The 66,365-nt window shown below is 66.9% G+C and overlaps 3 protein-coding genes across 6 annotated transcripts; all 3 read right to left on the bottom strand.

The window, feature by feature from the left end:
- Nucleotides 1-10,969: 10,969 nt before the first annotated feature.
- LOC122702052 (collagen alpha-1(III) chain-like) lies at nucleotides 10,970-14,576 on the bottom strand. Its single transcript, XM_043915562.1, has 4 exons — nucleotides 14,423-14,576; nucleotides 13,799-13,955; nucleotides 13,262-13,616; nucleotides 10,970-12,494 (listed from the first exon to the last, which is right to left on the bottom strand). The coding sequence occupies exons 1-4, from the start codon at nucleotides 14,574-14,576 to the stop codon at nucleotides 11,565-11,567; spliced, it is 1,596 nt and encodes a 531-aa protein (XP_043771497.1). The 3' UTR covers nucleotides 10,970-11,564.
- On the bottom strand, nucleotides 14,524-33,664 carry MICALL2 (MICAL like 2). Of its 3 annotated transcripts, XM_043915469.1 has the most exons (18): nucleotides 33,309-33,446; nucleotides 27,825-30,569; nucleotides 25,995-26,043; nucleotides 24,223-24,364; nucleotides 23,333-23,520; nucleotides 22,672-22,784; nucleotides 21,391-22,134; nucleotides 19,753-20,012; nucleotides 18,924-19,014; nucleotides 18,268-18,428; nucleotides 17,760-17,912; nucleotides 17,120-17,184; nucleotides 16,913-17,033; nucleotides 16,678-16,768; nucleotides 16,233-16,306; nucleotides 15,589-15,703; nucleotides 15,145-15,191; nucleotides 14,524-14,719 (listed from the first exon to the last, which is right to left on the bottom strand). In XM_043915469.1, the coding sequence occupies exons 4-18, from the start codon at nucleotides 24,305-24,307 to the stop codon at nucleotides 14,625-14,627; spliced, it is 2,403 nt and encodes an 800-aa protein (XP_043771404.1). In that variant the 5' UTR covers nucleotides 24,308-24,364; nucleotides 25,995-26,043; nucleotides 27,825-30,569; nucleotides 33,309-33,446; the 3' UTR covers nucleotides 14,524-14,624. The 3 variants fall into 3 exon arrangements, with proteins under 3 accessions (XP_043771404.1, XP_043771403.1, XP_043771402.1); XM_043915468.1 differs by lacking the exon at nucleotides 27,825-30,569 and having other exon boundaries at nucleotides 15,145-15,184; nucleotides 33,309-33,664; XM_043915467.1 differs by lacking the exon at nucleotides 27,825-30,569 and having other exon boundaries at nucleotides 33,309-33,663.
- A 7,662-nt stretch (nucleotides 33,665-41,326) lies between these two features.
- On the bottom strand, nucleotides 41,327-65,802 carry INTS1 (integrator complex subunit 1). Of its 2 annotated transcripts, none has more exons than XM_043915465.1 (47): nucleotides 65,444-65,802; nucleotides 64,517-64,807; nucleotides 62,169-62,365; nucleotides 61,939-62,076; nucleotides 61,524-61,683; nucleotides 61,312-61,417; nucleotides 61,032-61,224; nucleotides 60,804-60,949; nucleotides 60,552-60,693; nucleotides 60,146-60,322; nucleotides 59,633-59,741; nucleotides 58,924-59,044; nucleotides 58,480-58,557; nucleotides 57,714-57,871; nucleotides 57,152-57,248; nucleotides 56,575-56,666; nucleotides 56,341-56,401; nucleotides 55,684-55,881; nucleotides 55,352-55,481; nucleotides 54,949-55,128; nucleotides 54,675-54,824; nucleotides 54,163-54,342; nucleotides 53,871-53,975; nucleotides 52,871-53,038; nucleotides 52,682-52,793; nucleotides 51,741-51,902; nucleotides 50,962-51,108; nucleotides 50,722-50,820; nucleotides 50,374-50,498; nucleotides 49,821-50,075; nucleotides 49,459-49,618; nucleotides 49,118-49,258; nucleotides 48,791-48,965; nucleotides 48,591-48,714; nucleotides 47,872-48,002; nucleotides 47,087-47,174; nucleotides 46,773-46,999; nucleotides 46,474-46,597; nucleotides 45,426-45,559; nucleotides 44,942-45,134; nucleotides 44,328-44,455; nucleotides 43,967-44,079; nucleotides 43,112-43,225; nucleotides 42,245-42,315; nucleotides 41,941-42,032; nucleotides 41,716-41,825; nucleotides 41,327-41,620 (listed from the first exon to the last, which is right to left on the bottom strand). In XM_043915465.1, the coding sequence occupies exons 1-47, from the start codon at nucleotides 65,499-65,501 to the stop codon at nucleotides 41,505-41,507; spliced, it is 6,576 nt and encodes a 2,191-aa protein (XP_043771400.1). In that variant the 5' UTR covers nucleotides 65,502-65,802; the 3' UTR covers nucleotides 41,327-41,504. The 2 variants fall into 2 exon arrangements, with proteins under 2 accessions (XP_043771400.1, XP_043771401.1); XM_043915466.1 differs by having other exon boundaries at nucleotides 61,032-61,218.
- Between the last annotated feature and the right edge of the window lie 563 nt (nucleotides 65,803-66,365).

The following is a 66,365-nucleotide window of genomic DNA, read 5'->3' as shown; positions in this document are numbered from 1 at the left end:
CCCAGGAGGCGGCCCTGGGACCCTGACCCACTGGTGCCTGGGAGAGGTGGGCACCGGGGTCTGAGCTTCTGGGGGCCCGACTGAAGTGGGGACCCCTGCGAGGATTAAACGTGCACCAGGGGCACAGCACACTGCCCTGACATGGCCCCATTTTACAGATGCAGAAAATGTCATCCACCAAGTTTCCACGGGGGTGGAGGGTGGGGTGAAGTTTGAGTGCAATGTGCGTTCAGCCACGACCAGCAAACTGAGATGCATTTGTTAACTATTAATTAGTAGTTATTTACAAGTACCGACCCCATTAGCCCTCGCACCGCTTTGCGATAGGTGTGCTGACCTTGCAGGGCCCTCCGCATATCTGGAAGTGAGGGGTGGGGGTCAGCCTGCCTTCCTGGCTGCCGCCAGTGCCCGACAGGAGCAGGAATTTGGGTTGGAAGCGGAAATGGTCAGGAGTTCAGAGCAGTCAGTAGGGTTGACCCCCATAGGTGGCTTTTCCTAGCCGTACAGTGTTGGGGGGTGGCTAGAATAGGTATTTCCTCAGGTTCTGTCCCTGCCGCCTGCCTTCCCCCACCCCCGCCACGACCCCGCAAGGCAGTGCAGGATGCCAGGAATCCGTGAAGGACTGAGCAGATCCAGGGACTGGCAGTTCGGGACATCAAGCGTCCGGCCCCCTGCGTGGTCCCTCCCGGCGTCCATGCCAGTCCCTGATGGGAAGTTCAAACGCCTCTGCCTGCCCAGGCCCCCACGCCCACCATCCTGCTCCAAGGGAGGGGCCTCTTGGAAAAGAAGGGGCTGCCAGGGCAGATGGTGTCTGCCCGGGTGCCAGCCCAGTTAAAGTCGCCAGAGGAGCCGGGAAGAGCCTGCTGCTGGGAAAGCCTCTGCCAAGTGCATGGCAGGCCCTGCGCCTGGGGGGCGGGGGGTCACTCCAGGGAGACCCTGGGGGGTGGAGAGGGAGGGGCAGCTGCCGGCCTGGCTCGGAGATGTCCCTGACAAGCTTGACCTTCGGCGAGTCCCTCTGCCAGCCCTCCTTTCCCAGACCCCCAGGCCCTGCTGTCCGAACCCCTGCCCACCAGATATGTGGGCACCCAGTCACGCACAGCTCCATTTGTGCCCCACTGGGCTCCTGACTGGCTGTGCGGCTTTGGGCAGGTCGCTTCACTTCTCTGAGCCTTAATGGCATCATCTGGAAAATGGGCTGATGCCTGGGCTGGCTCTGGCTGGGGCGTGGGTCCAGAACCAGCCTCGGAGACCCTACCGTGGGATGTCACGGCGACAGTGCAGGTCACTGCTGGTTCACTCCGTCCACACAGCCGGCCCAACAGTCAGGCCAGTGGGCCTTCGTTTTACAGGTGGGACAACAGAGGCACGGGCAGTGCGTCTTCCACATGGAAGCTGTAAACAGGGCTTGAAGTGGATCACTGCATCCATCTTCAGGCCAGGATCCCCCGCCTCACCTCTGCCTGACCTGGGGGCTGGACTCGGGACCCCAGGAGGGAGGACGTCTGCACAGCTCGAGGACTGTGGTGCTCCTGAGTCCTTCAACCCGGTTTACAGTCAGCCAGAGGCTGGGGCAGAGCTGGGGGAGCCTGAAGTGTGCGTGCCTCTGACGACCACCTCAGGCTGGACATGCCATGGGCGGGACAGCCACCTGGACCCCCAGCCACGTGGCACTCGGCACACACAGCCCCGAGCATACTGTGGCCACACCCCCACGCTGATGACAGGCTCCCCTCTGGGGCCCCAGGGAACAGCAAGAGCCGAGGGGTCGGGGCCTGACTTCCTCCATCCTTGGGTTCAACCCCCACCTCAGAGCTAGGAGGCCTGAGACCAAGGGCCCAGGACAGATGTCCCTCCAGGCTGTAACCATTTGCCTGATCCCCCCACACACAGACACATGTGCACACACATACGCACACAGGTGTGCCCAGACTCACACCCGCCCGCCCACCCACCACAGGTGCGCCTGTAGGCTGTAGGCTGAGTTAAGTCAGGTACCTGCTTTCATATGTTGACGCTGGGCAGACAAATGTCCACTGCAGTTGCTGGAAGGATGGAAGGATAGACAGGGAGGGAGGGACGGACAGGCAGATGGTGGGTAGAAAAGTTGAAGCTGAGTGCGCTGCTCACACCCCCATTGTTTCCTGGTCAAGACAAGTTACTCTAAGGCCTGCTGTGAACCCATGTCATAGATGAGGAAACAGAGGCAGGAGGTATGAAGTGACTGGCACGGGTCACACGGCGAGCTGTCAGTGATGCCCAGGACCCAGTCTCCAGGGAGGCGCCTGCCTGGTCTGGTGACGCCAGTGGTGTTGGCACCACAGCCACGCAGGTCACAGGCACTGGTTTCAGCACCTCCCGCAGTCCTGTACCGGGGGCCACCTGCTCCCCGGGCCTGCAGGTCAGGCCTCAGTGGGCAGGTCCCACCTGGCTCTCTAGACCCCCTCCCCCCACCTGGGCCGGACCCGAGGGGCTCAGAAGCAGTGCACAGCGGGATGAAGCCCGGAACTCTCCCCGCCCACAGCGTTCACAGCGCACGGTACTCAGAAGCTTGTAATTAAACACTTGAGTGTCATCAGATACCCCAGCCCGGGGCCTGATGAATTCATCACCAGGACACAGACCCCTCGCTTTCCTCCTCCCCACCCAGTGTGCAGTGGTGGCCCTGAGCTGCGAAGTGGGGGCGACGTTCTAGGAGAGCAGAGCCCACTAACCCCACCTCCACAGGCCCTCTCCCACCCCCAGCTCTAGCAGCCGCCCACCCAGGCGCCAAGGCCAGAGACAGGGGTCCTCCTGGCCCTACTCAAGACTCAACTCCTGAGCCGCCCACCCGCCCCTCCCTTACTGTCCTGGGCTCCATCCCTCTCCCAACCACCCCTGCCCCCGAGTCCTGTCCGGCCCACCCTGAGGGGCCCGGATGCAGCCCCTCCACCACCTCCCAGGCAGCCAGACTCATGTTCTCAAAACCCGCATCTGACGACGGGACTCTTCCTCCAGAAACCCAGAACCCCAGCCTAAGACCGAGAAAAGCTTCGGATAAACCCAAACGAAGGGGCGCCCTGCAAAATGCCTGCCTAGAGGCCCTCAGAAGCAAGGACTGTCACAAAACAAAGGAGACGCAGGGACGGAATGTCACGTGGGATCGAGGAACAGGAAAGGGGATTAGCGGAAACAAGGAAATCTGAGTCAAGTGTGAGGTGAACTACCAGGAAGGTACCAGCCTGGGTGTCTCCGCCAGTGCCCACAGCCCACCAGATGAGGTGAGGTGTTGCAGGAGGGGGTGGCCTGCGCGTGCCCAGGAGCCCTCCCTGCCGTCTCTGCACCTGCTCTGTAAATCTAAACTATCCTAAAATAAAAAATGTTTTAAAATGAGGTAGAGTGCGTACCAGGGATCTGATTAAAGTATGGTGAAATGTTCACAGCTGTTTAATCTTGGTTGGGAGTGGGGGTTTCCCGGGGGGCGCTAGTGGTAAAGAATCAAAGAACCCTCTTGCCAATGCAGGAGAGGTTAAGAGACGCGGGTTCGATCTTGGTCGGGAAGATCCCCTGGAGTAGGAACCGGCAACCCACTCCAGTATTCTTGCCTAGAGAATCCCATGGACAGAGGAGCCTGGCCGGCCACGTCCATGGGGTCACAAGAGTCGGACACGACTCAGCGACTGTGGTGAGGCAGCTGGTATCTGTTACATTGTCTTCTGTGTGTTTGAAATGTCTCATAATTAAACATTTAAGAAAAAACAAACCCAAATCTAATACATTACCCAGCCCTGACACCCTCCAAAGACCCCCTTAAACTTTAGGATTTAGTGCAAAATTCTTAACCTCCTCCCCAAGACAGCCCAGGACTTCTCCCGCCCACCACTTTACCCTGACGTCACACAGGGCCTGGCCAATCCCTAGGGCTCTGCCCTCTGACGTCACACAAGGCCTGGCCAATCCCTAGGGATTTGCCCTCTGATGTCACACGAGGCTTGGCCAATCCCCAGCATTTGGCCTCCATGTCACACAGGGACAAACGCCTTCAAGTTTGCCGGGTTCTGGCCCCTGGACCAGGCTGCCCGCCTGCAGCTCTGGCAGATCCAGCCTTTGTAGGGAGGGGTCACAGATTCCCAGCCCCCGAGGGGTCACCTCACTGGACATCACGAGTTGTGGTGCATGAAGCTCTCCCTACCCCCAGGCCCAGGTCTAGGGGCCACCTGTGAGAAAGGCGTTGTTCTCCCATTTCAGAGATGGGGAAGCTGAGGCCGCCCAGTGACTAGAGGGGTGTGGGCTAGAAGCCAGAGTCTGTCCTGTGGACCAGCGCTTTCCACCTCACTGCCTTCCTGGCCCTGTTTCCGGGGCCACAAGGCCAGCCTGGGTGGAAGAAATCTTGGGGCCCTTGTATTCTGGGCCCTGTTACCTCTCAACACTAGGGTGAAGGACACCATAGTAATTTTACTGAGCACCTTCTATGTGCCAAGCCCTGGGTTTACAATAGCATTGATTCAAGTCCCGGGTGGGGCTTGTGTTCTGGGGCGGCGGGGGGCAACTGACCATACACAAACAGGCGCATACTGTACTGACTGGAGGTCTGTGAAGAATGCAAGAGGCCAGGGGGATGGGAGATCATGGCGGTGAAGGGGGATGTCCCAGGAGGCCCCTTGAAACACCAAGACCTCCTTGAGCAGGTGAGGGAGCCAAGCAACAACTCAGGGAAGAGCATCACAGGCCCGCGAGAGCGGGTGCAAAGGCCCTGAGGCGGGCGCTCGTCTGCTCCGCTTGAGAACAGCAGAGAGGCCAGCGCGGCTGCAGCAGAGTGAGGGGACTCGAGGAGACCAGGGCCTCCTGGTGACAAGCCCCCCGGTGGGACGTCCGTGGTCCCAGGTCACACAGGACCAGGCTGCTGGAGTCTGGGGGCTGGCTGGCTGGCAGGCCCTGGATGTCTTGGGTGCCTACTGCACCGGGCTCTTCCACTGTCTTCAGAAGTCTCCCTCTGGTTTACTGAATGCCCCCCCACGACCGCCCATCACAGGACTGGCAGGGAAATGGGGGCCAGCAGGGATGGGGCAGGAGGGGTGGCCAACGGTCTTCAGAATCCGGGCAGCCCAACTCCCATCATGCCAAAGGGAAACTGAGGCCCAGAGGAGACTCAGAACAAGCTTCTGGGACTAGCTCTTGGATCCCCTGCTTCCCCGGCCAGGTGTATACAGGTAGGCAGGCAGGTGCATGGCTTACCTGCTGGGCAGGTGTGACAGGGCACAGCCGACTGTTCTGATGGGAGAACCAGTCAAAGTGCCAGGCAGAGCTAAAGGCCCTACGAGGCCAGCTGGGTCCACCAACTGGGCTTCCAGAAAGGGAGACTGAGGCCCGGAGCAGGCCTGCCAGCTCCTGAGAAGCTCCAGGGCACCTGGGTCAGACGGTGCCCCCTCTTCCCGCCCTGTCCCCATGGCCTCGTGATGAAAAGATGCCTGGGCCGGGGTCTGCGGCCCACCGTGGACTCACCCTGCCCCGGCCCCCAAGGAACAATTTACCTTTCAGAGCAGGTCCAAGATATTAATTAAGATAAATCTACCTCAATTTTGAGATTCTCTTATCATGTAATTTATCAAAATTATGTTAATTATTTCTGTAGGGCAGCAAAATTATTACCTCTTTTGTGTCTGATTTGTATTAATATTCATAATTTAATAATTCAGCATCCTGGCCATCTGGTCCAGGAGCGACTCCCTTCCCTCCCTTGGTCCTTGCAGGAGCGTCCCCACCACGCTGTCCGTGTCCCCGGGGCCCGGCCTCCCTGGTCCCCACACCTTCTTGCGTCCAGTTCTGTGGTCGCCGCCTGCAGCCAGCCCGCCCAGCCCAGGGCCCCCGTGGCCTCAGCCCGCAGGTTGAAGCGCAGGTACCGCGCGCACACCGCCGCCCCCGCTTGGCAGGTGAGCCAAGCTGAATTGACATTTTCCACACTTTGTGAGTTTTACACTGTAATTTGACATAATTAATGCCTACATTACTGCTGATAATTTAGCTAGTTAATTAAACTCGGAGGAGATAATTAAGGAAAGGCTACTGCTTGGATTGCTAATTGTTTTTGTCATTATTTCAGGGGCCGACAGCTGCCGGCTGAGTCATCCTGTTTTGTCAGCTGACGGGTCACATGATGCGGGGGTCCCCTGGGGGCCCCCCACTTCCAGGGGAGGGAGGCACGCAGCCGGCTACCTGGCTGCTGCCTGGAGCCCTGCCAGGTGCTGCTGGCTGGTCCTGCCCCCTCCCCCTCCCCCCCTCCCCACTCCTCCTGTTAAGGTGACAGCCGCCCCCACCCGGAGCACTGGGTCTGGGGTCACTCCAAGGTCAGCCTGAACAAGCGTTGGGGAGGAGGGCAGCCCTCCCAGCCCTGCATCCAAGCCCATGGGCTGATGTGCCTGGGCAGCACCCCAGCCTTCTGCAATGGGCAGATAGAATGGGGGACTTCTGGGCCTGCTGGAAGTCAGCACAGATTATCCCACATGGCGGAGAAAGACTGGAGACCGTGGGAGCAGGTGGGAGGGTGGGACTATGCGCCCAGCTCTCTGACGTCCATCAGCAGGTGGAGCTGGCTTTGGAGAACTTCTCTGACTTTGCTCCAACCCTCCCAAGGGTGGAGGACTGCCCACCCCCTGTGGCAGGTAGACCTGAGACCAGAAGAAAGGGGAGCCGCTGAGATCCACCCCCGCGGCGGGCCACACTCCCTGATGAGCCGACAAAGCGCACACAGCCACCTGCCCACGGCACAGCAAGGGGTGTAACGCCGTCACTGGCGCCTCCACTTTCCGGGAAGCTCCAGGTCGCACCGCAGACCCGACGCAGGCCCCAGGGAGGGCAGGGAGCGCAGGAGGGCGGGCTGCTGGTCCCGGGCCACGCTGCCACGGATGGGGGACAGCCCTGAGGGAGCACGTGATCCCGCAGTCAGGGCCAGGGCCTCATCTCCGTGGGGCTCACACAGGCAAGGGGAAGGACTGGACACGTAGCTGGGTGTCCTTAGGGGGCTCGACCTGGCTCTCAGAACACGCAAGGCAGAGGCTGAGACAATCCTGGTTTATCATCCCTTGGAACAAGAAGTCTCCACGTAGGAAGGTTCTAGATCAGCTAATTCGGGTCAAGGCAACAGCCACAGGATGTCAGCAAACATCCAGGAGCCTTCCCTGTTTCTGCCCTGCCAGTCTCTGTGTGGTGACCATATCTTCCCTCGTGGTCCCAAACTGGCTGCTGTGGCACCGGCAGTCCCATGGCACCCCCACATCCCAGGTGGCATCCAGCAAAGATGGGAGGGGAGTGGTGTCTCGCTAATCATATGACTGTCTTAACAGCAGGTTTGCAGGGAGGCCTAGAAACGTGAGCTTTTCTCCCGACGAGCCTTCTTCCTTTCTGCTTTTGGCAAGAGCTCCAGCTTGGCCCATGAGAGCTGGCTTCCCTCCCACAGCAGAGCTTCTTCGTGGAATGCTTCACCAGTCTGGATGAAAGTGCTGTTAGCAAATCTGCAATGTCCTTCCTCTAGCTTTCGGCTTGGCTACCTTCACCCCAAACACCTCTCTCATAAGACTTATCAAAGGCCACAAGAAGCAGTCAGTTAACACTGATATTCTGACTATTTTCCTACTATTTCCCCAGCTTTGATGAATCTGTGGACTGGAAGCTAAGGCAGCACAGGTTAACAGATGCATCTACCTTTCCATGAGTTCATCGTTACGATCACCAACTTCCCAACCAGAGCGCCGGGCCTCACTGCCCGCTGCCCACCGGCCCTCCTGCAGACAGTTCCACGTCTGAGGTTCTGCTAGTGGCCACACCTCCATTCCAGGAAATAAATTCCCAGTCGTCTACAAATATCAGAAAATCTGAGTAAAACCAAAAGGGGATGATTTTCCCATACAGAATAGGTTGAACAATGCCCCCTAAAACTTCATGTCCACCAGGAACCTCACAATGCAACTTTATTTGGAAATGGGGTCATCAGAGAGGGCCCTGATCTGGTGTGACGTGTCCATGTAAAAGGAGGCGTCTGGACCCAGACCTGCACATCGGGGATTGCTGGCAACACCAGGAGCTAGTGAGAGGCCCAGAACAGGCCTTCCTCACAGCCTCAGAGAGAGCCAGCCCCACAGACACCTGGGTTCCGGAAGGGGGTACTTTCTGGCCGCACCACTTGGCTAATGGGATCTTAGTTCCCTGAGCAGGGATTGTGTCCAGGCCCTCGGCAGTGAAAGCACAGAGTCCTAACCACTGGACTCCCAGGGAATCCCCAAATGTCTGTTTTTCAAGCTAGCAAGTTAGTCGTACTTTGTTTTCACAGCCCTAGGAAATTCATACACCGTAAGAAATCCAAAGATACAGAGGTTCTGAGTGTGCACTAAGACTCTCAGTCGTGTCCGACTCTTTTGTGACCCCATGGACTGCAGCCCGCCAGGCTCCTGTGTCCATGGGATTCTCCAGGCAAGAACACTAGAGTGGGTTGACATGCCCTCCTCCAGGGGATCTTCCTGACCCAGGGATCGAACCCTGGTCTCCTGCATTGCAGGCGGGTTCTTTACGGTCTGAGCCTCCCAGAGCCTCCTTTACTGGGGATGAGAATGGCCATGATTGGCTTGTACGAAGTATGACTCATTTCCTAGGGTTGAGGAGGGGGCCATCTGCCCTGAGCCAAGGATACCATGAGCCATCTACCCTGGAGGGGGACAACCAGACGAAATGGGGAAGCCAGCAGGGTCTGCTCTCCGGCACACGCAGGGCCCTGGGAGTGAGCAGCGGAGGGGACGCTGCGGGGACTCTGGGGGGCAGTGGGTGGGAACAGGCCCCCTGTGGGAACTAGACAGCAGCCTCTCAGCCCGGCTGACAGCAGCCTGGTCAGAGTGCCGCTGGCCCTTTGATAAGAGGGGAGGCGGGGTCTGGAAGGAGGGCAGGGGCAGGGGTGGTGGGCGAGGGTGGTGTCCGCACCCCTAGAGGTGGGCAGGAATAGAGGGCCACCGAGCCGGCACAGGTGGATGTCCCCAGCGGGCAGGCGGGGTCGTAGCCACTGATAGGGCAGCAGCCCTGACTGCAGGACAGAGGGTTCAGGCCACAGCCGCGAGGGCCGGGCACGTGATGGTGAATTCTCTAGCTGCTGCACTAAAAAAATGAGCAAGAGACGAGATCAGTCTCGTAATATATCTTATTGAACCCGATATGTGTGAAATGTCTCCATTTCAATATGTGATCAACATAAAACGCTCTGAACGGGCGGTCCTCTCCTTCCCGCGGGCACAGTGTGGGAAAGCCCACCTGCCTCTCACCCTGGGGCGAGCTTTCCCAGGACTGGCCGGGCTGCAGGTGTGCGATGCCCCAGCCATCACCCAGGCCCTCTGAGCGCCCCTCTTCCCCGGACTGGCGAGTGGGGGGCTCTGCCAGAACTCAAGGCTGCAGCCCAGCTTCCTCTGCCCCAAGGAAGCCCAGCTGCACTCAGGGTCACCCCGGTGTTCACCTACCTGCCCGCCCTCCAACCCCCAGCTCCGAGGGGCTTCCTTCCCCCCCTACGAGCCCCCCTGGCTGCTCAGCTTGTCCCTCACGGTACCACCAGTCCCTGCCTCTCCCCCTCTGTCCTAGAGACAGCATTTTCCCGCTAAGACGCCCCCGTCCCCCCATGGAGCCTCGGACCCTGACCCCAGCCCCAGACTCACAGAGAGGGGCAGGTCCACCCCGGGGGGCCAGCCCCAGATGCCCCCATCCCCTCTCCCCAGCAGGTCCTCCCGCCTCAGTAAATGAGAGGAGAAATGGCCCATATGGAAGCATCACGTTGTTAAAACCACTGATGAAGTTTCACACAGCCGTGCAGTTTCAGCTTTTTAATTTAATACGATATAATTTCAATTTGTGATGAGATAAGATGTCCTCAGATTGCATTCCGATTGGATTCCATCCTCACGGACTTTGGGAGGTGTCAGCGGCTGCAGGTGAGGCGTGTGTCAGGGGGACATTCTTGGCTAACAGCATAATGGGCCGGCGGTCACACCATCTGCCCTCATCAGGGTCTCTGGCCCACCTGGCAGAGCCCATCAGCACAGAACCTGGGACCCCGGCACAGGACGGCTGGGAGAGGAGCCTGGGTGGACCTGCAGAGGGGTTCCCAGGACCCCCGGCCCCCGGGCACAGGCCTCTGCTGGGAGGGGTGGGAGGAGGCATGGGGAGGCCCTGGAGTCAGAGCTCTGCTGTTGGGGGTGAGTGGGAGCCCCAGCAGCCTCAGGGGCGGGGGGGCTGCATGTGAGGCAGGAGGAGGGCAGGGACCCCCATCTTCCCGCCGCACCCCTCCTGCAGGGCTGGGCGCCTGTGGGCTGAGGGGGGTCCACCCTGAGCTCACGTCCACTGCCCACACAGCGTGCTCTGGGTCCCTGGGCTCCAGGGTGCCCTGACCTGACAGCCTAGCTCTGACACCCCCCTTGGGGTCTTCACGAGCCCCCATCCACTGGTGTGCACGCTCCTAGCCCACTCCTGCATCTACCACGGGCGAGGAGACCCCTCCCAGGGCAGGACAGGCCCCGTGGGGAGGCAAGAGTGTGGCCCACGGGCTCCGGGGAGGCCCCTCCCCCGAGAGACCCAGCTCGACCTCCGGCGCCTTCACACTGACTCCACTAGGGCCGTGGCCAGCCCTGGGGTCCGTGGCCCAGGAGGGACTCGGGCGGGCTGGCGGAAGCCGGGCACACCCTGCCTGTGTCCCCTAGAGGCCTGGGCAGCCCCTTCTTCCCGGGACGCCTGAGATGCTGAGAGGTGAAAACGTGACCACAGCGGTGACCACAGACTGTGGGGCGACTGCGGCCCCTGCCTGGGCCCAGCCAGACAGGGCCCCGCCCCAGCCGCCCGCCCCGCCCCGCCCAGCCAGACAGGGCCCCGCCCCAGCCACCCGCCCCGCCCAGCCCAGCCAGACAGGGCCCCGCCCCGCCCAGCCAGACAGGGCCCCGCCCCAGCCACCCGCCCCGCCCCGCCCCGCCCCGCCCCGCCCCGCCCAGCCCGGCCAGACAGGGCCCCCCCGCAGTGAGGCCCCAGACAGGGGCGGGGCCTTCAGCGGGTCCAGGCTCTGCCCCTCACACCTCCCAGATGGAGGCTAAGGACACACGAGTCCAGGCCCCGCCACGCCCGCCGTGTGGCCTGGGCCTGCTCCGGGACCCACTCACCTTCCTGGCAGAGGCAGTGATGCTCACCTGACTCCTCGGCTCCCGAGACGGGCCTGCTTCCCGAGGCCACGCCTGCACGCTAGCCCCAGGGCCGGGCCCCGCCCCAGCCGCCCGCCCCGCCCCGCCCCGCCCCGCCCCGCCCAGCCCACCCAAGGACGGCCCTGTTGACCCCTCCTCCTCCTGCCTCTGATCCAGGGGGGCCCTTCCTCCCTCTAGGGTGGGAGTGCAGGTGGCTGGGGGCTGGGCGCAGGGATCCCGGGCCGTCCGGGGGAGGGTCCATCACAGCCCGAGGCTCCTGCCCCGGGCACGCCCCGCGGGCCCCAGCCCCGGGGACATGGCTGAGAAGCGGGTCGGGACGAACCAGTGGGGGTTTCGGGGGTGAAGGAGGCCGCGGGACCCCGCTGAGGTCTCCGCTGTTTACAGCCACGGGGGCCTCGTGTGCGTGCTCGTCCCCCACTCCTGCCCACGGGCTGTGCTGGGAGGGGGTCCCCAGAGGGAGACCCTCTCTCTGACACTCCAGGGGGCCCGGGGCTCCCCAGGCTGAGCGCCCTCTGGGCTCGGGAGGTGGGGCCGCCGGCCCTGAGATGCCCCAGGAACCCCCAGGCCTTGACCCCTGCCCTGTCCCTCCCTGGCTCCCTCAGGTCCGAGCAGGGCAGGAGGGGCCGCCCACCTGTGGGCGCTCTGCCCCCCTGAGCCCACGCAGCTCTCCAGCCCCGGGCGGCAGCCCCCCTCCCTGCAGCAGTTTGGTGCCAGCCCGGGGCTCAGGCCGGCTCTCTCCGGGGGCCGGGGCCGCCCAGCAGCATCGCGAGCCCCTCCCCGGGTGAGAAAGCTCAGGCCCAGGAAGGGCGAGGAGACAAAGCACCTAAACCAGGGTGACCTCCAGAGCCCCAAATGGGCCAGGGTGGTGGGCAGCCGGGGGCTCAGGGAGCCTCTGAGGAGCCAGGCTTGTGGAGGGCGGGGCTCCAGGCGAGGGGCGGTCAGGGCTGCCCCACGTCTGCCCCGGGTGGAGGGGAGGCCGGGGCGGCGGAGCCTCCGGCGGCAGCAGAGGGAGGAGGCCGGGCTGGAGGCTCCCGGTGGGCTCGGGGTCTGGCAGACAGGAGCCCCTGCTGGGCCACCTCGCCCTTCCTCCTGCAGCCACGCCACCCACTCCCCACCCTGAGCTCCCCTCAACACCCCGGACCCTCCACGCAGCCAGGCCTCGGTCTGAGGGTCGCCTCTGCCGTGAAAGTCCGTCGGTGAGGCCCCAGGCCCGCGTGTGGGCCCCAGGAGAGCCCCCGGGGAACAGCCTCCGAACACACAGCCCACCACCGTGTCAGCTGAGGGGAGCACGGTTCCTCCGGGCCACGTCTGGGAAGAGAAAGGCCATATTCAGCGCCTCCTGTATGCACAGGTGGATCTCGAAGCCCCAGGAGCCGCCCAGCAGATGTGGCCTTGGGTCCAGCTAAGCCTCCCAGTCAGCGCTGTGCCCTCTGGACACTGCCGTGCCCACTCCCGTCTGGGCTGCGGGCCCCTTGCAGTCGTCGGGGTCCCCTGGGGCGGGAGCACCAGCTGATTCCCCTCCAAGTTGGGGGCCTCAGTGAAGCCAGGCCCCACCTATACCCCTCGAGGGTGGTCCCTGCAGCCCCTCCTGCCCTGCCCCCGATGGATGGACTCTGTATGACCTGGTACCTCCTCTGCCCCCAGGGACACCACCATGACCAGGCATGGACAGCAAGCACAGCCTGCCAGCAGCTCAGACCCTGGGGGTGTGACCGTCAGCAGGGGCTCTGCTACCCTGAGCCCCCCAGCACCCCCAGGGTGGCCTCCAGGGCCCCAAGGAGGAGCCATGATGGAGGGCAGCTCCCTCTCCCCCGGGGGGCAGGGGGTGCCTCTGAGGTGCATGTCCCCAGCAGGGCCGTCCCCTAACACACGCCCGGAGGAATCCTTCCCACCCCGTCTCGAGACGCCCTGTGTACCCACCCACCGGGCTCCCGAGCCACGTGGAGGGCACTGCTGCAGGAGTGCTGGTGGAGGGCCGCAGGTTCCAGCCCCCGGCCACACCTCGCTTGCTGTGTGACCGCGGGGGCGGGTCTCACCTCTCTGAGCCCCTCTCCTTGTCCCTGAAGTGGACCTACCAGTTCTGCTGAGCGGCCCTCTGCCTCCCCCTGGTGGTGAAGAGGCCACACGGCCGTGGGGGCCCGCGTGGGAGGTTGGCGTGGGGGCTGGCACTCAGGGAGAGTCAGGCTGACCGCCAGGCTGCCCTTCCCGGTCCTCCTCCTAACACGCGAGGGCCCCGGGCCTCTGCTCAGAGCCACCACGGTGCCCAGCGCCTGCGGAAGGATGTCTGGCTGCCCTACCTGGCCAAGACCCTGCAGGGCCCAGGCCCCACTGACCGCCCAGGGCTGTCCATGCACCCCGTCACCCCGCCCTCCAGAGGGATCTGGCTGCGATGGGGGGGTGGCAGGAGGTCTCTGAGCCCCTCCGCCATCACTGCTGAGCCAGGCTCAGCCCCGTGACCCCATCAACCTCACAGGGAGCACGCAGTCATCGCCACCAAAGGCTCAAGGAGGGCAGGGCCCTGGCCCAAGGCCACGCGGCTGAGCAGCGCAGCCGGGACAGGGAGTCCACCTCCACACCAGGCAGCCCCCCGCCCTCTCAGGTCACATCCTGACCCCAGCAGAGGCCCCACAGCCCGTGAGGACAGAGCTGAGAGCCGGTGGGCCCGGCACACTCGGCCGGGGGCTCCCATCCCCATGGGGACCCACGGGGTCCTGACGCCACCTGTCACCAGCTGGGGGAGTGTCGGTGCTTTGCTGTTGCTGAGGGGCCCTGAGGCGGGACCACCACGGTGGGCTCAGGGTGGCTGCAGACCCCACAGGAAGACATGGCTGTGACCTGGCGTGCCAGGCTGGGAGGCTGAGCCCTGGGAGGGAAGGGGACTGCAGTCCAGGGGGCTGGGCTGGTGCCACCAAGGATGCGGGTCTGGGACGAAGCTCTGCTCCCTCAGGCCTGCTCCACGTGACCGTGGCCCCCTCACCCAGGGGTGGGCAGGGTGGTGCCGGCTCCCTTGCTGGACGCCAGGAACGCGGCCCACAGGGGTCCAGCTGGCCTCCACCTCAAAGGTCAAAGTCACAGATCTAGACCGAGATCCCCAGGAAGGGGTGCGGTTTGCAGAGACCCAGCCCTGTCCCGGCTCCTGGAAGGCTCACGTCAGCCTGTCTGCACAGCCAGGCCAGGAAGCAGCCAGCACGCCCATCCCAGAGGGCCCAGGCCGGGCCCAGAGAGGCAGCAAGCACCAGAGGCCACAGGCCAGTCCACGCAGCGGCAGAGGTGGACGGTGGCTGAGACCTCTGTGCTGCCCAGGAGCTCAGGGCCAGACAGGACATGGAGCCCAGGCCACAGGTCAGTTTCTTTATTGAGGCGCCCCGGACCCCGCAGAGCGGGCAGCATGGGTCCCACCCCGCCCGCGGGCGAGGGTCTTGCAGTGCCGCCAAGCAGCTACTCGGGGGTCCTGCTCCGGCTCTTGGGGGACCAGATGCTGGACAAGCGGAACCTGGGCTTCTTCCTCTGCTCCTCGCCGCTCCTCTGCAGGTCTGGGGGTGAATACAGGGGCCTCGCTCACCCACCTGGAGGCTGGCTCCCCACGGCCTCCCACTCGCGGGGCCTTCTGGGGCCCCAGCAGAGCCCCCGCCGCCCTCCCCAGGGGGACACACTGAGCGCCTGCCCCGAGAGCACCCGCCTGGCTGGGCACATCTGGGGGACGAGGCCTCCCCTCGCCCCGACCACGGGGCCCCTCAAGCCTGGGGGACTCACTCCCTCACGGTGAGCCTTCCTGACCAGGCGCGCACCGCTGCCGCCCGCTGGCCGGCCCACCCCCCGCCCCGCCCCGCCCTGCCCCCACCCACCCACAGGCCCCGCCCCGCCCCCACGGCCCCGCCCCCGAGGGCCCCGCCCCTCCCACCCACAGGCCCCGCCCCGCCCCCACGGCCCCGCTCCCCGCGCCAGTGCCCCCAGTCACCCAGCTTCTGGATCATGCTCTGCAGCACCTCGTCCTCCTCCTGCTCCCTGAAACGGAGCGGCAGTGAGGGCACGCGGCGGGGGTGCGGCCCCCGCACACCGCCCGACCTCACCAGCCCTCTGACCACCTGCCCGCGGGCCACAGCATGGAACAACCCTCTCCCGCCCGGCGCAGGTTCTCGCCTCTCGGCCCCGCAGGACCTGGGACAGTGACCCGGGGCCGGAAGGGCCAGGATGCACCAGGGGCCTCACTGGGGAAGACACTGGGAGCCGGGCTGCCTGACAGGGCCCACCCTCAGCCTCGGGCCCCACCTGCAAGATGCACAGGGTGAGTCTCCTCCGGCTGATCAGGAGGGGAGGTCCTGAGCCCCCCTCACCGGACCCCCCTCACCTGGAACCCCTCCACCCTGACCCACCTTACCCGGACCCCCCTGGACCTCCTCACCTGAGCCTGTCCTCATCCAGGAAGTCGATGATGTCGCTGCGGTTGTTGACCGTGTCCACGTACTGGTCCAGCAAATCCTGCTCCCGCTGCCGGTCCTGGGGGGACTTCAGACCCTCTGCAGGGACAGCTGGTGTCAGCGGAGCCCTGCTGTCCCCACCCTGCTCAGGGACGCGGTGTCCCCACTCTCCAAGGGTCAGGCTCCTCCCCCGGTGGAGAAGGGGGGTCCCTGGGCCCGTGAGGGGCAGCGCTGGCTGAGGGAGTGAGTGAACAGCGCCTGAACGGGAGGCGGGCGCTATGGGCCCCTCCCAGCTGTCACAGCCACCGCCCGCCTGTCCCAGACTCCGCGGACTCGGGGCGGCACACAGCGGGTGGGTGGGCCTGCCAGGACCCCCAGCCCAGCACTCAGCCGCGGGGACCATGACACCAACAGACTCTCGTCAGCTGCTCCCTGAACGCCCCGCACAACCCTCACCACCGCCGTAGGAGGGGTGCTAGAACTGCCCCCACTTTCCAGGAATGAAACCCAGGCACAGAGAGGTTGAGAGCTCAGCCAGGCAGCCAGCCCAAGGGCCTGGGGAAGCCTGCACCCGAGCCCCTCAGCCCCACCCCCGCCCCGCCGGCTCCGCGCCGCTGGGTGGACGCACCCGGTTTGGCCATCAGCCGGCGTAGCTCCCCCTCGAGGTCCAGCTGCCGCTCCTCCAGGCGCTGGTCCCTGGCCCTGCCGAGGGGTCGTGGCTGTGAGCCCGCCGCCTGCGAGCAGAGCCGCGAGCACAGCCGCGAGCACACCCATGAGCACGCCCATTAGCACACCCGTGAGCACACCCCTGAGCACGCCCAAGCACGCCCGTGAGCACGCCCGTGAGCACACCCTTGAGCATGCCTGTGTGGACGCCCGTTAGCACACCCGTAAGCACGCCCGTGAGCATGCCCATTAGCACACCCCTGAGCACACCCGTGAGCACGCCCGAGAGCACACCTGTGAGCACGCCTGTGTGGATGCTGGTGAGCATGTCCGTGTGCATGCCTGTGTGTGCACCCGTGCACGTGCACGGAGAAGGCCCGTCCAGGGGGCCACAGCCAGACACTCACTTGTACATCAGCTCTGACTCCAGCCTCAGCAGCAGCTGCTTCTCGTGGACGAGCCGGAACCAGTCCACCATGAGGGCGTCCTCCGAGTCATCTACGGAGAGGAGCGGGCTGGGTGCGGGCGGGCCGAGGGGCCCAGGGCCATGCTGCCCGAGGCCAGGTCAGGGTGCTGGGCGGGGAGGGAGGCCCGACCGGGGGAGGAAAGGGGGGCCCAACCCAGGGTGTGGGGGGCGCTCACCCCCCTCAGCCGCTCGCAGACGCTTCTCCAGCTCCACGCCCCGGAGCTCCAGGGCATCCAGCTGCCTCTCGATGTCCTGCACCTGCCGCTGGATCTCGGGCGGCACGTAGTCTGGGTGCAGCTGGGGACGAGGGGGTGGTGAGAGGTGGGGGGTGGCCGTGGGCCCGGGGATGAGCTCCTCACCCACCCGCACCCCAGCCCACTCACCCTGACCGGGGAGGTTGCTGACTTGGCAGGTGGAGCGGCTACGCTGGCTGGGCCCGGGGGCCTCCCTGGGGAAGGGGCAGAACAAGCCTCTTCAGGAACCAGGCCCAGCGTGACCCAGACGTGGTCCGGAGGGGGCCCACCCAGCTCTGCCCCCAGGATGCCCTGGCATCCTGGTATGCCTGCCAGGCCCAGCAGCCCCTGCTGGTGCCCAAAGGGTGCGAGCTGGCAGACACATCCTGGGAGACACTGTGCCCACCCGGGCCCTGCCCTCCTCCAGGTTGGCAGCAAGGACACCCTGCCAGCACCCCAGCCCTCCTTCCCATGAGATGCTGGGAGCAAATGCCCCATCGCTGCCAGGCTCCAGGAGGAAGGCAGGGCCTGTATCCCGTCCTGCAGTCCCTACACGTCGGAAGGGCCTGGGGCCCAGCCCAGACCCTCCAGACCCCCAGCCTCACCTCAGATACACAGAGCCCAGCCACCTCCGGGTGTGCTCGAGCCTGCTGGCACTGGAGGCCTGTCTTCCTCCATTCTGGGCTCCATGAGCTCCTATGCATCCTCCAAAGCCCCACGGGGCACGTTCTCCAAAGGAGCCCCCTCCAACTGCCACCCCAAGCAGGAATGCGGTGTGCCCTGGGCTTACCTGGTTTGCCTTGGGGAGGGCCTTTCTCCTCCTCCTTCTGGCTCCGAGCAGGGCCTTCCTTCCTCGATGGTTCAAGCTGCAGCCAGTCGCCAGAAGCATCCAGGCTGGCTGGGACGGCCAGCTTCTTGAGAGGGGATGCAGACGCAGACGTGGCTGCCCGCGGGGGGAGGAGCCGCGTGTGAGGCCGGTAGGCCCGGGCCATCCCCCTCCTGCTTTCCTGAGCTGGGCCCCATTGGAGGGGCGCCCACACGGGTGTCAGGCCACGATCCACGTCTGCCTGGCTGGCCACGTCCACGGGAGGGGAAGGGGACAGAAGGCTGACCCTTGAGAGCACCGGGGACCTGCTTTGGGGAGGCAGAGCGCAGCTGGGAGCAGACATGCAGTCACACCTCACATACGCACACACGCCCGCCCACCGGGACCACTGGCTCCTCTGCCCCCGGGGAAAGGGCCCGCTACACCAGGGCTGCCTGGCTGAGGAGGGTCGGGGGCCTCTGGCCGGCAGTACCTGGGAGGCTGGCCCCGGGGCCGGCCGCGCCCGGTGTCCTGTCCACCCGCACGGAGGTCACCGTGATGCGGATGCCCCTCGCGGAGCTCCCAGAGGCCTTCCCAGCTGCGTCACCTGCCCGCGGCTCTCCCAGGACCCGAGGCTCCTTTGGCTCTGGGGCCCTGGGCAGAGAGGCAGGTCAGCGGAGGCACACGGGCCCCCTGGAGCGTGTATGAGGGCGGGTCCCCCGTGGCTCACACAGGCGGCCGCCCTGCACCGCAGACCTGGAGTGGCCCTCTCGCCCTCCCCGCCCCTCTGCCAAGCCTGTGGCGAGTGGGGGTCCCGGCCAGGCTCCGGGGTCAGCCCTGGGGGGACGCACATCAGGTGCTCTCATTCCCCGGGGCCTCCAGGCTGGTTCAGTGAGGATCCAAGGGCTGGGGGACCCTCCCTGGAGCCATCTGACCCCCTTGAGTCCAGCGGCCCGAGGGCACGTGGCCTGTCCACGCAGGCTTCTGCTTCCACAGCTGACCCGCACGGGCCGACGGCACACGGCCCTGCCGTGGGTGCCAAGTGGCCACCGTGTGGCTGGCCTGTGAGAAGCGCCTGCTGTGGGCCCGCCCTGGCCGCAGGCTGGGTGCCCGCAGGCTAGGTGCCCCCGGGGAGTCCGCCGCACGCACCTGTGCGCGGGGCTCTTCTCCACGGGCTTCAGGCGGGCCCTCCACCCCGCCGGCCGGTCCTCTGGGCCGTCCTGGGGGCTGGCGCCCGGGCCTGGGTGGGAGCGAGGGCTCTGCTGGGAAAGGCTGCCCCTCCCCCTCCTCCCACCGCCCCACCTTTGGGCGCCCCCGCAGCCAGCCTGGCTCCTGGGAAGGGGCGCTGAGTTGGGCACAGGACTTCCCCCTGTGCTGTGTGCCTGGGGGGTCCCTGCCCGCTTCTGCTGCCAAACAGGGCGTGTGAGCCCCAGGGACCCCGCGCGGGTGTGGGGTGACCGTCTGCAGGCCTCCTCGGCTCCGGGCAGCGTGGCCTTCGGGCCGGGGGCTCAACCACGAATGAATGGGAAGAATGCTTTGGGTCCTGCGTTCTCTGACCCGCCCAGTGACCCCACGGGTGCCCTCAGGGGCAGCCCCAGAGCCCAGAAAAAGCCAGGTCCACAGTCCTGCAGCAAAGCGTCCGCAACACCGGCCCTGGAACACGAGGCCCGGGCAGTCCAGGGGCCTCGGGGCCTTCAGAGAACGGGGCCCCCATGGCCAGTTCGGGGCAGTGATGAGGGACACAGGCCGTGGGTGCACCCCCCACGGGAGGGGTACCCTGCCGGGCGCCGTCACCACGGAGTGGCGGGGCAGGTGGGCTGGGACAGCAGGTGACTGCTCCCTAGACGGGCCCCCAGGAGCCGGGCTGTGAAACAAGACCGCGGGCCGGGAACAGAGCAGCAGGCTGGGCGCGGGGACCCCAGGGGCCCCACCACCCCCACAGCCCAGCCCTTGCCCCGCCCACATTCGGGGCTCTTACTCTTGGCCAGCGGGGCCTCCGGCTTCAGCCGGGAGCCAGCACCGGCTCCGACGGCCCCAGAGGAGACAGCTGGGCCCTTCTTGGCCTCCTGGGACGACTGTGAGGAGCTGCCCACACCTGGGGCGGTGGGCGGCCCCGTCCTTGTGGTGGGGCTGAGGGTCTGTGGGGATATGGGCTGTGACGCCCTGGCTGGTGGACTGGCTCCGGGCCCCTCGAATCTGGGATGGGAGCTGGGAACGGGGGCAGCGGCGGTGGGGGACCTGTGGGGGGGCACGGGTGTCAGCAGGGGTGGGAGCCCCCTCGACCCCCAGGCAGTAAGCAGCCCCTCGTCTCCCTGAGATGCTTCCCGAGGCCCACCCTCCAGAGGGCCGCCACGGGTGTGGGCATCATATCTGGCCCTGGCACGCGTCACCCTCCTCTGAGCTCTGGGGTCGGCTGGCACTGAACACCCCCCGAGGCACCACGTGCAGGGCGTGGGGGAGGGCGGCACCCAGACCTCCCTCCCTGACCCCCCGGCCTGCATGGAGCAGCCAGGCCTGCACCGTGGAGTCTGCACTCCATCCTGATGACACGCACGAGGTCTGCCCACGGCCACCGCTTCCCCGGGGGGCGCACTCGGGCAGGAAATGGGGCCCTGGGCCCCTCAGGCAAGGCAGTTCTCTCCCCCAGGCCCCCCCAGACTGGGCTCCACAGGGGAGCTCCCCCGGGAGCGCTCACACAGCCGCGGCCCCCGAGAGCTCTGGACACCCCTCAGCGCTGTGGCGGCGGGGGGTCTGCCTGCCCGTGCCCGCCGTGGGAGGCCCCGGCACCTGCCGGTGTCAGCAGCTCCGAGCCAGGAGTGCCCCCGATGGGAGAGGCAGCTCCGGGCAGTGGGTACAGCCTTGTCACCGGACTGGCGTGGACCCTCCAGCATGTACTGGGTGCCACGGTGTCCCCCATTTTCCCGTCCCCCCCCGGGGCTCCAGGCATGACCTTATTTGGAAACAGGCTCTTTGCAGGTGAGATCAAGCTAGGACTCGCTCATCCTGGATGGGGGGGGGCCCTGACGCCAAAGACAAGAGGGGAAAGGAGAGGAGAGGACAGATAGACAGACAGCAGCCCGTGAAGACAGCAGAGACGAGCCGGGGGCCACGAGCGCCCCGTGAGCCTGCGTTGGGGCGCGGCCCTGCCCACCTCTGGAGCTCGGACCCAGGGCTCCAGCTCTGTGAAGGAACAACGCCTGCGGTTGCAGCCACCCAGGCCCTGCTTGTCCAGCAGCCCCAGGACGCGAGCGCGGAGACCCGCCTCTACTCACCACCCCCTGCCCTGGGTCCCCGCGCCGAAGGTGCTGGGCCGTGCTCAGCCCCGCCGACGCTCGGACCACCCGTGGCCCCGCTCCCTCATCTGTGCACGGTGTCCTCACGGCGGACTGAGCGTGGCCAGGCGCCCCGCACACACGCGGCCAGCTCTACAGGGCCAGCCGCGGACCCTGCCTATGGCCACCAGGCTCTCCGCGGCCAGCTCAGGCCCCACACCGCCCGGTCGGGAAACAGGCCGGGGACGGGCAGCCCCAGCACCACATGCCAGGCAGGGCCGGAGCCCCGAGCGCCTCCCTGGCTGCCCCAACCCCACCGGGCCCCAGGACCCTCCTGCACCCACCTGCCGGGTGCCCCAAGCTCCGGGAGGGCCTTGCGGAGGAAGCTCAGCGCCTGCTCCCTGCGGCTGTCCCCGGAAGGCGTGTCTGCGGCAGCCGGGCCAGGGCCGGGGGTGGCTCCGGGGGTCTGGAAGAACCGCTCCCGGGCCTGCTGGGTCTTAGAGGATGACGGGGTCCAGGCTGGGGTGCTTGCTGGTACCGGAGATGCCGGCCTGGAACTGAGCTTTGTCTGGGGGGCTGTGACTCGGGGCGTGGCCCAGCCTTGCGGTGTGGCCGGGCAAGGGTCCGGGGCACACGAGGTCCCAGTGGGAGGGGGGCTGCCTGCTGGCGACGGCCATATCGTCAGGGAGCTGCTGGTCACGTGAGTGCTGGCTTTACCCCCCGCAGGGCCCGCCATGAGCCTGGGCGCAGCTGGGCTCCCTGCGGGGACTCGGGATGAGGTAGGGGCCGGCGGGTTGGTTGCAGCTGGAGTGGAACCTCTGGCAGACGCACTGCCCGCCGCGGGGTCCCAGCCGGGCAGCCTGGCCTTTGGCCCCGTGTCTCTCTGTCCGCTCGCCTCCCGCGTCTTCCTCAGGCCTCCAGGGGTCTCCAAGTCCATGGACGTGGCTCCAGGCCACCTGGAGGCCAGGCTGGGCGACGTGGGGCTGGCAGAGGCGGTTTCGGGGCGATGGCTGGAGCAGACGAAGACGCCAGGCTCTCCTGTGGCCCTGTAGGCCCCCGAGTGCAGCGTGCCGGAGCATTGCTTACACCTGGGGGGCGGGGCGGGGAGACCAGGGGAGGCTCCAACCACATGCATGTTCATTCCTTCCTTCCCAGAGCACACACATGTGCATCCTGTGTCCCCTCGTGTGCCTGGTGAGTCACTCAACAAACACCCCATCCCCTAATCATTTTGAGGTAGTCTCCCCCAAGGCCCTCAGTAGGGTTGTGGACACCCTGGGAAGTGCCCATACCCATCAGCACACACACGGATGTACATGTGCACACAGGCACTCACACACACACATACACATACAACTGCACACGCACACACAAATGCATGCACATGCACTCACAAGTGCACACACACATGAGTGAATGCACACGCACATAGACACAAGTGCACACGCACAGACACGAGAGCACACGCACACACGAGTGAACACGCTCACAAGTGCGCACACACACGAGTGAATGCACATGCACACAGACACGAGCGCACGCACACACGAGTGAACACGCTCACAAGTGCATGCACATGCACATAGACCCGAGTGCATGCACACAGCGTGCACACGCGCGCCCACCTGAAGCAGCCGCGGTGGTACAGCCTCCCGTCCGCCAGGTGGCGCTGCATGAGGTGCACGTGCTGCCCGCAGACGCCGCAGGTGCTGCTGAGGGAGCCCCCCACGGCCTGGCCCTGGGGGTTGGGCACCGCTGAGCTGCCTGCCCCGCGCCCTCCTCACACCCAGCCTGGCCCAAGGGGAGGGGGGCTGGGGGCTGATGTTGGGGGCCCCTGAGGACCAGGACAGGTTCCAACAACTCCATTCCCACCCCAAGGTGCAGAAAGCCAACCCCATTCCCAGCGCCCAGGGCGGGGAAGCCTGGAGTGACCGCCTACCCCATCCTGTCTCCACCTCACCTTGCAGGGCCAGCCTGGGAGCAAAGGACACACTGCGCGTCCTCCGGGCCCAACGGGCGGGGGAGGGGTGGGGCAAAGCAGCTGCTTGCAGCCTGCTGGGCCTGCGGGGCCTCCCTGGCCTCCATTTACCCATCTGCACAGTGGGCATCACACCCCCACCATCACACAGCATTGAAGGAGGTCAGGGGGCCAGTCTTGCGGGCAGCTGCGGCCACGTCTGGGCCCCAGGGGGACCGCCCCACCCCAGGCGCACTCAGGCCCCAGAGCCCTGCTTGGGGGAAGCTGACAGAGAACCCCTGAACCAGAGGGAGGGGCGGGGCACTTACAGCCTTCTGCGGGGGGCCCTCCGAGCCCCCATCCTTCCGCTGGACGGTGCGGTTTAGGCTGACTGGAGACAGCGGCTGTCCCCAGGCCGGGACGGGTGTGGGCTGGGCAGGCTGGGACGGGGCCTTCTTTCCAGATGGCTCCTCACTGGTGTCGGATGGGGGCCTTTTGACACCGGCCGTGCGCTCAGCTGGCATGAGATGTGGGGTCAGGGCCCAGGCCCCGCACGCTGGCTCTGAGAGTCCAGGCCCATCCCACCCCGTGCGGGTTCCCTGGAGGTGCCAGTGCCAGCTTGGGAGCTGGAGTGGGGGGCATGGGCGGGGGCGGGGGGTGGCCCCGACGGCTTCCACTCCCAGCAGGGCCTGGCCTCCCCCGCTCCCTCCACCCTCCCCCCCAGCCCCAGGAGCCCTGCTCTGCGGTCAGGGAATAGGGACTTTCTGTTTCCCCACCGAGTGGGGCTCTAGGACAGGCTGGCCCTGAGCCCAGAGCGATCCGGGGATTTCTGAGCCCTAGTGAGGCTAGGCGAGGCGGGAGGCGGGGGTACTGCTGCACAAAGTATCCGGAGTGACGGCCCCCGAGCCAGCCCCTCCCTGTCCAGCCTGCTCGCAGCCGCACTCTGCCAGGGCCAGCTGACCGTCAGCACCAAACAGGGGGTCTCCGCGTCAGGCCTGACAGCCTATGTGGGGTCGGCCCCGCTGCCTGAGGCAGGAGCTGTGGGCACAGACCCCAGGGGTGCAGACAGGCAGATCCAGGCCCGGAGGGGAACGGGGGCGCTGGGTGTGTCTGCCCGTGGACAGGGAGGTGCACGGCTGAGCCTGTGTCCGCGGGGGCCATGGGAGGCCCGGGGGTCACCTGCAGGCCCGGGGCGCGGCGGGGCGGGGCGGGGCCTCACCGGGGGCACGCCTCTGGAAGTAGTTGTAGTACTGGGACACGTAGGTCAGGATGCTCAGCCGGTCAGGCACCTTCAGGGCCACCATGTCCTCGGCGTCCAGCAGGGCCGGGATGCCCAGCTGCTCCTCCGCCACACGGAAGGCCTGAGGGAGGGCGGCGGTCAGTGGGGCGGGGGCCGGGAGACCCCAACCCTCCTGGGCCAGGCCACCAGCTCCCCCCGGAGGAGGGGGAGGGGCCCGAGGCAGCAGAACCGCCTGGCACCCAGAAAGGTCTGGTTCCGGTTTGCTGTCTGCTCAGCCTGCGTGGGCTCCCTGGCCTCAGTTTACCCTTCTGTACAACGGGGATCGCACCCTGACAACAGGATTGAAGGAGCTGGGGGCCGGTCCGGGCCCTGGTCCTCAGGGACTCCAGCCCATCACTGTGGAGACCCTTCAATGGTCCCCACCCACGAACCTGTGCGCCCCTGGCTGACACGGGCCTTACAGGTCAGGGGGCAGTTTTCTCCATGGGAGAAGCCCTCCCCAGGCCAATGGGGCCCCGTGTCCTAGGAGCCAAAGCCGGGGGCAGCGGGAGGGGCACTGGCAGGAGGGGCTCCCCACTGGCCGCGGCCTCTGCGCCTCCCCGCCCCTGCCAGGCTCTGCGTTGTGAGGGCTCTTCCGGCCTGCCCCCTCCTGCCTCCCCCCTCCTGCCCGCCCAGTGGGCCCCCCACTTTGTGTTCCAGTCCTCCCCTAAACTACCACAACTCCCCCAATCTCTGTGCATCCAAGAGGCTCCTGGGCCTACAGACTTGCAGCCCCCCAGCAGTGACGGCCCCTCCACGCCAGATACAGAGGCCTCCCACCGCCTCTAACTCCTTCAACACACAGGCGGGATCTGGCTCCTCCGGCTGCCCCCTGCCCTGCACAGACCCTGTGGCACCAGGGGCAGCTCCCAGAACAACAGCCTTCAGAGAAAAAGCCAAGTTCTCCCCACACCCCAGGCTGCCCGCTGCTCCAGGCTCCTCCCTGTTCCAGCCTCCCCTCCAGCTCTGTTCCAGACTTCCCCCTCAGTTCCAGCCTCCCCCTCTGTTCCAGCCTCCTCTTTCTGTTCCAGCCCCTCCCTCTGTTCCAGTCTCCCCCTCTGTTCCAGCCTCCACCTCTGTTCCAGCCTCCCCCTCTGTTCCAGCCTCCCCCTCTGTTCCAGCCTCCTCTTTCTTTTCCAGCCTCCGCCCTCGTCCCATCCCATTCCAAGCCATCCACGCGTGGCTGGTGAGGGTCTGAAACGTGGCCAGCACCGCTGAGGAACTGAAAACACCGTTTCATTTCACATCAATTAAGTTATGTTTAAATTCCCGTCGCCCACGCTGAGCGGGGGCTGCACCCGGACGGGCCCGCAAGGGAGCGTGGTGAGCACGGGCCGGCACACTGGGCATCAGTGGGCAGTCAGGAGCTCGCTGAGCAGCAGAGAAGCTGAGGCTGGCCCAGAGGGGTTCACGGTGGGAGGGCCAGGCAGCACTTGAGGCCATTAGCCTGAGAGCAGGCCGTCCCAGGACCCCCGGAGCCCTGCCCGGCCCACTCCCCCTTGCTCTGCTGCGGGTGGGAAGGAGGGTCCAAGAAGACGGACCGGGAAGGCCTGGCTTCAAGATCAGGGGCTGCTCTGGGAGCGGGGTCGCCCCGCGTGGGCTGGCCCTTCCCCGACCGCCTGTGGGCAGTGGCGACCCTGAGGCAGCCCCCGGGGATGTCACCCCACGGGGGTTCCTGGGACGCGGGCCCGGGGGCACCAGCAGGCACTCACCAGTTTGTTGTTCTCGTAAATGTTCTCCTTCCTGAGAGCATCGAAGTTTCTGGAAATAAGAACACTGGTGTTCAAAGCAGCTCAGGGTCCAAGAAAGGGAGGGGCCAGAAGAGCCTGGGGGGAGGGGGAAACTGAGGCCGGGGTGGGGGCCAGGAAGGAACCAGGTCACACGGCAACCGTGAGGAGGGCAGGGCTGGGCAGCAGGCTGCAGGCTCCGGCCCCGCTCTGGCCCGGGGAGGCCGTCCAGCGCTTCCGCCGACCCGGGCCCCCGCGGCCCACACGGGCCCCCAGCTGCAGCCTTCACCTCTCGCCCTGTGGAGGCCGAGCCCCAAGCACCGCGCCGCCTGTTAGGTGTGGCTGGAAGCAGGCCCCGGGTGGCAGAGCGGTCAGCCCGGCCAGGCCCCCGCTCAGGGAAGGCAGCCCCCTGGCAGGCAGCTGACAGGCCTGTGGGTCCCGAGAGGCCAGCGTCCCGAGCGAGTGGCCCCATAGATGGAGGTGCACACGGCCCAGTGGTCAGGGCAGGCCGGGCCCCGTGCCAGCTCCGGGCTCCCCTCGCTCCCTGTATGAACCCAGCCCACTGCTGTCCTCGGCTCCGTACAAACACTGCCCCGCACCTGCCGGCTCTGTCCACACCCCCCTCACAGACAGGGAGGCGGCACAGAGAGCCTCCGTAACACGCCTGAGGCCACACAGCAGGACGACAGGACCAGAGTAGGGTCAAGGCCCCAGAGTCCTGGCGTTTGAGGTTTAAGCGTGCCCACCAGTGCCCAGCCGTCCTCCCAAGGGGGGCAGACCCTCCAGGCTGAGGATGTCAGAGCCCCCATGCCCACCCCCACCCTGCACTTTCCCGCAAGTGTGCAGGGGCCCCAGGCCCGGCCTGGAGAAGCCGAGGCACAGAGGTCGCTCCGGAAGGGGAAGAAGCCTAGCACCGGCTCCAGGCGGGCCCTGGGACTCCGCATAGCACCGCCTGGCACCCCCGGGAGGACGGTCCGGGCAGAAGCCACAGCCGGGCCCCAGCAGGCAGCCGGCCCGGCCCTGGACGCTCAGCTGGGCGGCCCGACGCCTCCGGGAGGCCTGGTCACATACGGGTCCATCTGTCTGTCCACGTGCTGGGCGGCAGCCTCGCCACTTTGGGGGGAACTGCTCCGGAAGCCTCGGGGCACAGCAGAGAGCTGAGCACTGCACCCCAGTGCTGCCCGAGCCGGGCAGGGCCCTCTCCTCTTGGGGCCCCACCTAAGAGGGCGACCACAGCTGCTGACGGCCACAGCGCTGGCTCGAAGCTGGGAGGGTCACAAACGGAGAGGAGACCCCGCAGCCACCTGGCCCGGGAGGCCCTGGCTCCCAGCCCTGACCGTGCACGGACCCCGACCCCTGACGTCCCGGGGAGGCTGAGCACACAAGTGAGGAAACTGAGGCGGCCCTGGGCCACACATCGGGAGGGGCCCACGGGCCTCTGGCTGTTCATTGCCCTGCCCGGCTCCTCGGGACCCTCCCAGTCTCCGCCTGGACCCCCACCTCCCAGGTAACGTGTCCCAGATGTGAGACCACCCGGGAGAACAGAGGTGCTTTGTGCGGACAGGGCGGCCGGCAGACCTGTCTGCGGGGAAAAATGACGGCGGGGCGGGAAGGTGGGCGTGGCGGCCTGGCCTCCCCTCCCCCACCATCCGTGGCCCGAGGACTGGCCGGGCTCCGTCCATCGCCCGGGACTCCCAGCCAGGCTGGCCCTTGTGACCTCAGCATCTGGGGCCTCGGGAGCACCCCCTCCCCGCCGCCCCCAACCATCCCTTTGAAAGCCCAATCTCTTCTCCAGATCTGCCCTGGGTCACTGACCAAAACAGCCGTGTCCTCAGCAAGATGCTCGGCGCTGCAGGGCAGGATAACAAGGTCTGTTTTGTCTCCAAACAAGCAGAAGGAAGCCCTCTGCCCCCTGCGGTGGCCTTGGTCCACCCGGGGGGATGCAGAGGCTCCGTCCTGCGGGGAGGGCAGCCAGCTGCTCGCAGGACCCTGTCTGCCTGCAGACCCAGAGTGAGCGTCTCAGAACCCAGGGCAGGTCGAGGCACCCACGACTCGGGGCCAGCCCCGCCGAGCAGGCTCAAGGTGTGCCAGCCAGAGCGTGCAGAACCGCCCTTCCACTCACGTTGCAGGCCACCACCCTCAGCACAAAAGCCAACCTGCCTCCCGCAGGCGCCTTGCTGGGCCAGACCACCCTGGTCAGGCCCACAGCGACCATGCCCCACCCAGACCCAGCTCTCTCCAAACTCCCTGTCTCCTGCCTCCGGGCCTTGGCTCACGCTGTTCCTTACAGGCAGAGCACCCCTTCCCATCTCCCAGAACCTGAGCTCACAGCTCCCTCAGCAGGGGGTTCGGCCAGCATCGCCCTGGTCCAGCGGGGTGGTGGAAACGGCCAGAGTCAGAGAGGCCTCGCAAACCCTTTTAGAGAGCGCCAAGGAGCACCCACCCCAGGCCACCAGCGAATCCCCTGGGACGGGCGGAATTATCCTCCCCAAGGGGCCCTTTGGAGCCCTAACCCCCATGACCTCAGGACATGACCCTGCTGGGAAGCAGGGACTTCACAGAGAGAATCAAGGTAAGTCAGTGGGGACCCTAACCCAAAACGCCTGCCGTCCTTCTAAACAGGAAACGTGGATGAAGAGAGGCGCAGAGTGAAGGCTCGGGGAGCAGACCGCATCCGCATGTCCAGGGCAGAGGCCCAGAGGGAACTGGCCCCGCGGACAGCCGCCTGGGGCTCCTGGACGGGCCGGTGGGGCGGCTTCCTTCTGTGTCTCAGCCTCCGTTTGCAGGACCTTGTCCAACAGGCCCTGCGGGCTGATCCCTTGGTCTGACTCAGGGAGGCCCATCGCCAGCTTGTGCTTTGGTTTAAGGCCTGGAGGGGTCAGAACCTGCATACCCGTGGGCGGGGACCCGGAGCACCGCCCCCTCGCCCCAGGTAAATCAGACGTGTTCCCGGACTTTCCCACCAGTGCACTGGTTAGGACTCTCTGCTTCCCCTGGGGGGCGGGGACACTGGTTTAATCCCTGGTCGGGCAATAAGATACCGCAAGCCACTTGGTGTGGCCAAAAATAAAAATAAAATAACCACAGCAACGACAAAATCATGGATGTTCTGTTAGGACTCCAAGGCCCCTGGCTGGGGCCAGGCACACAGCTGGTGCTCCATAAACGCTGCTGACGAGCTCCTCTGTCCAGTGCTGGCTGAGCGAGCGGCCCCTGAGGCATGTGTTCACTGTTGCAACACTGGCCGAATGAATGAACTCGCTGGGTCTGCGTGCCCTGCCCTGGCCGGCGCCCAGCCTGGCCGAGTGCCCGGGCACGCACAGCCCCTGCCGGCCTGCCCCCCGTGGCCACAGCTGAGCAGGGCTGCTGACCTCCAACGCCCCGGGGGCTCTTGGGAGGGTGTACCCCCTTCCAAATTCTTGGAGGGCTGACCTCACACTGTTTATTTCCTGGAACTAAAAGCAGCTGCGTGGGGGTGGGCTCTGGGGCTGGGGAGGGGGGTGGGGAACGCCAGAAGCAGAGCTTTTTTCCAGGTGCCCCCAGCACATCTGGGGTTAATCCTGCGGGGAAGGGGAGCAGGGAGCAGAGTGGGGGGACAGACGGACAGACAGGTCGAGACACAGACGGAGGGACACGTGGGCACCAAAGCACCAGGGAGGAGACGGGAGAGGCCATGGGGCAGAAGAGAGTGTTGGGGCGGGGGGAGCTGGTTTGGGGCCAGAGACACCAAGGCAGACGCCCCGGAAGAGGCCGGGGGAGGGCAGACGGAGCTGGGGGACCAGGGTGAGGCAGGGTGTGGTCCCCACGCGCGGAGCTGGGTCCCAGGACACCCTACTGCTTGCCGTCCAGCTGCAGGTCTCCCCCAAGCCGGAGCAGACCGACCCCCCACCTGAGCAGACGCAGCCAAGAGGGGTCAGCCTGGGGCTCCTGCAGCGGCGGACCGGGTAGTCGGGGGGCGGGGGTTCAGACCCTAGCCTCTTCCCACGGGCACCTTGAAGAGCCGGCCAGAAGGCGGCAACTGCAGCTCTCGGGCCAGAGCCAGGGCCTGGTCCCCAGGTGGCTTCCTGCCCAGCACAAGGGGGTGGGCTCCAGCGGCCCGCCCGCCTCAAAGGCCCTGGAGAAGGAAGCCCTGCCTCTGGGAAGGGCTCCCGCCCTGGCACCGTGCCCGCCCGCCTTCCTGCCTCCTGGAGCCTTGGTCCCTCCAGGTCCAGCCCCACAGGTTTACTGCCTGGAGGTGGAACGGGAGTGTTTACTTTGAGCCGTTCCTGAGCTCACCTGGCTGCCGGGCAGGTGTGGCGTCAGTCGGGAAGCAGACCCTGTGGGCAGGCACCTCCAGGCCCAGCTGTGCAAGCTGCAGCTGCCGGGTGGGCTTGGCAGGCGGGCTGGGGGCAGGCACAGACGGCTGGGAGAGCCTGCCGCCCCACCCAGCGCAGGGCACAGGGGAACGCCAGGTCCCGCTGGGCAGTGCCGCCGTGAGGACCCACTGGCGGGCTCAGCGCCCCCTCCTCCAGGGCTTTGCTCCTCCGCTGGGCGCCAGGAGGAGACAGGCAGAAGGAAGGCCTAAGATGAGATAAAGGGAAGGCCTTCCTGGTGGCAAAGCTAGGAGACGCAGAGACAGGATGTCCACTTTCCTGCAGCCGGGGGGTCTTCACAGGATGGGGAGGGAAGGGGCAAGTGTCACCCAGGTCTGACCAGGGAGGACAGCCACCCTGCCAAGTTCCCACGTGCTTCCTCCCCGTCCTGCACCACAGGGCCGGCGGGACGGCTCAGAGCTTCTTGGGGAGGCCACCCCCTTGCCCAGAGGCATGGCCGGAACCAGAGGTGGCGTAGGGGTGTTTAGGGCACAGACAGAGGCCCGTGATGCACGTGGGCCCACGCTCATGGGATCCCACCAGTTAGTAGCTCTGGAGTCCCTTCCAGGCCCCGCCACGTACAGGAGCCTGACGCGTCGCCCACAGCTGCCGTGACAAACATCCGCAAACAGGACGGCTGAGAGTAACAGATGTTTACTCCCTTCCACGCTGGAGACCGGAAGTCCAACATCAAGGTGTCGGCAGGGCTGAGCTCCCTGCGGAAGCTCCATGTCCCTCTAGCCTCCGGTGGCCTTCCCCGGCTGCAGCCACATGCCTCCATCCCTGCCTCTGTGATCACAGGCCGCCTCTGCCCCTGTCTGTTGCTCCCAGGCGCCTGCAGAGCCCTCACCTGGCAACGACAGCCATACCTGCTGGGCCCCAAGCACCAGCCACATCTGTCGACCTCCAGCTGCATGCTGTTAGCTACTGGGCGCCTGGCACATGCCAGATATGGTTCCAGGCACTGGGGACACAGCAGTGCACAAAGCAGACATCCCCACCCCCTGGAGCTGAAAGTCCAGTGGGGGCAGGTGACACCAAGCCAGCAGGAAGCGGCTACTCTACCCCTCCTCCTCCCCCCAGCGGCCCCTGCCCCACCCTTACCACCACCCGGAGCTGCCCGGAGCCTCTGTCCATGTGTCTGTTTGCTGTCCATCTCTACATCAGTCCCTGCCTGAGGCAGGGGCCAAGGCCACCTTGCACAGTACGCAGTGCTGAGTATACAGCAGGCACTCAATAATGGTTATCGGAACGGCTGTAAGACACCAGCTTGGCCAGGACACGGACACACCCACATGTGCACGCCTGTGCTCACCTGTGGGCAGTGCATGCTGAGACAGGCTTGCGCGAGCGCGCGCGCGCGCGCACACACACACACACACACACACACACACACACACACACACAAAGGCCTCCAACTCCAGCTCAGCTGAGAACAGATGGGCACTCCTGGGGCTCGGAAAGGCCCCAGATTTCCAGCTACACCCACGCGGTGTCCTGAGGCTGAGGGGCTGGCAGAGGGCCGCACCCGCCGGTTTTTCCGCCAATGGCAGACTGCTCCCGCTGACCCCATCTGGGTTTCCTGGGCTCAGTCACCAGCCAGCCTTCCCCAGGACTCTGCCTGCCCCAGCCTCCACGACTAGTTCATGCCCCAGTCTCCAAGACCCCAGCCCACCCCTCAAAGCCCAGCTTCAGCTGTTCAGTGTGGAACACTCACTGCCCTGATATTTGGCTCCAAGGACGACCAAGGCACATCCCCAGGCCGGGGCTGGGAGCAGAGAGCACGGCCCACCAGCTCCACACATGCATTTCACAACCCCCGGCTACAGGAGGAAATCCTTGCGGGCCTCTTTCTTAAGACCAGCTTCCCTCTAGAGGGCCTGGGGACAGTCCCCGGGGGTACAGGGGGCATCTGGGTGTGGAGGGGGACGGGGCATGTGCCAGCCCTGGTTCTGCCCGACATGCTCTGTGCCCCAAGCAAGGATGCCCCCTCCCTGGGCCTCGGTCTGAACAGCAGACCCCTGAGGGCAGCACTTACTGTGGGAGGTGCAGCCTCGGGCCTCTCCCACCCGCGGGCTCCCTGGAAAACCCGCTCCACCCACCTCTGGCTCCACCCACGACTTCTCGGGGAGAACTTTGAAACACCCTGCTTTCCCAGAAGGCATTTTCTGAGGACACCCTTCCCAAGCCTCTGTCTGGCCAGCCCAGGCACCCGCCCGGGCAGCTTTACTCATTGTGAATTCTCACGATGCGGGGGGCCAGGGCCTCACAGCACAAAGCTTTGTCCCAGCCAGCTGGGTCCCAATCCCAGCCAAAGAGTGTTTGCTAACTGAGTAACAGACGGAGGGCCCAGAATGGGGACAAGGTCTGGCAGCAGGGCAGGGTCCACCTCCCAGCCTCGGCTCCGAGACCCTCCTGGGGGGGAGACGACCTAGTCCCCAGGCCTCCCCACCTCCCAAGGCTCCTGCCTCTGGCCCTCTCACCCTCTGGTACTGAGGCCTGGCCAGTGGGACCTGGACCGGGTGGTCTCAAGCTTTCCGTTCTGTTGGCCCCTCCCCCACAGTGACCCGGGGCTGCATTCCTAAAGGTGCCTAAACAGGCTCGGGTAGGGGCAGTACCCCACAGTCATTCCCATCAGTAAGGACCCCTGATCTGGCGGCTAGGTCTCAGGACAGTGGGGGCTCTCAGAGGGCCCAGAAGGGCAGCTGTGCCGGCCCTTTCCCAGGGAGACTGGCCAGGAAGGCTGGCTGTGGCCAGAGCCCAGGTCGCTGGCCTGAGTCACAGACTGACTAAGCCGGCGGGGGCGGCCGGAGGTCCTGGCTCCGGCCGAGCTCCGGCTGGTGGTCGGACAAACTGAGGCCGCCGGGGGCAGCTCACTGCCCCGCCCCCGGCCCGAGCAGCCCGGCCTCGGCCTCCCCGGCGGCGCGCGGGCGGCGGGCGCACTCACATGAGGTCCGGCCGGTGGCGGTGCAGGATGGCGCAGAAGGCCAGGCCGTCGCGGAACGACGTGGTCATGTTGGTGACGCTTACGTCCCGGTAACCCTCGCACTGCTGCCGGCACCACTGCTCCAGCGCCCTGATGGCCGCCATGCGGGCGGCGGCGTGCGCCCGGCCGGGGCCGGAGCTCGGACAGCGCCTCCCGGGGGCCGCCGCCCGGCCCGAGCCCGGGGGGCGGGCGAGCACCCCGACCCCGAACGCTGGGAGGACGAGGAGACGCGGCCGAGGAGCCCCGGGAGGACGAGGAACCGGCGGGAGCGCGGCCGGAGTCCGCCCGCCTGGCCCTGCCCCCGGCGAATCCCCGCCCCCTACCACGAGGTCCCGCCCACCAGGCCCCACTCCTCCAGTCAGGATGCGTCCCGGAGAGGCCCCGCCCCCGGGCAGGGTCGGGCCCCGCCCCCGCCTGGCCCCGCAAGGCTTCGGCCCGAGCAAGCCCCGCCCCACTGGCCCCGCCCAGGCCCCGCCAGCCGCTCGCCCCTCCCTCCCGGGGTCCCGCGGAGGCGCTTCGACGCTTTTTCTTTCCAACCCGCTCCCGCACCCTCCTGGGGCGCGGAGACTGAGGCCTGATCCGGGTGCCGCCAGGCGGGCCGGCCGGTGCCCCCCCCCACCCCCACGCCCTCCGGGCGCGCGGCAGGAATGGCCCTCGCATTTCTGGCCTTTGGAAGGACTTTCCGATCCGGCTTGTCTTGCCGGCGGGCCCTTGAACCTTCCGTATTCAAGGAAGAGGCAGCGGAGACCGGGGAAGGGGCGTGGTGTCGTTGGCGGCCCTGCTGGTGGGGCGACGTCCTCCAGGAGTCTCCCTGCCTGAGACCCCTGGGGGGTCTCGGTGTTCTGATCTGTGTCCCAGTTTTCCACTACGAGCATCTGAGACCCAGGTTTTTAAGGAAAAGGTCCCCGTGGGGACCTCAGTTACAGGGCTGCTCCCGGCAGTCCGCGAACTCGGGGAACCCTGTCTGTAGGGAGGACAGCCGGTCAGAAACACTGACCCCAGACATGTGCGGTGACCCCGCCCACACGGCCGGGCCCAGGGCTTGTCCAGACAAGGCCTCCGAAGGGCAGGAAGGAAGGTGTTTTCCCCGATAGAGGCCCAGCAAGGGGACAGGGTGGCCTCTGTGCCCACTCGAAGGAGTGGAGACGGTCTTCCCGTGCAGAGCCAACTCCTTTCTGCGACTGGGCCCAGTGGTGGTGAGCTTCCATCACCAGGGGCAAGCAGGTACTAGACAGGGAGCCCCTGTGACCTGAGACCATGGCCGCTACCCTCACCTACTGGGGTTTTCCAGATAGAGGACAAAGGGTGATGTCCTGCCAGCTCGGCTGGGCTGTTGGTTAGTCCTAGAGCCAAGTGGGTTTTCCTGACTCCAGGGCAGAATTTAGAACTAAAAAAGCCAGTGAGGCAGGGGAAGGCCATGGCCACGAAGTGGCGGTCAGGGCTGGATGAGGCTGGGGGCTCAGAAGGAAGAGGGAGGTGGCCAGAGCTCTGACTCTTAGGAGTTTAAGCTGCACCCTTGGCCACGTGGCTGCCTCTGGGGACAGTGATGTGGAAGGCAGCATGTGTGGGGTGTCCCCTTCAGCACCTCACAGAGAGCGTGTCCTTCCACCAGCTCTGCTCCTCTCCAGCCCCCCAGCCAGGATACCCCTAGTCTCCCCGCTGCGGCCCCTCTCGTCCAGGCCACCAACACCTGGCCCCTGACTGTGGGCCCGTCTCCCTCAGCTTCCTCCCGTCCTCCTGTCCTCCAGCCACCATAGTCCACCCCTCCCCCGCAGCCTAGGGATCCTTCCAGAAAGCCAGCAGAACAAGCCCTTCCCAGCTTGGCCCCTGCAGCACCCCGAGTGAAGTCCTGCCTCTTATCACATCTCCGGCTGCTCCCTGGCCCCACCCTCCCACGCCCGCCCTGCCCCTCTGGCCTAGAGCCTCTGCCCCAGGGCCCCCTGCACTCGTCCGCTCCTGGGCCTCCCAGCCCCCAACCAGCCCCGCCCGCAGCCTGCCGACGTGGTCCTGTCCTGCGGCTGGGGCCGCAAGCCTGGGCATGACCCTTGCCTCCTGTCTTCTCCCTGCCTACATCCAGTCCAGCCGGAAGCTGACCGTTGCCACCACCTCCACAGCCACCAGCTGCTGCAAGCCTGTGTTTCTCCAGGAATCCAGGAATCATCTTAGCCATGCCTCTGCTTCTGGCGTGGCACCTTCAAGTCTCTTCTCAGCACAAAATCTTTGACAGCAGTGGGGGCCAGAACTTGCCCCCCAACTTCTCAAACCCCTCCTCTGACCCGCCCCCCCACTCAACAGAAAAGCACTGTCTTCAAAATGGGGCCACCCACCCCTCCCCCAAAGTCAGCTCTCCACGTCCCCTCCCACCACTGCCCCTTGGATGTCCTCCTCTTCCTGCCGTTTCCGCTGCCTGGGGCTGTGTCTCCAGCCTGCCCCGCAGGTCAGGGGGCTGCTGTGGCCAACGGAGGCGGTGGGTGCACTCGGCCTCCATCTTCTCCATGGTCTGCTGGCTGGGTGGAGAGAACTTACCAGGTGATGGGGCCGCAGATGGAGGAGCTTGGACGATGCGGGTCCGGCAGAAGGTCATCACTGACCAGGTTGGCCTCTGGGTAAAGAGCAACACTGGCGGGCTGGATCCAGTTGCTGGAACTCTGGGACCTGTTTGTTACAGCAGCTAGCATTCCTACCTGACTGATACACGTAACACAGACAAAGGCAAAACTGCCCCCATGACAGCGCTCCAAGGGGATCCGCAGTCCCTTTAGATGGTGAACGAGGGGCCCCTGTGTTGAGCCAGAGGCAGGAGATGGCTTCCCTGGGGAGGAGACATGAGAACTGAGACCTGAGGGTAAGTGGGAATTGGCTTGTCACAGAGGAAAGGGGGGAGTGTCCCAGGCACAGGAACTGGCCTGCACGGAGCTCGGCAGCAGGAATGAAGCCAGAGGAGCTCCCGAGGGATGGAGGAGCACCGGAGGAGCACCGGAGGGATGGAGAGACCCAGCTGCGGGGGCGGCTGGCAGGGTTCGGGGAGGCAGCAGGGCCAGGCCGGCCCCACTCCAGCCTTTTCTAGCATTTCCACACCCATTTTCTCACAAAAAGTGGGTTGACCCGACCTGTTCTGCAGCTCAGGAAAATGAGGCTCTGAGGGGAGAGGGGACCACCAGATCGGCAGACAGAGCTGAGACCTCGGAGCCCCAGCCCCGGCGTGGGGGAGGGCCGGGGGAGCCTGGGTCAGCCCGGCCGGCCTCCTGTGCAGGGGGGACACCCTGGTCCAGGGCAGGACTTCCAGGCCAGATGTTCTCTATCTGCCCCCTCCTGCTTTCCAGACCTCTTGGTGACACTGGGGGGGCCCTCCCTGGGAGGAAGGCTGGCAGGCCCAGTGCTGGGGACCAGGGACATTCCGGCCACAGGCAGCGCTGATTTGTATCCAAAAAGCCTGCTGGGCCCCTAGGCAGGTTCGCGGTGGGGGGACCATGGAGTGGTGGGGTGGGGTCTGCAGACCCTTTAACCGGTAGATTGAACCGCAAGTAACAGATCTGGTCAAGGCTGATGGCCTGAGCTGGAACAAAATGGGGGGTGCCTGTCCAGACACGGCAGAGCTGGCAGTGCCTGGAGCCTTGAAGCAGAGGGAGGAAACCAGAGCGGGAGTGGGGGGCGGGTGGGGAAAGAAGGGAAAGGTACCCGCCCACGAGGCCCTTCTTGCAGGACTTCTCAGAGCCTTCATCCCCTGCCGAGCAGCATGATGCCCAAGGGAGTGGCCATGCTGCACAGGGGTTCCCAAACTGACCCCCTCGTCAGGGCTGTTGGGAAATAGTGCTGGGAGCCCGGGCCTGTGCGGACGACACGCGCGGACCCCATCGGGCAGGCCAGGCTGGCAGCCCCGCTAGGCACAGCTTTACCCTGTCCGTCACCCCCCTTCTCTGAGCCTCCTGCGCTTCTGCCTGGGTGCCCTCACCCTGAATCTCTGCTTCACCCCGGGGTCCTCCAGTCCTCCCTTCAAGGCCAGGAGCAGCCGTGTCTGAACTCTCAGCCCCAAGCTGGGGGCTGGTGACTCGGGGCACCCCAGGCCTCCACGGCCAGCTCAGCATCCCTGACTGCAGCCTCTGCTTCCACATAATGAAACGTGACAATAACGCCCGGGTCTGGGTGGCTGTGAGAAGAGGGCCAGTGCTCAGTGAAGGGGGTCTGTCCTTGCAACCTGCTTTTTGAACAGAGAGATGGTGCGATCTCGCCAAGGACACACAGTCACTGCAGGCAGGGCTGGGCTTCCTTTGGCCCTGGTCCCACTGGCTGGTGCCCCCACCAGCCCCTGCGTACTGTTAACAGGATGGGAGGGCTGGGCCCCATTACACGGGGTTCTTATAAATGGCATGAGGAGAATTAATAATGTATTTATAACACATCGTCGTGGTAGCCGAAAATGATCTATAAATGTGCGGTTAATGTTTTATAATGTTTTTGTAACCCGTTATAAATGATAAATGGCAGACTATAGATGCCGGATCAAATATTTATAATGCATTGTGTGCAATGTTGGGCTGCTACAGTTCAGGAAAGCCATTAATAATAAAGTGGATGGAAATGTAAAAGTTACCGACATGCCCAGCAAAGCCATTTATAATGAAATGTAAAATTCGGCTGTTGGAAGCAAACCACGAGTCCCAGCCGAAGCACCGGCCGGGTTCCCCCGGATCCCGGGGAAGGAGCGGGTCGTGAATTATTCCTGAGGTGTTCGGACGAGAACGTATACTATCCATAGCACGCCGTATAAATATGCTATTAATATACCCAAGGCAGCGTGCATTATTCATGGGGCCTAATTAATTAATAGGTGGCCCCTTAAAATGGGGTGTCACAGCTTCCAGCTCCCTCCTGCCTGGGGTGCTGGCATCCACAGCCGCCCATGTGGGCCATCGGCTGAGCTGACCGTGGCCTTGGGAACCAGGGGAGGACGGGACGCCCCTTGGATGTTCCGCTGTGAAGTCCATGTGACCCCCTGGTGCCCCCGCAAGTGGCTCTGGTTCCCCTCGGGGTGCTCCGCTCAGCTGTTCCCCCCAAGCGTCCGGCGACCACAACCGCAGCTGCCCTCACTTCCATGGTCAGCGCCGGTGCTGCTGGGACAAGCCGCCCGCCTTGCCCTGAAGCACAGGAGGGGTCCGGTGGGGTCCGCGCGTGTCGTCCGCACAGGCCCGGGCTCCCAGCGCTGCTTCCCGACAGCCCTGACGAGGGGGTCAGTCTGGCCACTCCCTTGGGCGTCATGCTGCTCGGCAGGGGATGAAGGCTCTGAGAAGTCCTGCAGGAAGGGCCTCGTGGGTGGGTACCTTTCCCTTCTTTCTCCACCCGCCCCCCACCCCCACCCAGCCTGTCCTCCCCAGAGCCTTCCAAACAGGTCACTTCCCCCGGGAGCGAGGGGCTGGCAATCCCGGGGGAGCCCCCCCGCCACACCCCTCATGGCCAAGATGCCTGAAATAACCCCACCTCAGCCCAGCCAGACCAAACTGCATCAGTTTTCAGTTGCTCTGAGGGAGGAAAAGAGAGGGAGCATCCTGGCCCAGGACTCCAGGGCAGCTCTACCTCGTGTGACCTGAACAACTAACTGGGCCTCAGGGCCTCATCTGCAAAGTGGGGCCGTGAGCCGGCCCTCCCTGGGTGAAGGTGGGGCCCTGCTGCTGGGAACCTCCGTGAGGACACCTGGGCTCTGGGCCCCCGCTGCCCACGCCCCTCTGGCCCTCTGCCTGGCCGCCTGGCCATCTGCAGGTCAGGGTCCACCCCTTGCCAGGACCAAAAATGAAACCAGGAAGCGTTTGTTAAAGAGGCTGTAAGGAAACAGGCGAACTTGTCACCATGGCAACGGTGCATCTGGCCCCACCCCTCGGCAACTGGTGAGGATAGCCAGGTCCCCTGCGCCCTCCGACAGCCTTCCCTGGACAGCGAGGGGGCTGAGGGCTGGCGGGACTCCTCAGCTCACCGCCTCCCTCTGCTTGTCGAGGGGCGCTGAGGCCCAGGGAGGGTGCGGGGCTCACACGTCTGGACTGGGACTGGGGCCGGGGGGCTCCACCCCACCCCCGCTGGGCCCTGTGGGTCCAGCCAGGCTTCTGGACCTTGGACATCCCCTGGGCAGCTGAGCCCACCCTGCTCTGCGGGGAGAGGCCCCGAGTTTCCGCCTTGCAGGGAGCTGGGACTCGGGCTGCCCCCCGCACGGCTGTGCACACGCAGGTGCCCGTCAGGCGGCCTTGCTCCCCCCAGAGGGGCTCAGTTGGCGTCCCCACGCCCCTGCTCACCCCACACATGCACACTCCACCCCTGGCCCCCTCCGCTGGGCCCTGTGTAAGATGGAGCTGGCCGAGGGCGCTCAAGGGGCCAAGCCAGGAGGCCGCCCGCACCCCCGCTCTGCCCTCCCCTGCACATGGCCACGTGCTCCCCAAGCCGGCCCCGAGGGCCCCGCGGCCCCCACCCGCCAGGCAACGCTACAGCACCCAGGCTGGTGAACGCGGGGGCCACGGACACCGCCGAGCCCCAGCCACCCGCCCGCAGCCCCACCTCTGCCCCTGTGGGTGGGGGCGGGCAGCACCCCTCCCCCAGGGCCCGGCTGTGCCTCCCCCCAGCCTTGGCCCCGACGTTGGGACTGGGCAGCAAGGAGCCCCAGGATCCCCAGAGCCTGCCTGCCAGCTAGGCCCGTCCTGAGCCCATGCTGGGGTGAAATGCCCCAGCCCCCATCCTCCCAAACCCCAGGGCACCTGTGTTCCCGGCCACCCTGGCCCGGGGTGAGGCCTGCGGGTGTCCCCACGGCACCACGCAGGCTCGGGTGGGGGGCTGCGGCACTGTGGAGGTGCCATGGGGCCCCCCACAGGGCACCCAGGCAGGGAGGGGACACTTCAGGTCCACGCCTGCTTCTGCAGGGGCAGCAGCAGGGCTCCAGCCCCCAGGAGGGGCATCCATCCCACGTGCCCAGGGCAGGAGCCACACAGACAGGACGGGAGGGGCTCCCTGGACTCCACCGGGGAGTGGGTGGGACCTGTCGCACGGGCAGCTGTGTGGCTGACCCATGAGGGGCACGGGGAGCAGGGAGGCTGGGTGTGGGCGCAGCGGTGGGAGGGGGCCTGGTGAGGCCGTCCTGCAGCGGACAAGGCCCTGGCTGACCCGGGGCCCCGGGGCGGGGAGCAAGGCCCAGTCCCTGGCGGGCTGGAGGCACTGCCCGCCCCCGCCCCTGAGGGCCTGTTCTCCTCACCCAGGCCGGCCTCACTGGCCTGGGCCCGGCAGAGCCTCAGCGCCCCCTGGTGGCCCCGGGTGTGCAGGAACCCGGTGACCCTGCTAGGGGGTGGCAGTGATGAACCCAGGGGGCAGCAGGAGGGAAGACGGAGGTGCCCTGTGTGCGGGGAACACCCCGCTGCTATGAGCGTTGATGGGGCGGGACAGTGTCACCCTGTGAGAGGGACATTGGCCTGGAGAAACCAGTGCCGCCTGGGAGCCCGGGCCCTCACTGGACACGGCCCTCCCCCGCCCTCGGTGCCAGATTCTCGGGCAGACCATCCTCCAGCACTGTGGCTCCACGGGGCTGCCGGCCACCCCCACCCCCAGTGGGCAGACGGGGCTGGTCGTCCCCCTGCAGCTGGAACACAGAGGCTTCTGGAAGAGAAGCCTGAAGCCTCAGGCCCCAGGCCCTGTGGTCCCTTCTGGGGATGGAGCGGGGACTGGTTTGCACCCCCAGCACACCCCACTCCCCTGGGAGCCTATGAGGCCGGGCCCGTGGGCAGGGAGTGCCCGGGCACTGTCGTCTCTTTCCACCCAGCGCTGCCAGAAAGAAGAGTCAGCTGGAGGGCCAGGACCGTGCCCAGGCGGGGGGGCCTCCTGTCTCCAGACGGACACCCCCCGTGTCCCCCAGGGGCAGGCAGGCTGGGTCTAGGGGCCAGGCTCCCGGCTCCCACTCACTCCCCCCGACTGCCCCCCGCCCAAGGTCTCCAGAAACCACACAGGCAGCGGGATCAGGGAATTCAGCAAGTTTCATTTGAACCCACAGGATGTCAGCACCCCTCCCCCAGGCTGCACCCCCAGCAGCTGCAGGCGGGACAGCCTCTGGGGCGGGCGGCCCCCACTGCCGGCAGGGCCCTGGGTGTGGGCTCCAAGTGCCCGCGGCCCGCCTTGGTGGTCCTGAAGCTCCGCTCACATCACGGCCTCCAAGTGCAGGATCCTCAGGGCCTCGGAGATCTGGGCGCTGGTGTCCATCTGGCCGTACATGCCCACCAGGAAGGCTCGGTGCAGTAACACGGCCGCGTGCTCTGCGGACAGACGAGGGCCTGTCAGCTCCGCCCCCGCACCCCGGCTGCTCTCGCTCGGGCCAGAGGACCAAGGCCCCCGGGGGCAGCAGACGGACCTTGGCAGAGGAGGGTGTACTCGGGCAGGTTCCTCAGGGCCGTCTGCACCACCTCGAAGTCGCGGCTGCCCAGGCAGTACATGAACGTGGGCAGGAAGTCGGCTGCGATGCTGAAAAAGCCACATGTCCAGGGCAGCCTCGGCCCTCCACCCCTAACCCAAGCCAGGACGGCTGAGGCCCCGAGGCCCCCCACAGCCCCGGCCCCAGGCAGGGACGCTGGCTCACCCGGGGTTGTTCTGGATGGAGCGCAGGGCCAGGCTGAAGGCCAGGCTGCGGCAGGACTCCTCAGCCGAGCTCATGAGCCGCTGCAGGCTGGTCTGTGGGAGGACGCACGTCAGCAGGCCACCTCCCATCGGGGCTACCCCCTCAGCAAGCGTGGCCGAGGACCCCACTCCCCCAGCCCCACTCCGCCTTGCTGGGCTGCCTTGGTTCCAGGCTGGCCGGCGAGGCGCCCTGCCCCCGCAGGAAGAGGGGTGGGGGTGGCTGTGCCCCCCGCCCCAGCCCCCTGGGGCCTGTGGCCACTCCGCACCGAGAAAAAGCCCAGGATCTCCGGTCTCCGCCGGGACATCTCGTCCACGTCGCTCAGGACCTCCAGCAGATCTAGGTCGGGCAGAGGGCGCGTGTGATGGAGCTGTGTACCCCCTACCCCAGCAACCTGGAGGCAGGCGGCGGAGTCCAGGGCCGGCCCACTGCCCTCTGACACCAGCTGGGCAGGGATCCCAGCCTGGCCGAGGCCCCAGGGTCCCAGATGCAGCACAGATGCTCAGAACAAGGCACCCGAGCCTCCTGGGACCCGCCACGCTGCCTCAGCGCTCACTCAGGCCAGGGAGCCCCCAGCACCTCTGGATGCCAAACACTGGGGTTCTGCTGCCTTCCCGACTCCACTGTGACGGCGCCTCTGGTTTGGGATCGACCAGGAGGTGCCCGCTCCCCCAAGACCCTCCTCCAGGTCTGCAGGGCCTGGGATCTGCGTGTGCACCACATCCCTGGGTGTCTGTTCCTGGCCACCTCAGAGTCACGCTGCGGACTCACCGCCCTGCCCGCCCCCAGGGGCCACCCGGGCTCAGCTCCCCCGGAGGGGACCAGGGGCCACCGGCCAGCTCCTCCCTTCCTTGGTGCCCACAGGGACTCCAGGGGGTTCCCCAAGAACACCGGCCAGCAGAGCAGCCCCCACTCTGGTCTCCAGCTTCCTCCTCCAATCCCCTCTCCATGGCCCCTCCCCCACTGTGAGCAAAGACCCAGCCCTCCCAGGGGCCCTGCAGTCTCCTGGATGCCCCCCAGGAGAAGCTGGGACAGCCAGGGCCGCTTTGGGACCCAGGACCGCAGGGACAGAACCTGGGAGACCACCCCCACCACAGGGGCAGCTGGCCTGGAGGAGCCACACCCCCTAACTCACCCTCGACCGTCTGGCCCCGGGACAGCCTCTTCATGTAGGGGGCCATCTCAGCTGCAGTCAGAGGGGTGAAGATGTAGACACTGACCAAAGGCAGGGAGCCGGCCGAGCTCTCGTCTGCAAGACAGGAAGCCAGGGCCAGTCAGGGGCCGGGGGGCAGGATGGCCCGCCCCCGGCCGCCGGCCGCCGGCCGCAGAGGGCCTGTGCGGCCCAGACACACTCAACGCTGCGGCCACAGGACCCCGGCGTGGAGGGGAGGGCTGTCCCTGCTGAGCAGCATCTGGAGTCACAGCCGACCCCCGAAGATGGGGCAGAGCGCCTACACGCGGCGGGCGCTCAGAGAGTGTGTCGAGTCCACAGGCCTGCAGGGGGTGCCTGTGAGACGCGCACTTCTCCGAGAGCCCTGCACTCCCCGCTGCCGCCGCGCAGACAGCAGGCGCTCAATAAAGGCACTGCTGCGCACAGTACCGTGCCAGGCGTGTCGGTGGACGGCTGAGAGTCACACTCAGCACCGACAACTGGGCAAAACCGGGGCAGGATGGCCGTGAAGGGCCAGCATCAGAGCGGTCCCTGGTCCTCAGCCTGTTCACGAACCCACCACTCGCCGGACACGCTGCTGCAGGCGCCGGGTTGCCGCCGGGGCAGTGGGGGCCGCGGAATGGGGGCAGGAACGCGGATGCAGCCAGGCAGAGGAAGAGAGGACCTGGCTGGTCCCAGAGGGCAAGTGCTGGAGGTCATGCGGGCCACAGCACCACCTGGGGCTGCGTGCGCATCACAGAACTGGGGCCAACGACACCCCAGGGCCACCCAGGGCAGTCCAACCCCCCCCCTTCCCAGCAGAAGTCCAGCCCCACTCACCCTCACCCTCCTCGTCCAGGACCCGGTCAGCCCCACCGTCCCTGCTGGGAAGGCTGAGCCCTGCCAGGAGTGACTTAAGCATCACCAGGTCGCTGCTGTCAAGGGACAGGTCACTAGGGGGACAAAAGGCGGGCGGGACAAGGCTCTGCGTGAGGACCACACGGGGAGCGGGGGGCAAGGCTGTGCCTGAGGAGCATGGGGGTGGGGGGCCCAGGGGGCCGGGGAGGAGGGAGTCAGCTCAGGACAGCCCTGGCGCAGACCCAGCGTCTGTGACCCAGGCACCACAACCCTTGGAGCTCGCAGCCCTGAGCCCCGCCACGCTGCGCCCTGACCGAGACAGCCCGGACAGGGGCACACTCACTGGAGCACGTTCAGGTGCTTCTGCAAGAAGGCGACGGCGGCCGCAGGGCTGCAGCTGATGTACTTGTGCGTGAACCGCACGAACTTGCTGGCGAAGGGCACCAGGTGGCGGGAGGACTTCCGGTAGTTCTGCAAAGGGCATCGCAAGGCAGCGCTCAGAGCCGGGTCTGCCCGAGACAGAGGCCGTGTCCCTGGTCCCGCTCGCACCCCTCCCGGAGCCTCACAACGCAGGCTGGACACCCCCAGGCACCACCCTCTGCTGGGTCCCTAAGGCTCAGGAGTGGCCGAGGCCCATACCCTGCAGGGGCTCCCCAGGCAGAGGGGCAGCTGGGGGGGCCTGGCCCTGCCCCGCCCCCCTGCGGCCCGGGGCTCTGCTCTCCTGCAGGGCTCCCTGGAGCCGCGTCTGCCCTCACCCAGCAGCCTCTGGGGACAGGCCCCCAGTCCTGGTCAGGAGGACCTGGTCAGGAGGAGCCTGCCGGAATTGTGGAAGCAGGACAAACCGACTGGGGAGAGAATTCAGAATGGGGGCGGGGTCGGGCGGGGCCGGGTCGGGGTGGGGGGGGGGGCGTGGGCGGCCGGGAGGTGGAGGCGGGGCGGGGCGGGGCTGGCACCCACCCGCAGCAGGCGCACGAAGGAGAGCAGGCAGTCCCACAGCGCCCCCTGGTGCTCGCTCTGGAACACCTGGGGCTGCAGCAGCTCCAAGACCCCCAGCACGTGCATGAAGAAGGTCAGGTGGTTCTGCTGGCGGAACTCCTGGAAGTTGAGGTGCGTGCGGCCGTGCAGGAGGGCAGCGATCATGGGCAGGTGCCTGCGGCCAAGCAAGAGCCGCCTGGTTGTGGGCGTCCTCCAGCCCCTCCTCTCAGAGACCTCATCCTCTGGGACCCAGACCACCCGCCGGCCGCGGATGCCCGCTCAACTGACCCGCCCAGCCCCGCCCCCCCAGGCTTGGCTTGTCAGCAACCCTGACCGCCCTGAGGATGACGGTCGCGTAACCCTCGGCCACATTCCGCCGCAGAGCCCATTCTTGCAGGAACGCCAGGTGTGGGGCCTGCCCCTGGCTGGGGGTGGGGAGACACCAGACCAGATGGCCAGGCGGTACCTCAGTAGCAGGAGGGGGTGGGCCACCGCCAGCTTCCGACAGGCCATGCTGGCATCGGCCACTCGGCTCTCGGCCGCCCGGGAGTCACTGGTGTCCGCCAGGAGGGTGATGAAACGGTGGATGAGGCCGTCCAGCTGAGAGGGGCAGGGAGTCAGGGCCAGGGCCCCCGCAACCTTCGCGCCCACCTGCCCACCCAGGCTCAGCCCTGAGACCCTGGCATGGTCCCCGAGGACCCACACGGTGTCCCAGAGAAACCTGCCCCCACTGCCTTCTGGGGCTTCGGAGGATCAAGCTGACCGAAGCCGGAGCTCCCAGCCAACCTCAGCACGCGGTGTGACGTCAGCCGCTCCCCGCAGACAGAAGCCCTGAACTAACGCAGGTGAGAAAAACCAACCTCACAGGTAAAGCTTAACTTCAGGTGCGTGAAACACGGCACACACAAAGGGAAGGAGGCATGGCTGGAGAAACGCCGCCCCACCCCCCATCCTGAGAAGCAGCGCTGGAGGCAGAGCCGACTCGGGGAAGGCGGGGCGGGGGTAGGGAGACCGCGAGACCACACGCCCCCCGCACCACCGAAAGCAGGCGAAGGCAGACACTGCACACGGAGGACCCACACTAGGCAGGCGGGGGAGGCAGGAGCCAGGGAGGGACACGCTGTCCACACGCGCCCAGCACGGCGGCTCTGAAGCCAGCACACCCACTGAGAGCCTGCTGACATGCAGGGACAGAGCAGGGGGCTGGGGCACAGGAGACGTCACACACATGCAGCCTGCGGTTGTCAACAGTCCCCATCAGGGAAGGAGGGGGACATGGGGGGATGCCCACTCTGCTCTGCTCCACACCTGGAGGACTTCCTGGAGGAGGAAGGACCCTCCAAGAGGTCAGATAGGAGCGGGTGGCAGGGCAGGCTCCACCCTCAGACACTCTATCCACTCACCGATTCCTTCTCGGCCTTTAGGTTTGAGAAAAAGCACTTCCCTACCTCCCAGTCTGGGTTCCTACTCCCAAGCAAAGGACCCAGGCGCCCCAGGAGCCTGTCGGGCCTCACCTTGCAGACGCTGCTGCCGGCAGCCCCTTGGCTATGCAGCAGGACGTCGGGCAGGGGCACGCGCAAGTCCGGCCGCTGCAGGTAGAGCTGCACCAGCAGGTCACGGCCGCACCTGCCCAGGACACTGCGGAGAGCAGACACGGTGACCGTGTGGCCGGGACGCCCCCCCCACGGGGCCCCGAGCCGGGCAGGCCCTCACCGGTCGCCCCCCGCCCCCCCCACGGGGCCCCGAGCCGGGCGGGCCCTCACCTGTCGCCCCCCGCCGCCCCCACGGGGCCCTGAGCCAGGCGGGCCCTCACCTGTCGCCCCACTGCTGGACGCAGCCCGTCAAGTGCGCCGTCACCTTCCTGACGCCCTCGTCGCCACCGCGGCAGCAGCTGAGCAGCAGGGGCAGCCGTGCCTGGAGCAGCCCGCAGGCGCCCGCGGCCCCGTCCTGGCTGCGTGCTTCTGCCTCAGCCAGGATCAGCTCCACCAGCCCCACGAGCTCAGCCGGCTGCACCCGCAGCACCAGCTCTTCCCGCCGCTTCTGCAGTCGGACGCCGTCGGTCAGCCCCACGTGGGACGGTCGTGCCCGGCCACCCCGCCCTCCGGGCAGGGGACACCCCAAACCTGCCTGCGGGGTGCGCTGGTCCCTGCCCTGCCAGATCCGAGGGACGTGGATGCAGGCCCAGAGGAAGTCAAGGGAGGCCGAGGGGTCAAACCTGGAGGAGGCGGGGAGGCCAGACCCAGCAGGAGGCGTGACTCCAGGGGAGGGAGATGGAGGAGACAGGCAAGATGCCCTGCCTGCTGGGACCCCGGCTGGCCGCGGAGGACGTGGGCCACCTGCCCGACCTCGTCCCAGCCCTGCCCCTACCCGCCCCCTCGCTCGCAGCCACGCGGCACAGACAACAGCCCTTCACTGTGACTGGAGGCCAGGAGACCGGCCACCCAGGCCAGAGAGCTGCTCCTGAGGGGCTGGGGTGGTGCTGGGCCAGATCCCCCGGGCCAGGCTCCCAGACGAGCTCTGCACCAGGCGGCTCCACACAGCACCCTGGGGCCTAGCGATGCCTGTGGTGCCAGGGAAGGAGCTGGCCTGTGGGGGCGGGGGCTCACCCGGGGGAGGGTCGGCGGGGCGGGGCTGTGGGGGGGGGCTCACCCCAGGGGAGGGCCGGCGGGGTGCGGGGGGGGTCACCCCAGGGGAGGGCCGGCGGAGCGGAGGGGGCTCACCCCAGGGAAGGGTCGGCGGGGCGGGGGGGGCGGGGCTCACCCCGGGGGAAGGGTCGGTGGGGCGCGGGGGGGGGGGCTCACCCCAGGGGAGGGTCGGCAGGGCGCGGCGGGGGGGGGCTCACCCCGGGGGAGGGGCGGTGGGGCGGGGGGGGGGGGGGCTCACCCCGGGGGAAGGCCGGAGGGGGGGCTCACCTCTGTTCCCGGCCCCTGCCCAGCAGGATGCGGATACACTGGTGCAGGGTGGACCAGCTGGACTGGTGTGTGAGCAGGGCCAGTAGGTAGGGGCGGAAAGATGGCACCTGGGGGCCAGGGTGGCCTTTGCCCTGGGACGGAGGAAACCTGGGTTGGCCCCCGCTGGGTTGCCCAACTCTGGCAAGTGGGGTCAGTGGACGGCGGGCGGCCAGCAGGAGGCGGCACAGAGCAGAGAGAAGCCGCCGCTTCGGGGCAGGGCCTCCCAGGCTGGCGGGTCACTCCGCAGGTTAAACGTGGGCTGAACTGAACCCACCTCTCAGAGATGGGGACACGCGAGCAGCGCTGTGGGCGCGGGAGCGTGACCCACACCCTCGGAAGCGCAGACCCACCAGCACGGGGCAGGAACGGGGCGGGGCCACACAGCCCCTCCCCGGCCTCCCGGTCAGTTTCTTCATCTTCCCAGGGCCAGAGGGGCCCTGACGTGGGCTCCGGCCTCGCCCCTCTTCAGGGGAGCAAGCCTCCACTCTCCCTCCAGCACCCTGTGAGGACCTGGGCCCACAGGGACCAACTCCGCCCCTGCCGTCCCGCCTCTGTGACCAGATCTGGCCAGTCGTGGCGACTGGCTCGGCACAACGGGGACCTGTCCGGCCAATGAGACTCCGGCCTGGGGCCTGCCAGAACTGACAGGAAGAGCGCGCGCCAGGCCCGGCGAGGCCCACCTTGCCCCGGGAGAAGAGCAGCCTCTGCTGAAGGTCGGGGCAGCTGCCGACCACCTCAGGGTCCAGCATCTCCAGCCAGTCGACGAGCAGCCCCGAGCAGGGCCCCAGGCGCACGGCCTCCTGGCTGCAGGGGAGGGGGGACGGTCAGACACAGCCGCCCGGGGCTGCCCCCAGGCCCGGCCGCAGCTCCACCGGCTCACCTGCAGCTGTCGGTGTCCTGCTTCCCTGGGGCCAGGGGCTCCTCCTGCTCCGGCAGCAGCAGCGAGCTGACCACCGCCACGGGCCCCGAGGCTGGGACGGCGGACGCGGTGGAGAAGAGCGCGGCCAGCAGCTCCTCCAAGTGAGGCGACCTCGCCTCGATCAAACCCCGGAGGACTGCGGGGCAGAGGGGGTGCGTGTCACACTGGCCCAGGGCACGCCCGACTCCAGCACACAGCCCGCCCCCGGGGTTCGCTTTTCCTGGGGGCGCCCGGCAGAGGGACTCTGGAGCAGCGAGGGGTCCCCAGTGGAGCCCACGGCCCGGGCACCTTTGCTGACGAGCTCGGGCTCCACGTCACACTGCTCCCCAGACTTGAGGGTGGCCACGATGGCACGCACGGTGGAGCTGACCGCTTCCGGGTCCCCGCGGAACGTCAGGGCCTCCGCCAGGTGCACGAACCCACTCCGCACTGCAGGGGAGCACGTGACCAGCTGGACTCCCACCAGGGCCCCAGGCGTGACCCCCTCGGTTCCCACACACACTCTCCTCCCCAAGGGGCCGTCCCTGGGTCCCGGCCCTGAAACCACTGGGCCACGCCCCCCGCTACCTCTGGGCCCCCCGGGAACAGGCCCCCCGACACAGCGGCAGAGCCCGGGAGCCCTGCCTCACCGTTGCTGATCCGGCGCCGCGCCGAGCACTGGGCGGCAAACAGTCTGAGCTGGGCCTGCAGGGGCCCGGCCTCCACGGAGGGACCGTCCAGCCACTGCAGGGCCTGTACGAGCACCTTGAGGAAGAGCGACGAGAAGCCGGCGTCCTGGGGCGCGCAGCGCTGGGGGGGCAGGGCACGGCTCAGACGGGGCCAGAGCCCCGGAACCCACCCGCCGCACGGCGGTGCCGCGTGCGCGCCCCACCCTCGGCCGCGGAGGGCCCATGTGCAGCTCCTCCCAGTGACCCGGGGACACACGACGGGGGCAAGCACGCGTGCGGGCACAGACGGGGCGGGCGAGGCGTCGCGGCCCACCCCGGCCCACCTGGTACTGGCAGAGCTGGCGCATCAGGGGGCAGGCGAGGACGTGGCCTCGGTGCATGGCCAGGGCCAGGGCCCCGCCGTGCGGGGAGCTCAGCAGGGTGGCGAGGGCCTGCAGGAGGCGCACCGCGACGCCCGGCGCCTCGGGGCTCCCCTGGCGGACGCGCGCCAGCTCCCGGCCCAGGGCCTGCTGCAGCGCCAGGGCGGCAGGGCGCGCGCTGGAGCTCTGCCACCGGGGGCCCGGGCTCAGTGGGAAGATCTGCGCAGAGAAGGGGGGCGGTCAGGCCAGCAGCGGGCACCCTGACCCACCACACTCTCCAGGCGGGCGTGAGGAGGGGGCTGTGGACTGGGGACGGGGCCCAGGGCAACAGGCCCGGGAGAGCGCATGTGGACCTGTGCATACACGTGCGTGTGCAAGGGTGTCAGCCAGGAAACGGCACATATGCTCTGCAGCACCCATCACTGGGCCCGGGGAGCCCAGGCCATGGGCCCGGGTGGGGGGACAGGCGGGGGGCAGGGGTGGGGGCGGGGCGGGGCGGGGGAGGGGGCACCCGTACCTGCAGGAGCAAGCCAGCCAGGTCGTCCTCCGGGCCCAGCACTCGCACCTGTGTCACGGCGCGGGTCCTGCCCTGGCCCGGCGGCTGCTCCGGGCTGCTTTTGGGTTTCGGCGCCTCCGCGCTATCTGCAGAAAGGGAAGCGCAGCGTCAGCGAGAGGCCCTCCCACCTGCTTCACGGGGACCCTGCCAACCAAAGCCAGCCGCCCACAGAGAAACAGCTCACGGGCCCTACTGAGAGCTCTCGCCAGGGCTCCCGAGGCCTACGAAGTACAGAGCCCGCTAACACGGGGGCGCGGGGGCAGATGCAGCCTGGCGGCCGTGCACGGGGACTCGGGCGGGTGCGGGTACCTCGCCGGGCGGGCAGGGAGGCTGTGAGCAGCGAGTGGAAAGTCTGGCCTCCGGACGCCCCACGCTCATGCTGGACCTCCACCAGGTGCGCCATGTAGTCTGCGGGGACACCGCGGGGATGCCGCGGGGTCAGAGAAGAGGGCTCCTCCCCACGGCGCCCACAGAGCCCCATGCCTCCCCGGGACCAGCAAGCAGGGTCTGAGGCAGCCGCCCGCGCAGAGCCCTGCCCGGGGTGCTCACTCTTGTCCATGATGTTCTGCTCCAGGGTCTGGGGGTCGTGGGCCACGGCCTGGTCCAGGTACTGCAGCAGCTTGCTCATGCTGGACACGGGGATGCCGAAGGACTGCACGAACAGCAGCAGCTGCTGCGGCTCCAGGTCCTGCAGGGCTGTGGGCGGCTCCCCTCAGCGGCCGGCGGGCGGGCACGGCGCCGGAGGGCAGCCCCGCGGACGGCTGCGGGGTCCTCTGGCCCCCGCCCCGCGTCAGACTCGCCCAAGCGTGTCCTCTGTGCTTCCCAAACCAGCTCGCCCCCAACCTGCCCAGCCTCCCCAGCTGCTGGGCACCCTTCCTCCTCACTGCAGGCTGCCCGAGCCCACCCCACAGTCCAGACCACTGCCTCCCTCCCTCCTCCAGCGCCCTGTTCTCTCCAAGGCCTCGTAAGGCCATAAGAGCTTGCAAACAGGGTCAGCTCCCTGAGTGATCTAGACACGAGCCGAATAACGGATGCCCCAGAACCTGCCAGAGGCTCCCAAGCTGCCCTCTGTCCTTGGCAACGGCCTGCAGCAAGGCCCAGTTCCCCTTGGGCCATACCAGCATTTCCCCCAGCCATGCCCCCCCCCACCCCGGGCAGTACCAGCATCCGCTCCTGGCCGTCCGCCCCCGGGCAGTACCAGTGTCCCCCTCCCCAGGCCGACCCCCCACCCCGGCAGTACCAGCGCCCCTCCCCAACCCCGGCAGTACCGGCGCCCCTCCCCCACCCCGGGCAGTACCGGCGCCCCCCTCCCCCACCCCGGGCAGTACCGGCATCCACCAGCCGCGGGACCTCTGAGCGGATCATACGCAGCTTCAGCCAGTCAGGCAGCAGCAGCGCCTCCTCCGACGTGTCCACCAGGAATGCTGTGGGCAGCGGCTTCTTCTCCGGGAACCAGATGTCCAGCAGCGCCTGGAACTCGCTGTCACCAGCTTCAAGAGAGATGGCAGGATCAGCACCGGGGCCGCTCCAGGACCTCACGCTGAAGGCTCAGGCCAGCGTGTCCCCAGCTTACGGGGGGAGCCAAGGCTGCTGAGCAACGGGGATGGGGGGCATATACCAAGACCGACCGCAATCAGCACCAGAGGCTTCGAGGGGCAGGCTTATCTAATCCTCACAACCGCTGTGTTCTCCCCTCAGTCAAGGAAACCCAAGTGCAGGGAGCCGGCCAGGCCCCCCAGGAGCCCAGGTGAGGCCGGGGCCAGCATGGGCCACCATGAGCTCCATGGGCTTGGCCGAACCAGCTCCTTCCCACCCTCGTCTCCACAAAGCCCTGGGCAGCCAGCAGACCAGACCAGCATAAGGCCACCTCCCTGAACATAAGACACAGAGTCACCCACACCATCAGCCTCACAGGAGGGATGGAGAGGCTGCCAGGCCGGGAGGTTTCAGGCGGCCAGAGGATCAGCCAGCTCTGGACATAGCCCCCGGCCGACGCGTCAAGGGCCATGCCCAGGCCTGTGGAGGGGACTGGGGACTGTGCTCTGGGCCCCCGCGGCCCCTCGGCAGGCAGCCGTGTGGCCATCTCCACCTCCAGAAACCCGGCAGGAGGAGGCCCAGGTGTCCAGTGACACCCACGTGCATCTCAGGATAACGGGACAGCGCCTAGACCTCAGGGGTCCCGTCAGGGAGAGGTGCGCGTGCTCCCCAGCAGGGGCGTCTGCCTCCACGGGAGACCCAGCCCCCCCACCCCCGCCCGCAGCCTGCTCACCACGGGGTGGGCCCAGAGTCAGGAGGATGACCATGGCGTGGACCACGAGGATGTGCATGGTGGCCGTCTCCCCGCTGCTCCAGCGCAGGAAGACCTGGTCCTGTGACTCTGACTGCAGCAGAAGCAGGGGTGAGCGGCAAAGGCGGGGCACGGGGCTGGGCGGGGCCTGGCGGGGCGCCGCCCTCTTACCCAGCTGTAGACCTCTTCGCCTTCCTTGCTCTTGCGCATGCGCTGCACGTAGCGGGAGAAGATGGATAGCAGGGCCGCCAGCACCGCGTCGGACTCTGCGCTGCAGGAGCGCTTGGAGAAGAGGTGGGACATGATGGTGGAGCGCTCCACGATGAGCCGGGCCACGTCCTGCGGGACCGGGAGGCAGGGGGCGGGGTCAGCGGCTCGGGCTCTCCTCCCATCACACCGGGCCAACGGCCCAACCCCGTCCAAGGCCACCTGACGCCGCAACCCATTCGGCACAGACACCCCGACACCGGCCAGCACGCCGACGACAGAGGAGGCCCCATGTGCAGCCCCCTCAGACACACGGGCTGTAAACTGGAAAGGGCTGGCCCCGCGGAGAGGAGGGAGTGAAAGGAACACAGGCGTCTCACGACCCACAGGGAAAAGCCACCTGCCCACAGCCAGACACGCGTCTGCTTGCAACCGGCAGCAGTGACGCAGGGCAAGCTGGCCCCTAGACCAGACTCAAAAGGGTGAGGCCGCCGGCCCCTCGGCAAGAACCCAAGGTTGGACAGAATCCCCACTGTCCACCAACCTCGGTCCTGGGCCATTCCCTCCACTCACTCCCTCTATAGGGACCTGGGACCTTCAGGACCCCCGCGCTGCCAGCCGACAAACTCACAGAAGAGCAAGGTCAGGAGAAAGACAGCCACGAAAGAGCAGGCCGCGGGAGAACACAGGCCCGTGCCCCGCAGGAGCAGGATGCGTGGACCTGGCCCCTCCGCCTCCCAGGCTGGCCAAACCACACCTCTCCGGCCCAGAGCCACAGAGATAAGCAGCCCTGGGTGACCACAGACGGGGGGAGGGGGGGCATCCTGCCCTCTACTCCTGCTCTGGACAGAAGGTCCCTGCTGAGGCAGCTTGGCACTTGGGGCCCAGAGCTAAGGAGTGGCCCTGCCACCTGTCCGCTCTTGACCAGGTTGGGTCACAAGCTCCCCCATCCCCGCCCCCTCACCAGGGCTAGGTCGCTGTGCTGGCCCTGTTCCTCCACGGGCGTGTGCTGGGACAGGTAGACCAAGTAGGCGCTGATGGTCTGCGGGTCGGTCTCCATGTGGATGGCCTGCGGAGGGGGGCCGTGTGAGCAGGTGCTGGCAGCGGGGATGGCCCCTGGCCCCCTCCACCCAGCCCCCGCCCTCGCGCCTGGCCCCGCCCCTCGCCTCCTCGCCCCAGGACACCCGGCCCCCGCCCATCGGTGCCCCGCCCCGCCCATGACACCTGGCCCCGCCCCTGCCCCGCCCCCGCCGCACCTGCTGCAGCGCCAGCGCAGTGGTGCTCCTCACGCTCTCGAACAGCGGCAGCCGGGGCAGGTCCCGCAGCAGCCACTGGTAGCCCTGCAGCGCGTCCGCGTCGCCCGAGTCCTCCTCCAGGGGCGGCTCCTTCTCCTCCCCGTCCCGTAGGCTGCCCTCCGAGAGCACCAGGGACAGGCCCTGCAAACGGACACGCGGGCTCTGGGGCTGCCGGCTCCCTCCAGCCCAGCAGAGACGCCACGCGCTCAGAGCTGCCACGACGGAGGGCCGGCTGCCTGGGAGTCCGGCGCCAGCGCCTCGGGGAGGCAGCAGGACGGACACGGGGCTGCCCCTGGGGCACTTCCGGCCGCCCCCGGGGTGGGAAGGGCCCAGCAGGAAAGGACCCAGTGTCTATACGCTACTACCGTGCCCTCTTCCTTGATGGTCTCTTACGGTGAAGCCCCGGTGAGAAAAACGGTTGTTTTAACAGAAAAGACAATCATGCCAGGGGAGCAGAGGGCCCGGCCCCTCACCTTCATAGCCAGCACCCGGGCGGCCACCTGCGAGGAGCCCAGCCGCCGCAGGAAGTAGTCCAGCACCTCACACGTGGTCTGCTCGTCGGCCTTGGGGCCCAGCAGCAGGTCCTGCAGGCGGCCCAGCAGCTGCTTCTGCTTCTGCTGCCGCTGTGGGGGTGGGGTCAGGGGTCAGGAGACGGGGTTGGGGCGGGCGTGTGCTCACCCGGGTGGGGGGCGGGGGGTCAGGAGACAGGGGTCAGGGCGGGTGTGTGGGCCCCGGGCGGGCACTGACCTGCCGCTTCCTGGCCTTCTGCTCCTTGCTCTCGCCCTCCTCCTCCTCCCCACCTGAGGCGGGCTCGTCGGCGGCATCATGCAGTAGGAACTCGCAGAGGCACTGGACGGGCAGCACGTCCAGGGAGCCCTCGCTGGACTGCACCAGGTCGGCCAGCCAGGGCATGGACTGCGAGGAGGCCTGGGCGGGCGGCAGGCACACGGCTCTTTCTAGTCAGTCCCGCTGCCGCCCTCCCCCACGCAACGGCCCGCCACCCGCGGGGACTCCGGAGGCAGCTCTCTGCACCCCGGAGCCATCGCTGAGGGGCCCGGTCTCTGGGCGTGCCCTCCAGCCCACGGTCTCATCTAATGTCAGGGCCCCCAGTGCCTCGGGAAGGGCCCCCCGCAGCCTCGGGGGCACTCACCTGCCTCTGGATGATGTTGAGGAGGAAGTCGGGGTTCCGGCTACGACACAGCAGGTGCCCAAGGCGCAGGGACTGGTTGAGGCCTTTCACCTGGTCCAGGATGTGAGGGGGAGGCCTCCGAGGCGGCCCTCTGAAAGCGCCAGGCGACACGCACGTGTCAGAGCCGCAAGTGCAGGGCCCTGCCCAGCTGAGAGTGGCTGGGGGGCGCCTGCCTGCCTCCCACCTGCCGTTCTCCCACAGGCCCGTGACTCCTCCCCTCTCAGCCTGGCCTCCCATTCGCCCCCACCCCCGCCCGGCCGCCCCCAGGCCCAGCCGCCCCACCCCTCACGCACTGGGGCTCGAGGCTGGTGAGCTGGGACAGCAGCAGGCTGCTGCTCTCAGTGATGGTCTGCCGGGTGGAGGCCGCGGCCAGGTGCCCCTCAAACGCCAGGATCTCCTGCTTCTCTCGCTGCGAGACCTGCAGCTCCCGGCTGATCATCTCGGCACGGCTCTCCTCATCCGTCAGGGTGCAGGGCGGGTACGAGTAATTGCTGGGACCAGGGAACAGGAGCGTGTCGCCTTGCTGCCCCCAGGTGGCGCTCAAGAGTAGGGGTCAGAGCCGACGGCGACGCCCCCGCCCAGGCCCGGCTGGAGCCGGCAGACTGTGGAAGGCGTCTGGGGGCCATTGGCAACACGGCCAGTCAGACCCCAGTGAGGGAGCGGGTGGTCCTCAGACAGCCGGCCACCCTCCTTCCACACGACCGCACGCTGGTGCCTCCAAAACTGGCCAACAGGTGTCAGGGCCCTGGACCCCAGAGCGGCATGTGTGGGAGGAGGGCCATGGGAGACCCCGGCCACTGGGCCAGGTGGTCCGACACAGGCACCCAGGCCGACTCCCACTTTAGAGACACAGGCGCCCTCTGGGGGCCCGACTGCCGGGACCCCCGACACACGTTCTGAACGTGACCGAGCCCCCGCGTCCTGGCCCCACGTGGTGGCAAGCGACTCACTTGGTCATCGCCATCTCCATGAGCATCTTCAGCGTGGGGTACTCTTCCCAGGCGGCCAGGCCTAGGGGGCAAGGTGACAGGTGGTGGCAGGACCCTGGCCCGAGCCCCAGCCCCTCCCCACTCACCACCCGGCCCCCAGCCCGAACCGATGGAACGGCCAGGAGAGGCGAGGCCCACACAGGCTCAGGGGGCGGGGCCGGGCCGGGGCGGGGCCGGGGGGGCGTGGGCGCTCACCAATGTTCTCCGGGTTGAACGCAGCGACGACCAGCAGGAGGGGCCACGCCTTCCAATAGAGGGTGGAGATGGCGAGGTTCGGAGGCTGGTACCTGGAACCAAGGTGTCCACAGCTCAGCCTCGGCACCCGAGGTCCGCGAGGCGGACGGGTCCAGACCAGGGCCCCAACAGCCCGACATCCTGTGAAGGGCCACCCGGACACCGCATCTCAGATGTAAAACGTCCAGAAACGTCCAAGCTACAGGATTCGTGGTGTCTGACGGCTGTTGTGTGTGAGGGGAAGGGGATGGCAGCACCAGCTGATGGGACAGGCTTCTTGGAGGGACGACGCTGTCAGTTTACACAGACCCCGGCTGCAGAACCCTGCGGGTGTGCTGAAACCACCCTATCACAACTGCAAACGAATGACGCGCACGGCAAGTGAAAACTGCACCGCGGTGAGAACGCACTGCCGTCTAGGAGCCAGACATGGTTTCCTAGTTCACACACAGGAACTAAGCAGGAAATAAGCACTGAGGTGACACGGGCCAGGGAGAGAACAGGCAGCGGGCAGGGGGACCCGGGGCCGGGGCCTCACCCCGGCGGGAGCTGGATGTTCTCGGGGTGGTGGTAGGTGCACAGGTTCAGGACGGCGTCGATCAGCTGCACTCGCTCCACCTTCAGCACTTCCACGTCTGAAACGCAGGAGCCACACGCGGGTCCCTCGCGGACGTCCCGCCCGGACTTGGGCCGTGGCCGTCCGAGCACGAGGACACGGGGCTGGGGCGGGGACGATACCGGCACAGGACGTGCGGCCAAGGAGCCCCGGGGCGCCAGGGCGCATCTGCACTGCTGGCGCTCTAGAGGGTGCAGTGCGGCCGGGCTCGGGGACGGGCAAGGACGCGCCGACCTGTGGGTGCAGCGGATGCCCCAGAGAGGGCAGGGGGACGGGGAGCCCCCACGCTGCAGGCCGGCCCAGGCCCACCAGCAGCGAGACCCGTGCTCTAGACGGAGGGCCGCTCTGCGTCAGGTCTCCCCACGACCCTTCAGAGAGGCGGGGGACAGACGCTCCTGCCGGGTTAAACCATGCAGAGAACACGCGAGTCCAGGTGAGGCCCCAGAGGTCACGGGGAGGGGAGCCGGTGGTAGGAGGCCCTCACCGTCAGCCTGCACGGCCGCAGCCCGCTTCACCAGGTGGTCGGCCAGCTCCATGGCATCGGCAGGGCCCAGCGGGAGCTCCCGCGAGAGCCCGATGACCAGGATGCGCATCAGCGTGTCCTCCAGGATGGGCACCTCCGAGCAGAGGCGGAGGAAGAAGCTGCGGGCAGAGTGGGCAGTGGCGGGCTCGTGAAAGCCCCCCAGGCCCGCAGGGCCCGCCCGCCCCCGGGGCAGAGGAAGCGCCAGCTCATCTCATCTGGGCAGAGGGGGCACTGCCCACCCTCCCCGTGGTCTCCTGTGCCTCATGCCCGTGTGGACCAGGCCCCACAGCCCCGAGGAGGACTGTGAGTGGGAGCCAGGCCTCGGGGTCTCAGAAGTCAGCCTCGCCCCCAAGCCATGCCCCCAGACAGCGGTGGGGCTCGGGTGGATGTGAGGGGAGCACGCTAACCCCGCAGTGGGGCCCAAAGCAGCAACAGAGAGGAAGTGAGCTGTCGGAAGCTCAGGGAGAGTGACCTGGCTCGGGGACTGGAGGGGCAGACAGAGGACACGTGTGTGCGTGCCTGGACACGAGGGGAGGGGGGGGGACGGGGACGTCTCGGGCCCCTGCGCAGCCAAGCACCCGGGGGGGGGGGGGGGTGCGGACGGGACTGCAGAGCACCTGGGGGAAGGGCGGCACAGGTGTGGGCCCAGGGACGGTGACCCCCAAGACTGCCCGCGGCCTGCCTGGTCTGGGTGCCCGGCCCCGCCCCCACCAGTTGGCCTGCTCACTTGCGGTCACTCTCGGGCGGCCAGTTGTCCCATTTGTAGTAGGTCTCCGGCTGCTCCGTGAAGAGAACCTTATGGAGGCTGCAGGGCGGTAGGGCCATCAGGGCGGGGTCCTGGGCCCCGCCACCTCATCAGCCCCCACGGGTGGGGAAGCCTGTGTGCAGAGGGATGACCAGCCTCCTGGCTCTGCAGTGAGGCCTGGGGAGGGTGGCAGGCGATGGGCCCCTCCCAACAGGGCGCTCCCCACTCCAACCAGACAGGACCCCGCCTTCCTGAGGCCCTGTGGGAAGCTCGGACACCACGAGGTGTTGGCTGCTGCCCACTGGCCCCTCTGGTCTCTGAGAGGCTGGCGCCAGCTAGTGACCTGTCACCCGGGGAGGGGCCCTGTCACTCGTCACCGTGAGCTGGGAGCGCAGCTGGTGGGGAGCGGGGCAGAGCTGGCCGTACCAGTGCACGTAGTCCTTGGGGGCGAGCTTGCTAATGGAGGGCACGACGGTGTGCAGCCACCACACGGCATCCCGCTGGATCGCGGCAATCTGGTTCTGGAAGGAGCGCAGCACCTCGAGATCTGGGGAGGAGGAGCTGGTTACGGTGCCTGCACAGCGGCCAGTGGTGGATTCAAGGCCAGGCGCACGGAGAAGGCTGGGCGGGCGGCACAAGCATCCTGAGACCCCCGCAGAGGGGCGGGGCCGAGACGGGGCGGGGCCGAGACGCTGGAGCAAGGCTCAGTGAGCACCTGACCTGACCGTCCTCCAGGGCTGAGGACACCTCAGGGAAATGAAACCCTGAAATCCCAAGTGTCCTTCCAGCCAATCGCTTAAAGGGCCTTGCAGCCAACCCTTTCCAAGGTCAGTAATGACCCAGAGCAGGCTGACCCAGACACCGCTGCCCTGCCCCCCACCCTACCCCCAGCCCAAAGACTCCAGGATCTGCACAAGCAGACCAGCAGAGAGGACCCCGGGCTGGGCGCTGTTGCTCTCCGCCTGGACAGAGTGGGAACCAGCAGTTTCAGAAGCTTCTGGGACTCCAGAAGGCAAGTTGCCCTCCCGCCCCACCCCCCCGGCCCACACTCAGAGCAGAGCCCCCTTCTGCTACCCCAGGCCGCCTCCCCACCAGGAGAGGCCCCGCAGCAGGCAGCCCGCCCCCAGCTCCTCACTCTTCTTCTCTCCTTTGTCCCAGGCGACGCCAGCCTCCTTCACCTGGGCGGTGATGCCGAGCATCATGGACACGGCCAGCACGTCCGTGACGTGCACCACAAAGCGCTCCTGTGGGACAGCTCAGCTCAGCGGGCGGGTCCACGTCCCTGTCTCCCCCCACCCCCCACACGGCCAGCCGGACGGCAGGAGGCTGGGGACCCAGAACCGGCCACAGCAAGGCCAGGTCGGGCCACAGGGGGAGGTTCAGCCCACAGAGCTACCCTCCGGAGAACAGGACCCCCACGGGCTGTCTGCTGACTCGCTCACGTGGCACTCGAGATGCGCCACCCTCGGCCCCAAGTCCTATTCTCAGGAGGCCCTTCCCACCTCCTCCACCTCCTAAAATCTACCCTGAGCAGACTTCCCCGCCCTGGGGGCGCCAGCGGTCTGCGCACACCAGACACTGCCGCCCCACCCCCACACCCATCCCGGAGACCGTGAGGGCCGGCGGCCTGCGGCGGGGTTCTGCACACCTTGAACTCCATGTCCAGGTACTGGGGCTCCTTGCGCTCCTGCATGAGCCCGAGGCAGAAGGCCTGGAAGTTAATCTCGTGCTTGGTCTGCTTGATGATCTCACGCAACAAGGCCCGGGAGGCCCGCAGGTAGTCGTCCTTGTTGGTCAGTAGGTCCTGGAACACCATGGCCAGGAACTGGGGAGAGAGAGCGGGGAGCTGCCGGCCGCCTGCCCCAGGTCACGCGGCCCCCGCAGCTCTCATCCTTGGGACAACAGGAGGCCGCCCAGAGACCCCGGGACCCAGAGGCCCCAGGACAGGCCCCGATGGCTGCTGCTGCACAGCCAGGCCCGGCCCCTGGCCCCTGCCAGGGCCTCCTCACGCACTCTCTCCCGCGGGGGCCGGGGCGGGGGGTCCCAGGGCCCACCTTGGGCGCCAGCTCGGAGCTGTGCTGGAGCACGGTATACAGGATCTGCATGTTGTTGGGGTTCCGCGCATTGGAGAGCTCGTTGAAGATCACGAACTTGATCGTGGTGCCCAGGTTGTCCTTGTGCGCGTTCAGCAGCTCCCTGGGTACGGCCAGGCAGAGGGAGCTGGAGCGGCTGCCCCCCACGCCCCACGCCCCTGGAGGCCACGCCCCGCCCACCCCCCGCACCCGTCGCCCGCGCCCCCCGCGCACCTGATGCAGAGCATGTAGTGGTTCAGCAGGACCTTGGGCTTGAGGCGGATCTTGATCAGGTGGGAGATGACGTCCATGTCCTCGGCGCCGTGCGTGCTGCAGTTCATGCACACGGACATGAGCAGGTCCTGGGCGGGCCGCGTCAGCTGCGGACGGCGGGGTGGGGAAGACGCGTCAGCCCCACGGCCTCGGGCGCCGGGAGGGCCCCGCGCGCACGTGCGCCCTCACCTTGGGGTTCTGCAGCCACATCTCCAGCTTCTGCACAGTCATCAGCCGCACCTCCTTGTAGCCGCAGGTGGAGGTGAGCAGCCGCAGGAGGTTCCGAGAGACGCTGTCGATGGGCTGCCGGCGGTTGAGCTGGTCGCGCAGCATGTCCAGGACGTACTCCTCCACGCTCTCCGCCAGCTCCTCGTACCTAGGCCAGAGGGGGGACGGCAGCGGGCAGGAAGGCAGGCAGGCGGGGGGCTCTCCTGGGGCCGTGCGGGCGGGGGGTGCGCAGCACACCTACCTGGGCATGAGCTGGCCCTCCTGCTCGGGGCTGAGCTTCTCCTCAGCGATCAGGAGCTCTGTCTGGCTGTCCTCCTCCTCCGTGAGGGACGGGTGTGGGCTGCTCCCTGCAGAAGGAGCGCCTCGTGGACACCGGCTCCCCCGGCACCACATGCCTGGGCCCCTCCCACGGGGAACCCCAGCCCAGCTGCGGAGCGGGGCGGGGGGGCTCACCAGCACTGAGGTCCCCTCCACCACGCCCCGCCTCCCCCTGCAGGAGCACACTCTTGGGGGGCATCTTGGTGTTGAAAGCCGTCTGGATGTTGTCCACGAAGGTCCTGCAATGCGGGCTGTCCACCCAGATCCGCTCCCCTAGGGAGTCTTCAATGTACACCTGCGAGGACGGAGCCAGAACCTCAGCCTGCCCTCCAATGCATCCCCCTGCGCATGAGCAGGAGGAAGCTGGGAGCCTCTCCGGCCTCCTGCTGCCCCTTCACAGCCAGCAGCTCGGGAGAGGAGATGCCCTGGGTTGCCACACGCAGCCCTCGGGGCTCAGATGCCTTTAACCGCCCGGTGGTCCAGTGGTCTGCCCACCCTGATCGCAGCCCTCTGCCTTCACCAGAGTGATCACCTGGGAGAGGCCGCTCACCTTGACAAAGATCTCGGGCCAGTTCTCGTCCTCCTCGTACGCGGCCATGAGGAGGTTGCAGGCCAGCACAGACACCAGGCTGTTGCCCTTGGCCTTGAAGTTGATGGAGGCGTCCCGCCGCAAGAGGCTGCATAGGGCCTGCGGGAGACGGTGCGGTGGCAGGGAGGCCTGGCTGGCTCCGCCCGCCCCTCCCCGCTTCCCGGCACAGAGGAGGGGACGGTGGCCCTCACCTCGATGACCCCTTCTGTGGCGAAGATGTTGGGTTTCATCTTGGCCAGGTACATGAGACTGAGGTACAGGACGCTGTCCGGCTTGGCCCGCGTCACCTTCAGCTGCCTCACGGCCCCGCACAGCACCCCCTCCAGCCGGTCATCGTTGCCCTCCAGCTCGGCCGCCTCAATCTCGTCCAGCAGCACTGTTGGCGGGACTGGCCAGGGGGACGGCCGGTCAGGCAGGCGGCCCCAAGCGAGATCGCCCCGCGGGGCCCTCAGGCCAGGGGCTGCCTGGGGCGACCTCCAGAGAGCTGTCCGAGGGCCAGGGCCAAAGCCGCAGGGAGGGGGGGCAGCCGGGCAGCGCAGGGCAGGGGTCGCCCGACCCCGGGAGTGAGCAGGCCCAGGAGGGGCCACGCTGGAGCCCATCAGGCGCTGCCAGAGCCCTCCCACTGCGCTGCGCCCACATGGCCACTCTAGGGTGACCTGGCCTAGGAACACCTCTTTATCTACGAATTGGTCCTTTTTTCTGAGCTTCCGAGCGAGCCGGCAGGGTGCCACCTGTGGCCTCCTCCTCCACCGCGGCCGCTCCTGCGTGGTCTCCTCGCGTCTGCCCCTCCGAGGCTGCTCCCTGCATCTCTGCGAGAGCCCGCCAGGGGCTCCAACTCTTCCCCCCTGTGCAGCTGCCCTCTGCTATTTCCCTCCTGCTACCTCCTCAGGCGTCCTGGCCCCCACCTTCCTTCTCTGATGGGACTGGAGGCCCCCCTCCCCACCCCCCACCTCTGGGGGTCCCCCCGGGCCAGGCTCGGCTCCACCACGTCTGCTCTGTACCTCACTTGCCATCACTCGGGCCCATCTGTTCTCTCACTTCCACTGTGATTTCTTCTCTGAATCAAAGAGTTTTTTAGGACTGTGTTTTTAGATACCCAAGTGATGGCGACGCGACGGATTTCTGACTCAAATGCATGGAGGACAGAGGTTGACCGACACTCCCCGAGTGCTTTCCATGTGCCAGGGAGAAACACAAACAGGCAGGACAGAGGGGTGGAGCTCAGAAGGTCCTGGCTGTGGAGACACTCCAAGTGCCAGACGCCATGAAATAGCTGAACTCAGCCTCTTCTGTTTTGCTAAATGTGTTTCATTTGTAATAGGCCTTTCATAACCATACTCCACGTAACCTTCAAATCCACCTTATCTGGGACTCGTGTGATGATAAAACCAACGCACGGCCAGTGAGGAGAGAGCTGCAGCCTGAGTCGGGACTCGGCCCCTCAAGTGCTCCCAGTGCTGACCCGGCCCAGTCACCGGGGGGGCACCGAGTCGGGGCTCCGAGGGGGCCACCCCCCAGCACAGCCCTCTCAGCGCAGCCCCGGCCGTTCCCCAAGCACAGGTCCCTCCACCAGCACGAAGGCCTCCACGCCACAGCTTCTCTCCTAGCCCCGCGCTGCCAGTCAAATCCCAGCCAGCCTTTCGGGCTCGATCTCCCGCCACAGTCCCCGATGGGCCTCCTCTCTCCCCGGCTCCCTGATGGGCCCTCTCCCCTTGCCGCCACGTGAGCACCTGTACACTTTAACACCTGGGACTGGAGTGATGTTAAACAGACGCGATCTACAGAAAAACAGGGCAATGTCACGTGCAGAACTAACAGCTTCTGTGTAAACAGCGGGCTTGTGGATAAGCTTTATACCTGTCTCTAGTGCTATCATGATACCTCATCAGCTAAGAGATAAAAAGCAAGCAGGTAAACTCTGTGTTGTTAGGAATTGGGAAGAGGTTTGAGGCAGCACAAACCACCCCATCCTGGGTGGACAGAGTCCTCACGAGACGCACAGCCCCCAAGGACAGCACCTGTCTGTCTGCACTGCCCTGGACTCCCTGCACTCAGAAGACTGTCACAAAGGCAGCCTCGGAAAATACACCAGACCAGCAAGGGAACAAGAGAGTGAGCCTGTTCCCCGAGGACAGGAGCAGGCAGCCCTCCAGGAGGGCATCAGGCTCACGCCGGCTCCAGCCCCGGAGCTGGGCCAACAGAAATCCGTACAAGGCTTTCCAATGCCGGAGGCCCCTGCACGGCTGTCTGCTCCCCAGGGAGGGCCACAGAGGCGCGCATGCAGCAGCAGCCCCTTCGGGCCCCGGATTGACACAGGCCACCCTGCCCTGAGTGACATAAGCACCTCGTGTCACTGACAGTCTGAAGCAGAGGTGTGGTGAAGGCGGCCCTAGGAGACACGCTCTAAAAAACAAACTCACAGCTGACTCCTGTTCTCCATTCTCCAAAGAGCCTACACTGCTAAGCCTGGAAGGAGCCTTTCTGAACCCCGGTGCACGGATGACGCAGGGGCTGGGGGACGTCCAGAGGCCGTCTTTACCTTCAATCGGGACCACGGACGGCTCTTTAATCGAGGGAGAGATGGCACGCTTCTCTGCAACTGCAGCCTCAGCCAGGCGTCCCAGGGCACTCAGTGGGGGCGTGGAGGAGAGTTTGGGGCGCTTGGTGAGCCCCGGCAAGGCTGAGGCACCCGCCAACGCAGCCGCAGCATCGCGCTTCCGCTCTGAGGGCAGGCCGGAAGGGGCAGGCTTCAGCAGGGTAGAGGCTGTTTTCGACTCAGTGGTCTGACCCTTTGAGCCCAGAGCAATGAAGTCTCCTGGTGGAGGGTGACCTGCAGAGGGACATGCACCTTCACACAGCAGCTAGGTGGAAAGGGTGTCGGAGAACAACTCCAACCTCCCACGATTTCCATGGGGATTCAACTATGGTCAGGGGAGGCGAAAAAACAAGACACCCAGCAAGTCCACAGCAGTGCTGGGACCAGACAGTGAGCAACAACGGCCAGTCACACTGGCGCTGACTGCAGACCAGGCCGTTTCCAGCTGATTGGCATCCGTTCCTATCATCCTCAACAAGTTTCTGAAACAAGCATCATTAACCTCACTTTACAGTTTGAGTACCACCAGGCACAGAGAAGTTAAGTAAAGCGCCCGAGGCCACTCAGCTAGGAGGAGCGAAGCGCGGGTTGTAGGCCAGTCTGGCTCCAGCCTGCTGTCAGCCCCTGCGTTTGTGCCGCCCCCTCCTCCCCCCAGGGATGCTGTCCATGGCCTCGGACGCGCAGACCAACGAGACGGCCTGGGTCGAGGAGGCGGTGGCGGCGGTCCCAACCCACCGCCCCGGGACTCCCAGGGCCGCCGGGACCAAGGGCTGCTGTCTGAGACCCCATTCCTGGGAACCGCGTTCGGCTAGGAGAAACAAAGCCGCGACCCGAAGGCGCAGCGCTGCGTGCTGCGAGGAGGCCGCGCACCCGAAGGCTTGGCCGCAGCGCTGGGCCTGCGGACAGCGGTGGGCTTAGCCCGGTTCATCCTGTCCTCGGGCCCTCGCCGCTCCGCGCTGCCGACGCCGCACTGGGGGGAAGACCGGCGCTAGTCAGCAGTCCGCCGCTCGCCCATTCATTCCAATCTGGGACTGGGGCCCGGGGCGAACGCTCCGCCCCGCCGCGGGCAGCAACTCCTGAAGCGGCCGCGCGACCCCGCCTTTCCGCCTCGGATCGCGGGAAGCTCTGTCTCTCCGGCAGAGGCGGCCCAGTCACTTCTAGTGAGATCGATAGGTACCCATCGCAGCGGCGCCCGGGTACCGCTGCGGCCGCCCCGGAACCGGAAGTCGTCATCCGAGCCTGACTTCCGGAACACCTGGAAGCAAAACAGCGAGGGGGCGGGGCAGGAGGGATTAGACGAGCAGGTCTGCGGTGCCTGCAGCGCCCCCTTGCGGCGGGAGGCCGGTGCAGCCTCCTCGGTGTGCCGGGTTCTGTCGCTCGCTCCGGCAGGTGCGGCTGCCCTTAAGGAGTGTCGAGTCCAAGGACACGCCGCTCGGAACGGGGGCCGCGGCCTTTTCCCGTACGTGCTGGGCCTTCAGCGTCCTCTCCCACCTGTGGGCCGAAGGGCAGGTGGCGGGGTCCCCTGGGGGCGTCTAGGAGGGAGCCCGGCGGCCGGGAGTGGGCGAAGCCGGCACCGGGCAGGCCCTCGGGGTGCCGGCCTGCGCAGCGGGGCCCCCTCGGTGCTGAGGACGTGGTAGCCAACCACGCGCCGAGTGACGGTCCACGTCAGACCCTCAGCCTCCTCTTCCTGCGGGTCTCCACGCCGTCCCCATCTCCTAACCAGGGACGAGGATCGGTGGACAGCCAGGCTCCACCCGGCCACTTGCGGTGGGCGGCCTCCCTTGAAGGCAGA

This window comes from Cervus elaphus, chromosome 10, assembly GCF_910594005.1.
Source record: "Cervus elaphus chromosome 10, mCerEla1.1, whole genome shotgun sequence".
NCBI classification, from domain to species: domain Eukaryota; kingdom Metazoa; phylum Chordata; class Mammalia; order Artiodactyla; family Cervidae; genus Cervus; species Cervus elaphus.
The sequence above is the reverse complement of the archived record's forward strand: the minus strand, read 5'-3'. Positions and strand labels throughout refer to the sequence as shown.

Bases quoted from the DNA above. Each gene is read 5' to 3' on its own strand.
- LOC122702052 (XM_043915562.1), bottom strand. From the start codon at position 14,576: ATGCTGCCCGCTCTGCGGGGTCCGGGGCGCCTCAATAAAGAAACTGAC. The intron at 13,956-14,422 runs GTGCTTGCTGCC...GTCCCGCCTCAG, and splicing joins GGACTGGCCTGTGGCCTCTG to GGCCCCTCAGCAACAGCAAA. The intron at 12,495-13,261 runs GTAGGTCCACTT...TTCTCTTCCCAG, and splicing joins AGGGCCGCTCAGCAGAACTG to ACGTGGCCCGGAGGAACCGT.
- MICALL2 (XM_043915467.1), bottom strand. From the start codon at position 33,451: ATGGCGGCCATCAGGGCGCTGGAGCAGTGGTGCCGGCAGCAGTGCGAG. The intron at 19,015-19,752 runs GTAAGAGCCCCG...GCTCCCACCCAG, and splicing joins GGAGGCCCCGCTGGCCAAGA to GCCCGGGCGCCAGCCCCCAG. The intron at 16,307-16,677 runs GTGAGTGTCTGG...ACCCCTCGGCAG, and splicing joins GAGTCAGAGCTGATGTACAA to GGCCAGGGACCAGCGCCTGG.
- INTS1 (XM_043915465.1), bottom strand. From the start codon at position 65,501: ATGAACCGGGCTAAGCCCACCGCTGTCCGCAGGCCCAGCGCTGCGGCC. The intron at 42,316-43,111 runs GTGAGTTAGGGG...TGCCCGACCTAG, and splicing joins CCGGGGCCAGACGGTCGAGG to ATCTGCTGGAGGTCCTGAGC. The intron at 42,033-42,244 runs GTGCGGAGTGGC...GTCCTCCCACAG, and splicing joins AGATCCTGGGCTTTTTCTCG to ACCAGCCTGCAGCGGCTCAT.